This window comes from Rhyacophila brunnea, unplaced genomic scaffold (assembly GCF_057557595.1).
Source record: "Rhyacophila brunnea isolate RB1 unplaced genomic scaffold, BYU_Rbru_1.0 scaffold_9, whole genome shotgun sequence".
Lineage (NCBI taxonomy): Eukaryota > Metazoa > Arthropoda > Insecta > Trichoptera > Rhyacophilidae > Rhyacophila > Rhyacophila brunnea.
Genome location: NW_028233361.1, coordinates 10,324,617 through 10,396,705, shown reverse-complemented (window position 1 = coordinate 10,396,705; position 72,089 = coordinate 10,324,617).

Sequence of the window (72,089 nt, the reverse complement as noted above, 5' to 3'; positions counted from 1 at the left end):
GAGATCTAGGTTGTTTGCAAAGTTGTGTGTAGATATGGAAGCTAATTATACCTCACTTCTGTATTATTGTGAAGTTCGCTGGCTATCTTGTGCAAAAGTGATTCAAAGGGTATTTGAACTCAAAGAAGAAAAAGCAACCTTTCTCGAAGGAAATCACCATGAAGAGGCACATTTGTGGACGAACGATAATTTCCTTGTTAAACTTGCCTATTTGGTTGAAATTTTTGGAAAATTGAGCAGGTTGAATAAATCAATGCAGGGATCACAAATGCACCCACTTGTTCAAAAAGAAAAAGTAAAAGCTTTCATTAAAAAGTTGAATTTATGGAAGTCAAATTTACAAATGAATGAGTTGGACATGTTTTCACTGCTAAAAGATTTCTGGGCCACAGCCAATATTGAAACAAGCAAGAATCTTTTTATTGAACACTTGGATGGTTGAGTGCTGCATTTTTCAAATTATTTTAAAGACCTTGATTTCTCAAAGTTTTTGTGGGTACAGAATCCATTTATCGACAAAGAAAATGACGAATTTGAGCTGACAACCATTGAAAAGGAAAAGCTGATAGAATTATCATGCGATAGCCTACTAAAACAAAAGTTTCAAAATGAAACCTTAATTCAATTTTGGATGAATCTTAGCGGAGAGTATGAATATTTGTATTACAAAGCAATGCAAGTGCTTCTACCGTTAGTAACGTCGTATTTATGCGAAACGGGCTTTTCGGCACTGGCTGCAATCAAAACCAAATATCGAGCTAGGTTAGTGGTCGAAAAAGAGCTACGAGTGGCACTCTCCACATTGCCCCCAAGATTTGATAAACTTTGTGCCAATAAACAACAACAACCCTCGCATTAAATTTTTATGCGATAGATGCAGTTGGTTTAAATGTTTAAAAATATTTTTTTATAAAAAATAAATCTACACGTATGTGTATGTTATAATTAAACCTTGTTATTATTCTGTTAATTGTAGTTCTTAGTTTTTTTTTTATAATAAAGTTTTTATTATTTAAAACGTTTCTATATTATTTAATCTATTAAAACAATAAAAGGTAAGGGAGGCGCGGAAAAAAAAATTCCTTCGGGGAGGCGTAGTAGCATAAACCGCTGCTTTAGCCAGTTGACAGTATGATAAGGATAAAATAATTTCAACTGCTTCCTGTCCAATGAGAATCGATGCCATGATAAGCGATGATTGAAATATGAGATCGGTAAAATTAATTTTATAGCAATGATTCTCAAAGTGAAGCGCGCTCCCAAGCTGACTATGATGCTCCTTCTTTCTCTTCTAAGTATGTTCAAATTACTAGTGGTGAAGTATGCTTGTTTAAAGTAGATATGCTATGACCACAGAACATTTTAATCAATAGAATTCCGATAGGCTATATTCCAAAAACTGCATTTTGACGCAGGGTTTTTAATGCGTGAGTGTCCTACAAAAATTAACCGTGCATTGTGGACGTGCAACCTTCAATACCCCAATATTAAATGAGCGTCAATGAATAAACCGAGAGCAGTTGTCAGTATTCAACGTATGACTTATTCTTCCGAACTCAGTTGCCTGCTTCTCCACACCCATTAGGCATTTCAGTTCCCACTATTTCTGAGTTATCTGGCTGTGATAGATAACTGAAAAAAAAGTCATAGAGCAACCTTATTTACAGCACTTGAATTTCAATTTTAATTAATATTTAACTGAACAAATAATGTTATATTTAACCATTTTATAAATGACAATAGGCACTAAAATATTTAATAAAGAAAAAAACACCCAACAGCGATTTGAACACGAGAATAATTATTGTGGTATCATCGTAGTCGCACGTTTAGACTGCGAATCAAAGAATCGGCTCGGCGCGCCGAAATGTATGTAACAGAGATCCATTAGCCTAAACATTCGGATCGGTTAAGATCTTACGGAATAATGCACTTAAAATGGCTGCCGGAACCCAGTTATCCTATTATTCTCAACCCGTCTAGTTAACCTTGAGAGTGCGACCGGTTGATATCTGATTTATCTCTACAATAATACGTTCTTTGTTTCTCCACAAGTAACAATTTATTCAAATGTAATACGAAGTATTTTAAAGTACTAATATCTCCGCCACGTTCCATGCATGTAATGCTCTGTGGTCTAGTAAAAAAAATGGTGCAAATTTTAGTACATACCTAATGGAAAATATAAATCTTTTCACGATATTTGAACGTGATTTGTTAAGTCTAATGTTATCTTGGTAAACAGAGAACCCACTTTTCTTAACAAATTGCTAGACATTTAGTTTTCCGGTTACGATAACCTTATAAGGTGTATAGTAATTCTAAAGTCACCATTGACATATTTTATGTAATTATTCAAGGCTACCTATTTGGACATTACTTACATTCTTACATACTCATATTAATACAAATCAGAAATTCTGGTTGCCAGTATCTTCGCCAGTCAAATGCTTTACGTTTCGTAAAAAACGGAGATAATACCCTATATCGCTAGAAAGACTGTTTGCCGGTTTCAATTTATATTCAATTTCAGCCTCCAGCGAACTGATTTTGTTTTTTTATGAGGTGTTTCTCATAAAAAATAAAGTTTGTTAAACTAAACCGTCCTAACCAGATCATTACATCTATTAGTAATAATTATTGATGATTTATTTAAATATTTATGAATGCACATTAACAATATTTAGTAGAAAATTGTTATAATAAATAATTAACAATACAAATCAAATTATTGAAAGTTTGTTTTATTATTTCAAATCATTTTGCAAAGCTTCCCAGGTGTCGTCTTCAAAATCGAAAAACGAGTCCCCTTTCAATTTGTGCTCGTTTGTATTATAGTGATATAAAATCTCATTGGCTAAAAATTGTCTTCAGGCGACACCTCATTGATTGCATACCACCCAATACCAACAGACCGACGACTGGACGACCGCAATTGACTTATAAACACTATTAGATATTGTGTACGCGTCAAACCTATACTAATGTAGATCCTATCCCACCTATCATATATGGCAGGTCAATTTTTTGTTTTGGGGTGGTTGATTGTTGGATATTATTTAGGTGTGAGGAAACATCATATTATATTGTACAATCATAAAGATAAAAGATGTAGGTACTCGTTATATCTTTTTTCACGCCAGATATTCTAATTTCGAAATACTTACATTATTTTAACAAACTAGCTGAGCCAGCTGGCTCTCGCCAGTCTGTCTCGGTAGGTCTTGCAGACAGCTCGGCGTCCTAATGTATGGTATTGGATTTTAATAAAATTGTGAAGTATGCAGAGACGGCGCCGTTTGACATTTCGCTGATTTTTCACTTTTACAATTTGCAAGTCCTTACTTTCGATATAAATTTGGCGTCGTATGCAGAGTCTATTCTGGATTCACCATCCCATGCTGTTAGACCTAGCAGAATAGCAGAAAATTTGATTGCGATTCAATTATTTAATGTTAATATTAATCTCACGCGTATCCCTTTGACGTAATAGAAAAAGATTAGCCGTATAAAAAAAAAAATTTAACTATTAAATTATTTTGTTTCATTGTCTAAAAAAATGCTTGCAGGTATAGAATAATATTTAAAAAATCAAATCTTGAATTAACATTTTATATAGTGTTTCCCGGTGCGGGGCGTTCACATCGAAACAAATGTTGATTAAAGATGAAACTCATAGATCTGAGAGGTAGTAATTAGGTTGGAAAGGTCTTCGTCTATCAGTGTATTGATCCAAACTGATAATGATAATGGCATTATAAATATGTAGGTAGATATATGTATTACGCCTAATGTGTGCGCGATTTGATTCGTGCTTGGGTATCAGGCAATGGTCGATTGTTTTTTGTGATAGTACGATTAAATTTGATAGTTTGTTGAAAGTTGTTAGCTAACCTTAAAATGGACATTTAGTTTAATTCAGAATTATAAAACCAAACATAACCTAACCTAATAATAATAATTTTATAATAAATATTATGTCCAATTATAACTAATAAAACCATCCGTATTAAATTTACTTTTTCTACTGTCATGTTGATAGTTTAAGAATCCTATACCCCGCCGAATTCACGCACTCGGCAGATAATTTGCCTTATCCATGAATAAAGCAACGGGCTTGCATTTTTCATGAATTTGACAAATTTTTTTCCGATTTCATGTAATACGCAATTTCACAAATTCGGTTCAGTTCAATTCATAGAACAAAAAATAGTGGAATCAGCTTAGAGAGGCCTTCACCCAGCAATGTATTGATCCGGTTTAATTATGATATTGATGAAATGAATAGGTATATTATTATTTTATAAAAATATTTGATAAATGCAGCAATGTATATTTGAGAGTAAGAGTAATGGAGTAATGGAATTTGTTTAGAGACGGCTTCATCGAGTAGTGGATTGATCCTGGTTCATGATGATAATGAGGATATAAATGGGTAGGTACATCAATTTTGATAGATATAGCAATTCATATGACCAAGAGGATTATTGGAATAACCTTCACCCAGCATGGACTCCTAATAAGCATAGTGACACATATTAATTCTTCTATATAGTAATCACATGAATGCAAATAATGGATAATAATATTATCCACTATTTGCAGTAAGTACCTACATCATATTATGATGTAGGTACTTTATAGTGTGATTATGGGATGAAATGATCATAATTGACTTTTTATTTGGCTATAAAATATGGATTTTTCTTTGGAATAACCTTCATCCAGCAGTGGAATCCTAATAAGTATAGTGACACATATTAATTCTTCTATATAGTAACCACGTGGATGCAAATAGTGGATAATAATATGACGTAGGTACTTCATAGTGCGATTATGGGATGAAATGATCATTATTGACTTTTTTAGTTGTCTATAAAGCGTGCATTTGTCTTATACTGTGTAATAAAATATTTAATTCAACATTATATAATTACTATCTATTAATAAAATAATAAAAACGTTGTGTATTAATTACCTATAGTAAACGTCATTTTTTATTTACCTACCTACGTTGTCTTTGAATATGACAGCTAAAATAAAAGTATTTTGTCTATGTTTCAAAATAAATGAAAATGCATGCAATTACATACCGAAAATGATGCTCCGTCAATATTTTTTTAGGAAAATTTGATTAATCAACGTAGTTTTATATGTAGTTTTAATCTTTGATCATGATGATAATCGTTGAAATGTGGCCTTATTATTGGATTTAAATAAACTCATCGAATATTGTGAAGAGCCAAGGCAATGACGTACCTTTTAATAAATTGTTGTGTGATTTGTAACAGCCAGGATTTTCGGATTAAATATGGACAAAAATGTATCTATAGGAAACGTATTTCTGAAAGTGATTGACTATTGTTTTTTATGCTCGTTTATAGAGACATTAAAAATATTATATTCATTATGCAATTAACGTAAACAATGAATGCTAATAGAAATGTCACATTTTTTCGATTATTTCTGCAAATTCTAAATTTGAATTCATACACGTCAAATGAACTTGTTTATATCATAAAAGAAAACAATTGAAAATCAATCATCTATTATTTCAGTTTGACAGATAAGTGGCAGTGAAGTGGTTTTGGATTATATTTTCGTAATAATTAGTGAGGAAATATCCATTTATTTTTTGTTAAATTTCTTCGTACGCCAATGTGCTACTTACAGATTTGAATAATTTTGTGGAATATTAATTTAGATATTTTGCAATATTGATTATATAGAAAGAATTAAGCGACATTATAATCGATTTGCGGTAGACGAAAGGCAATATGCGAAAATGTATGGTGACGGATATAAAACGCGATTTAAAAACGATTTTATCTGTGATTGTGTCGAGTTTTATCAGATTGTGCCCGATTCAAATGGAAGTAGATTCGGGACTCCAAAAATTGAAGTGAATTCCTTTAATAATCAACAAAGTAGTATTTAAAAAAAAAAGTTGACGTATTTTCCAAAATCTCTTAGGATAATAATATATAGGAGACTAGCTGAGCCAGCTGGCTCTCGCCAGTCTGTCTCGCTAGGTCTTGCAGACAGCTTTTCGTCATAGTGACTTGGTGTTGGATTTTAATATAATAATTGTAAAGTGTGTATAGACGGCGCCATAGTTTTCCCTTCGGGATGGATTTTCATTCACGTCAGACAACTGAAAATTTATCTGATTTGTCAGTTTTACGATCTGCATGTCGTCACTGCCAATACAAATTTGGAGTCATGTGCGTAGTCTATTCTGGAGTCTGGCTTTCTCAATATCATCTGACACCATTTCAGACTGCTAAGCCTAGCAGAACAGCTGGCAATCGCCGATTGATACCACTGTCATTTTAATTTTACTACAGTATATGTGTAGGTATGTGCATTTAAATATGATAAATAATTATACATCTCAATCGTGATTATCATTAATAGCGATCCAATATAACGCGAATATTAATCTCTTTCGGGTCCCATTTACATAATAGAAAAAGGTTAGCAGCATAAAAATAAATTTAAACATTATTTTGTTTCATTGTCTATAAAAAATAAATGCTTGGAGCCATAGAATAATATTTAGAAAATCATATATTGATTTAAAAATTAACCTTTAACAATATAGTTTCCCGGTGCGGGATATTCATATCGAGACAAATGTTGACAAATAATGAAGCAATACATATTATATCTGATAAGAATAGGAATTTATAAGACCTAAAGATGTGAAATCAGCTTAAAAAGGCCTTCATCCAGCAGTGGATTAATACAGGTTGATAACGATAATGACGATATAAATGGGTAGGTATATAAAATCAGAAATTTAAAAAAACATTGCAGTTTATATGACCAAGAAGAGTAGAATTAGGTTGGGATAACCTTCATCCAGCAGTGGATTAATCTTGGTTGATGATGATAATGACGATATTATGAATGGGTAAATATAATATCAGCAATTTTGATAAATATAGTAATTCATATGACCGACAGAAATTCAAACAACTTAGAGAGGCTTTCATCCACCGGTGGATTGATTCAGGCTCATAATGATAATGGAAATATAAATAGATAAAATATAATATCACCGATTTTGATAAATACAGCAATTCAAATGACAGAAAGGAGTAGAATCAGGCTTGGGAAGCCATTATCCAGCAGAAGATGGGTTCAAGTCAATGATGATAAGGACGATAGAAATAGGTATAATATAGTAGTAGAATCAGGTTGCGGAACCTTTCATCCAGCAGTGGATTGATCCTGGTTGATGATGATGACGATATGAATATGTAGATAAATGTAATATCACCGATTTTGATAAATACATAAATTCATATCACAGAAAGGAGTAGAATCAGGCTAAGGAGGTCTTTAAGTAGTGGATTAGTTCAGGTCGATGATGATGATGATGACGATATGAATATGTAAATAAATATAATTTCACCGATTTTGATAAATACAGAAATTCATATCACAGAAAGGTGTAGAATCAGGCTAGCGAGGTCTTTATTAAGCAGTGGATTATTTCAGGTCGACGATGATGATGATGATAATGACGATATGGATATGTAAATAAATATAATATTACCGATTTTGATAAATACAGCATTTCATATGACAGAAAGGAGTAGAATCAAGCTAGAGAGGTCTTTATTAAGCAGTGGATTGATTCAGATCGATGATGATGATAATGATTATGACGATATGAATATGTAGATAAATATAATATCACCGATTTTGATAAATACAGCAATGCATATGACAGAAAGGAGTAGAATCAGGCTTAGGAAGCCATTATCCAGCAGAAGATGGGTTCAAGTCAATGATGATAAGGACGATAGAAATAGGTATAATATAGTAGTAGAATCAGGTTGCGGAACCTTTCATCCAGCAGTGGATTGATCCTGGTTGATGATGATGACGATATGAATATGTAGATAAATGTAATATCACCGATTTTGATAAATACATAAATTCATATCACAGAAAGGAGTAGAATCAGGCTAAGGAGGTCTTTAAGTAGTGGATTAGTTCAGGTCGATGATGATGATGATGATGATGACGATATGAATATGTAAATAAATATAATTTCACCGATTTTGATAAATACAGAAATTCATATGACAGAAAGGTGTAGAACCAGGCTAGCGAGGTCTTTATTAAGCAGTGGATTATTTCAGGTCGACGATGATGATGATGATAATGATGATAATGACGATATGGATATGTAAATAAATATAATATTACCGATTTTGATAAATACAGCATTTCATATGACAGAAAGGAGTAGAATCAAGCTAGGGAGGTCTTTATTAAGCAGTGGATTGATTCAGATCGATGATGATGATAATGATTATGACGATATGAATATGTAGATAAATATAATATCACCGATTTTGATAAATACAGCAATGCATATGACAGAAAGGAGTAGAATCAGGCTAAGGAGGTCTTTAAGTAGTGGATTGGTTCAGGTTGATGATGATGATGATGACGATATGAATATGTAAATAAATATAATATCACCGATTTTGATAAATACAGAAATTCATATGACAGAAAGGAGTAGAATCAGGCTAGGGAGGTCTTTATTAAGCAGTGTATTGGTTCAAGTCGATGTAATGATGATGATGATGATGAGGATATGAATATGTAGATAAATATAATATCACCGATTTTGATAAATACAGAAATTCATATGACAAAAAGCAGTAGAATCAATCTATGGAGGTCTTTATTAGGCAAAGGATTGATCCAAGTTGATGATGATGATGATGACATTATGAATATGTAGATAAATATAGTATCACCGATTTTGATAAATACAGAAATTCATATGACAGAAAGGAGTAGAATCAGGCTAAGGAGGTCTTTAAGTAGTGGATTGGTTCAGGTTGATGATGATGATGATGACGATATGAATATGTAAATAAATATAATATCACCGATTTTGATAAATACAGAAATTCATATGACAGAAAGGAGTAGAATCAGGCTAAGGAGGTCTTTAAGTAGTAGATTGGTTCAGGTTGATGATGATGATGATGACGATATGAATATGTAAATAAATATAATATCACCGATTTTGATAAATACAGAAATTCATATGACAGAAAGGAGTAGAATCAGGCTAGGGAGGTCTTTATTAAGCAGTGTATTGGTTCAAGTCGATGTGATGATGATGATGATGACGATATGAATATGTAGATAAATATAATATCACCGATTTTGATAAATACAGAAATTCATATGACAAAAAGCAGTAGAATCAATCTATGGAGGTCTTTATTAGGCAAAGGATTGATCCAGGTTGATGATGATGATGATGACATTATGAATATGTAGATAAATATAGTATCACCGATTTTGATAAATACAGCAATTCATAATATGACAGAAAGGAGTAGATTCGGGCTAGGGACGCCATTATCCAACAGTGGATTGGTTCAAGTCGATGATGATAAGATGGATAGAAATATGTATAATATCACAAATTCGTTGAACTAATAGTAGTAGAATCAGGTTGCGGAACTCTTCATCCAGCAGTGGATTGATCCTGGTTGATGATGATTATGATGACGATATGAATATGTAGATAAATAACAATAAAAATTCAATACTGTCAAAAATACAATCAACGTAGATAGGCCTTCATCCAGCAGTGGATTTATTGAGGCTCGTGATAATAATGGCATTATATATAGCTAGGTAGATAATAATAATATAATATCACTGATTTTGATAAATATAACAATTCATGTGTAAGTAAGGAGTCGAATAAGGCTGAGGAGGCCTTCATCCAGTAGTGGATAGGTCTAGATTGATGATGATAGGGACGATAAAAATAGGTAGATATTCATTTTGATAACTATAACAATTCGTATTATTTTCTTTCATTGTTTGCAATGGCAACTTTGTTAGTTTAATATGACTATATTGTGATCTATGGAAATTAGTAGCCTAGGTCAAATCAATAAAAAAAATAGTGTGTGAACAGCCACAAATAAGTATTTAAAAAAATCAAATTTGGAATATCACGTTATCTATGAAATGGCGGACAGAGGCGGGTGCGCCTGTCATAATTTTATTTACGTAGTGAATTGTACCTATATTATGGTTTTTTCACCGGAAAAAAGTGCGCCAATGCCTACATTACAATATTTGAATAAAAATAATCGAATTTGTTTGTCAAATGAAGGATTAGAAGGTCTTAAGCGACGAAGACGTCATTCTGCTGTACGTTACATGAAATATGGCGTATCGTATACGGTATGTAAGAAAATATCGGATATAAACGTCACGTACCTGTAAAATCATTGAAAATTTCTGAAATGTGGTCAATTCAAACGGTAGATGAATTGGTAGCGCACATTTTGAAGTGAAGATGTAAAAATAACAATAAAATGTCGCTTAAATTAGCTGTTAGTGAATTTTCCAAAATCTCTTAGGATAATAATACATAAAAGACTAGCTGAGCCAGCTGGCTCTCGCCAGTCTGTCTCGCTAGGTCTTGCAGACGGCTTGGCGGTGTTGGATTTTAATATAATTGTGAAGTATGCATAGATGGCGCCATAGTTTTCTCTTCGGGATGGGTTTTTTATTCACGTCAGACAGTTTGACATTTCGCTAATAATAGTAGAATGAGGTTGCGGAATCCATCATCCAGCAGTGGATTGATCCTAGTTGATGATGATGATGATAACGATATGAGTATGTAGATAAATATAATATCACCAATTTTGATAAATACAGCAATTCAAATGACAGAAAGGAGTAGAATATGGGTAGGGAGGCCTTTATCCAGCAGTAAATTGAATTAGGTCGATGGTGATGATGACGATAATAATATGTAGATAAATATAATATCACCGATTTTGCTAAATACAGCAATTCAAATGACAGAAAGGAATATAATCAGGCTAGCGAACCCTTCATCCAGCAGTGGATTGATCCTAGTTGATGATGATGATAACGATATAAATATGTAGATAAATATAATTTCACCGATTTTGATAAATACAGCAATTCAAAAGACAGAAAGGAGTAGAATCAGGCTAGGGAGGGCTTTATCCAGCAGTGGATTGGTTCAGGTCGATGATGATAATAACAATATGAATATGTAGATTAATATAATATCACCGATTTTGATAAATACAGTAATTAAAATGCAGAAAGGTATAGAATCAGGCTAGGGAGGCCTTAATCCAGCAGTGGATTGGTTCAGGTCGATGTTGATAAGGATGATATAAATAGGTATAGTATCACAAATTCGTTTAACTGCTAGTTGTAGAATCAGGTTGCGGAACCCTTCATCCAGCAGTGGATTGATCCTAGTTGATGATGATGATGATAATAACGATACGAATATGTATATAAATATAATATCACCGATTTTGATAAATACAGCAATTCAAATGACAGAAAGGAGTAGAATCAGGCTAGGGAGGCCTTTATCCAGCAGTGGATTTATCCTGGTTGATAATGATTTAAATAATATGTATAACACCAATTATTATTGAATACCTTTTAAATATTTTTGGGTTATATGAGCTAATTGAATGTATATAAGTTTCATTGGTTTAAAAAATTATCAATTAACACCCATAAAAAAAATGTTACGTTATCAAATTTTGAAATAATATTCTATGGTTGATCCAGTGTTGCCATGTCTACTGAAATTTCAGTAGATCAACTGATATTTTTTTTCGAAATTCAATAAATCTACTGATATTTGTGTTTCTCCATAATTGTAAATTAACTGATGATTCTTTTAATAATAAACTTGTAATGATTTACGCATGACCTTTTTTGATGTTATACACTTCTAAATTGACATAAAAAGCATTGTAACTCTACCCAAGAGCGCCATTTTACCCTATAATATCATCATTGCTTACAATAAATTAATATTATTGGTTATTGTTATTCTTATTAGTTTTAAATCATATCTAATAAACCACATTTTTCAAAATCTACTGATATTTTATGAAATCTACTGAATTTTTTGTCAAAATCTACTGAAATTTTAAATTTTGACTTGGCAATACTGGGTTCATCGCATAGTCAGTATTGCCATGTCTATCTACTGAATTTTAAAATTTTGACTTGGCACCACTGCAACCCAGTGTTGCCAATTCAAAATTTTAAATTTCAGTAGATTTCATAAAATATCAGTAGATTTTGAAAAATGTGGTTTATTAGATATGATTTAAAAATAATAAGAATAACAATAACTAATAATATTAATTTACTGTAAACAATGATGATATTAATGGGTAAAATGGCGCTCTTGGGCAGAGTTACAATGCTTTTTATGTAAATTTAGAAGTGTATAACATCAAAAAGCAATATATTAGAATAGATATACATAAGCAATGTAAAAAAAAAATTTTAACATTATTTTGTTTCAATGTTGGTGCGGGACATTCATATCGAAAGAAATGTTGATAAATAATGAAGCAATGTATACATCTGAGAGGAATAAATCAATTCTGATTAGAATAGTAATTTATAAGACCCAAAGGTATGGAATCAGCTTAGAGGCCTTCATCCAGCAGTGGATTAATCCAGATGATGATGATAATGACGATATTATGAATGGGTAAATATAATATCAGCAATTTTGATAAATATAGCAATTCATATGACCGACAAAAATACAAATAACTTAGGGAGGCCTTCATCCACCAGTGGATTGATTCAGGCTCATGATGATAATAGCATTATAAATATATATAATATAAAATCACCGATTTTGATAAATACAGCCATTCAAATGACAGATAGGAGTAGAATCAGGCTAAAGATGCCTTTATCCAGCAGTGGATGGGTTCAGGTCGATGATGATAAGGACGATAGAAATAGGTATAATATCAGAAATTCGTTAAACCGATAGTAGTAGAATCAGGTTGCGGAACCCTTCATCCAGCAGTGGATTGATCCTGGTTGATGATGATGATGAATATGTAGATAAATATAATATAACCGATTTTGATAAATATAGCAATTCAAATGACAGAAAGGAGTAGAATAAGGCTAGAGAGGCCTTTACCCAGTAGTGGATTGGTTCAGGTCGATGATGATAAAGACGGTAGACATAGGTATAATATAACGAATTCGTTAAACCGATAGTAGTAGAATAGAGGTTGCGGAACCCTTCATCCAACAGTGGATTGATCCTGGTTGATGATGATGATGATGATGATGATGATGATGATGATGATGACGATATGAATATGTATATAAATATAATATCAGCGATTTTGATTAATACAGCAATTCATATGACGGAAAGGAGTAGAATTATAGGCCATCCATGGACTGAAGCCGAATGCGGTTTCAAACCGTGTGCCATACTAAGCTTATCTTTTCTGGTCTTGGAAATTTATTTCCACAAATTATATTATAAGCATCTGATCATATCCGTTTATACCATACACTTACACTTACAAATTTAGTGAAAATATATTTTCATGAACAAAAATCATAAGTTTAGTATGGCACACAGATCTAAACCGCATTCGGTTTCAGTCCATGGATGGCCTCTTAGGCTAGGGAGCCCTTTATCCAGCAGTGGATTGGTTCAAGTCGATGATGATAAAGACGATAGAAATAGGTATAATATCACAAATTCGTTAAACCGATAGTAGTAGAATAGAGGTTGCGGAACCCTTCATCCAGCAGTGGATTGATCCTGATTGATGATGATGATGACGATATGAATATGTATATTGGTTCAAAAAAAATAGTATTTATAGCCATACTTAAAAAAAAAGAACACTATGTGTGTATACATTTTTATGATGACGTTACATTTATTTTGAGGTTATGGGTACCTATTTAATTTTTGAGACGATGTTATGAATTAATTCGCATTTAATATCTCTCGGGAACATGATTTAATCAAATAAAGTATGTGTATCAGTCGATCCGATGTTTGTCAAAAATGAATTTTAATTTAAAATTATATTTATATCCAGGCTTTAAATAATTTTCATTGGTTCAAAAAAATATTATTTATAGCCATACTCTAAAAAACAAAAAAAGAACACTATATTGTGTGTATACATTTTATGATGACGTTACATTTATTTTGAGGTTATGGGTACTTATTTAATTTTTGAGTCGATATTGTGAAATAATTCGCATTTAATATCTCTCGGAAACATGATTAAATTAAATAAAGTATGTGTATCACTCGATCCAATTAGGAATTGTCTTTCAAAATGCATTTTCGTAATATAAATATCGCACTCAAAAGTATATTAGTACTACATTGTTGCAAACCTGTAAACGTGACAGCCGTAAAATATTATTTAAAAAGAATCAAATTTGGAACACCAGTGGCGGACGTGCCTGTCAGATTTTTATTTACGTCGTAAATTGTACCAAAATTATGGTTTTTTCACCGGAAAAAAGTGCGCCAATGCCTACATTACGATATTTGAATAAAAATAATCGAATCTGTTTGTCAAATAAAGGATTAGAAGGTCTTAAGCGACGTAGACGTCATTCTGCGAGGCGTAAACAGTAAATATGGCGATTGCATACGGTGTGTAAGAAAATATCGGATATAAACGTCACGTACCTGTAAAAACATTGAAAATTTCTGAAATGTGGTCAATTCAAACGGTAGATGAATCGGTAGCGCACATTTTGAAGTGAAGATGTAAAAATAGCAATAAAATGTCGCTTAAATGGGCTGTTAGTGAGTTTTCCAAAATTTCTTAGGATAATAATATATAGGAGATACTCGGTAATATTTTTTTAAACAACTGAATGAGCATTTTCTGTCATTGGTATATCGACTGTAGAAATAAAATAGGACAGGGTTACGTCTTTTACGTTGTTACGGTTTTTAAATAGGTTTTATCGGATAATAACGTTCCACACGACTAAAATACACGCAGTGTCCAAAGAAAGTATGTAAGCTGCAAATGCCGATTTATTATCTAAATTTAGCTGGCAAATTAAAAAAAAAAAGATGGAAGTGAATTGGGAAAGACGACTTAACCATCATTTTTGTTGATTTTTCTTTAATTATCTTAATAATTAATATCAGATTAGAAATATAAAAACAAAATTAACGAATATCACGCATTTCACAGTTATGTCTATTTTACACGTTTTTATTAGCTCGTATTCTTGTTTGTCCGCTACAGATTTTTTTCTTGTGTGTACAGTACAAATTTTTTCTTGTTTGTCTAAGATTTGTATTGGACGATTGAAGATTCTTAACTAACTTCCCGACTAGTTAGACATTTGAAACTTTTAGAATATATCAGAACACGACGACAATGCATTATTTTAATACGTTTGGCCATCTTTAAGCAGAATTGAATTCATTTTCAGTTAATTCTGTTTTTTATGTTTCGGAAAAAAGTCGTTAAAGTAATATTTAATACTCACTATTATAAGTTGCTAAGTGGGTCCTAGTATATTATTAATATATACGTGCGAAATGACATTTTAGTATTCTATAATATTTATTAAGTATTTCTATCAAGTACAAAAAAAAGTATTTATGCATAGAATTGTCAAGTTTATATGATTCAACAGAAAATTTAAAAAGGCGGTATATAAAAAGTTCTTTTTATCTTGTAATTTTTATATTAACCTGCTATTAAATTTTTATATTAACTGACTGAAAACCATAACAAACACGTTTTTGGGCCCCCTGTGAAATGTGATTTGTGTGGATTATATCTTTTTTCCTTTCTACGGTCGATATCTAATTAAAAGAAAATGATTTATGGGAAATCTCACACAGTATCATAACCATGTCCGTTATTTGGGGCATATAGACACCACACGGCGCCTTCAACAATTCATGTCGCACGCCTATCTTCTTACGTCATTCCAGGTCATGTCAGCATCTCGTAGCTCCGCCATAAACAGGCTGTGGATCGTCTTTAGCGACCTTCGGTATCCAGTTGGGTTGAAGAATATGCAAGCCAGGTTGTAATTCTCTTCAGATACCCGCAGCACGTGGCCGAGCCAGGTCCAACGTCGCCTCTTCATTCTCAGCGTGATGAGAGTCTGCAAGCTAAGTAATTATAATTATAATTATAATTAATAATATAGAATATAAATTGACTTAATTAATATGTACGTTTTATATGTTATAATAAAAATCTTTAGAGCCGTTTACAACCCGGTACTACAGCATAAAAATGTTTTACTACTACTGCACGTGCGCATTTTGTTCAGCAGACAGCTTTACTGCTAAGAAAGAACTGTGTTGACTTCAGTCGAAGTGTGTTGTTTTTTCTACGTTACGGAGTGACGTCCCAGACAAAATGCTGCCCCTAGGCAGCGCACCCCATTTTTTATACAGTATTTTTTATCATCCTTTCATGACTCCAATATTTAAGAAATGTGTTGTGTGGAAACATTCCTACAGAAAATATATCACTAAAACATACACTGTTAAATTTAAATATAGAAAGCGAGTAAACATTATTATAAATAAGACATTTACCCAAATCACCAGAGCTGAGGTCATATTTGGTTGATATTTCTGACACATTTGGTTTATACCATTCAGCAATACACATATTTAATATTTACACAGAATTTTTACTATGCTATTATGTACAACGCGTAAACAAAATAATTTTAGCTATGTATATATATACCAAATGATTCTCCTCGATTTGTCGCTGCAGTAACTGCCGCCTCCAAGCAACGCTCAATCTGCCTACCCCCACGGGACGTCACTGACGTTACGCATGTCCACTCCTTAGCCGGAAGTTATGAACACCAAGCCATGCCTCCAAGAAGCTATGTCGTTCACAATTTTAACTTAAGTCTTCACGTCAATTACATTTCATGTCTCGTTCTTACTGACCATGTCAATCGAGTCACGAAAACGCTCGAATTTGCCTGTGTCTTCAGAGCGTTCACTATGTACCTTTGGTTGTTTTCCCGCCACCACCCGTCATGTATCTACATCCGTGGATATGCAAGGCTGCCTTCTATGACGCTATAAACGTGTCTGAAAGACCTTATTTTAAGTGCTCATTCCGTCCCGAAACGGAGCCGCACGGGATTTATGCTACAACCATACACATCGCTCTTATCTTCAAAGCATTCACAAAAGTCGTTAGAAACGTAATTTTTATCCATGTCATCTGAATCATTCATAACGCATGTGCATAAAGCCTGATGTAGAGTATATGCTTCATATCTTTGCACTCTGGCTCTAGGATAAAAATGATGTAATAAAATATTTTTTTACATATATTATCTGTCTTCTTATTTATTACTATATATTATATTAATACAAGTAAATATCATTTGATAATATAATTTTATGCGAGGTAATCAGGCAAAGAGGCGTATTAGTATAGTAAAGAGTGCAAAAAAGTGCAAAGTTATAAAACGTATACTATACGATTGTTTAATGACTCAAATATTTGAAGTCAATTTTATTATGCATGATTGTTCAAATCCACGTATTGTTTATTAGCCTTTGAATACATAACGTGGACTTAAGAAGTTGAGAAAATGGCCAGTAATCATATTCTTTGACACTTCAGCCTGGGGTGGACCTTGACCACTTCAATTAGACTCCTCCGCTCTGCCCGCTCATCCGATATCCTTCTCAAGTCTTTCTATAGGCCATCAATCCACCAAAGTTGTAGTCTTCCGTAACCCATTTTCCTTTTGGCCCATTAAACGTGAGACAAGTTGTCGGTGATTATTCAGTCTTACGCATCACGTGGTTGGGCCATCGCAGACGTTTTGTTTGACTACTTAGGTTGGGAATACCTGAAAACCATTAAATATATTTTTCAATAAATTAATAATCCACATACATGTTAAAGTAAGTACCTAACTAAATAACATTTCTTACACCAAGATATGGATTTCACAAGATAGAGGTTATTAGATGCTCTGCATCTGAAAACACATTATAAAATTACTGCCAAAAGTTGGTAAGTCTTGAAATCATGTTATGGACTATGGAGTAATTCCAATTTGAAGTTTGACACGCCCTCTAAAATCAGGCTTAACACTATTTTCTTTGTGTTTTATGTGCATGTTCTATATCTCAGATTACCTTGATTTTTTTAGTATACATAATATTATTTATATACAGACACATAATCCATTGTTAGCTCTAAATACCTAAATTATCGACTTACCAACTTTTGGTAGCAATGTTTTATTCAACAGCGGATTAGAGGCGGACGTTTTGTCAAGTAATCTATTACAGACACTTTCGTAAAACTGCTGATGCTACGGAAGCTGAAGTGGCCATGTCTAGCGTTTACTAGCTACATGAATATCAAAAGTGCTAAAAAATATATAGCTACTTAATCTTTCACTTACTATGCTAATAAATTCTGTTTTGTCCTACTTTGTACTAGTTTCGCTATAATATAGTATTTCACAACAAAAAGCCAGACTTCGTATTATTAAAAAATTATAAACATTATGTTGTCATTATTTTTTACATAATTCGTCGATTATTCTAGGACTAATTGCAATTTAAAGTGCACATTAACAGAAATATTAAATATGTGGAAAATAGTGATAAATACCAAAAACGTTGGTATATTTTTAAATCTTGTTTGCTTCTAAGCGCATTTCTAGACGATTTACAATGGGTGGTTGTTAGCCATTCATTTCACCCGCTTAATCATTTACTTTAGAACAGTTTTTCTCAACCAGTGTTCCGCGAAATTTTGGCGTCCAAATTCATAATATGCTGAAAAATGCAATAAAATCTTCCTAACCTGGGCATCTGCAAGTATTTGTGTTTTTGTTCTTAAAATATAATATACGTTTTACGTGACGAAATCAATGGTGATCAGACGTTATTATGCTTTACCATATAAATAATATATTTTTATTTCTGCGTTAGTTTTCCGCAAAACGTTTCTCCTATTTTCAGTGGTTCGCAGCTGATGTAAAAAGAAGAAACACTGCTCTAGATCGTTGAGACAATGGTTGAACACTTTAATCTTAATAATTACAAGATAAAAAGAACTTTTTATATACAACTTTTTAAAATTTTCTGTTGAATTATTATGCTCAATATGCTCAAACGTGTACTTGATATGAAGTAAATAAAAAACAAACAAAGAAATATAGAATACTGAAATGTCATTTTGACATTTCATATTGATTTCCATAGTAACGCAAGTATATATTAATAATTTAGTTGCTAGGACCCCCTTAGCAATCAATAATAATGTTTTACTTTTAATGATTTTTTTTCCGAAACATACAAAACAGAATTAACTGAAAAATCTGCTTAAAGATGGCCAAAAGTATTAAAAGAATGCATTGTCGTCGTGTTTTGATATTTTCTAAAAGTTTCAAATTTGAGTTAAAAGTTGAGAAAAAAGTTAGCGAATGTCTAGCTAGTCGGGAAGTTAGCTAAAAATCTTCAATCGTCCAATACAAATCTTGGACAAACAAGAAAAAAATTGTACTGGACAAATAAGAATACGAGCTGTTAAAAACTGGTTAAAAATATTATTTATAATATAGTAACGTATAATAACGTCCAATCGCGGTTGATTTCATCATGCACATTCACTTGTGTTGAAGATTTTATTGGATTTTTTAGCATAGGCATTTGAATGCCAAAAATTTGCGGACCACCAGAAAATTTCTGCGGACACCGGTTGAGAAACACTGCTTTATATCGACATGTAGGTTCTTATTTTTCTCGTTACATATTCGTCGTTCTCATAAAAACAGGAAATTTCTTTCTAATTTCTCACGCGGCTGTTATCAGTCACTTTCTTCAAATGCGTATTATGAATATATTATAACTTTAATCAGAGAAGCCTGCGTGCCTAAATTCTTCCAATAACGTGAAAGCACAAACGTATAATCCGCCTTGAAAATTTTCACACCCTGCCGATTTCCATATTTCCCAGCACCAAAGGAAAACTGTTTAAATATTTACATTGGAACAATCAAGAAAGAAATACAATTTCATACTTCGTGAGATAATCTCTGTGTTACAAATACATCTGCTACTTGAAACATGCGAAAAGCTTCGCTTAAACTGTACCGACTTGTAAAACTAATAAAGTCTTATCTCATGAAACATATTTACGGTCACCACAGGGATAAAACTAACTGTTTCAGGTACAAGTACTATTAAACATTTTCCCACTCCCAGTTGAACTTTAAACTGTAACTAAAGTCTAATGTACTTAAGTAAGTAATATTATTGTCTTACAATTTTCGAATTACATATTATATTATTTTAAATACGTGGTTACGTATTAGACATAATATTATTAAACATACATATCAGTGGCGAATAGTGCCTGATGTACAGTGGCGAAGGGTGAAGGTAGGCTGTTAAGATCCGACTTAAATAGTGCACACTATACTTATTTTCAATAAACCATTTTTTTATTCAACGAATAATTCACACGATTGGAGAATGTAACATTCCATCGTCACTGTACCGGCCAAGTAGCGTAACCATCAAATATCAAATTTTTCAGGAAGTGAAAAAATTGTGGGCTTTGGATTTACTTATTATTTTATATACTTAATATTGATTTATTATTTTATATACTTAATATTTATTTATTATTTTATATATTATATTATTTTATTACAAATTGTTTGGTTTACTCTGTACGTACCTTGTGGCTTACGTTTAGAGAGGGTTACAGCTTTTGGCTAGAATATTTTTTGTAAAGTTACAAATGGCTTAAAAAGTAGTTTTGAATTATTTTTGTATGAAATATTTTTTTGGGATTTATAATACTTGGCCAGTTCATGTAAGAGTATGCAATAAGTCCAGTACTATCAAAATGTCACTTTGGTGAAAAGTGGTGGTAACGCTGCTTGGCCTGTACAGTATCGATATATTGAACATATTACCTACATTTCTTAAACATACCTCAGGTATACAACGACTATTAAAAATCTCATTTGAAAAAAAATACGATACTCGACGGTGTTATTAACTAAATATTTGGAGAGAGCCGGACGTCGGGGGTATAGGACGATTTGGTACCGGGACAACTGGACGCCACGGAATTCGAAAATAAATAGACGTTAGGTACTAATAGGTACTTAAAAAAAAAAAATTATTACCGATGACATTAATACGGACGAAGCATCTGGAAAAAAATGACACTCACTTTTTTGTCGAGTCTGCCGAATGGCATAATCTGTTCTAACGCCATTACAATAAAGGTGATATTACTATAATTCCCGATGCTTTTTGTCGGTACTGCCGAATTGTTCGGTTCGAACGGATTCGCTCAAATGAACATTGACTCTAGAAACACTGTTTTAACGCCATTACAATAAAGGTGATATTGCTATAAATTCTCGATGCGTGATATCGCATCATGTAAATTGCGTGACGACTACCTATACATCTGCGAATGTTGCTTTGCGCGAATTTACTTGCTAGCTACTGTATTGAGTGCGTTGTCCATTAATAATGTCATTGATTATAGCCAATAGATAAAATCTTTTTGAAAAAAGTAAGACACCCCGCAGGAATCGAACCTGCATCTCTTGGGTTTCGCGGCCCGTGCACATTCACTACAATTCTGAAGGCGCCGTACTTAATTGCGACAAATTTTAGCTCATAGCTCTTATAATACTCTCTGAAGCGATTTTCAAAATTGTGCTCAGTGTTTTCAAAATTATGTATGTTCTTAGAATATTACATTCTTAAATCTTGTTAATTATTCCTTGAATTAAAAAAAATAGTTAATTAAAAACCTATTTTTTCGGTTTGTTTCCGGTTTTCGTTCCGATAAAAATAATGGTTTTCCGGTTTACGGTTCAGTTGCGGTTCCAAGCCCCGTTAAATATTTCTGTATTTTAATTAACTAATACATTTTTAATCTAAAATATTACATGATTGTATTCAATTTCATGTTTCGTATTATGTCCTTAGCTTTCTCTGGCAAAATACTGCACTTTGCTTTAATTGCAGAACAGAATGATCATCTTACTTAATACGCTTCCACCTTATCCCAAGTCCGCAGATCGATGTAACAGCTAATTCAGGTCGCAACCAAAATAGGTTTACACAGTTCTGCCTTCTAAGAGATTTAAAAGTTTTAATTACAGAGTGATTGGCATGTAGATTGGCTCTTGGGACTTGGCAAGATTGAAAAATTGCGTATGTAGATGGATAGATGCGATGATACCATTGAATTATTAATGAAGCACTCGATCACTCTTTGCAAATAAGCAAAGCTCTGGACCTTCGCCTGGTCTCCAGGAAGAAAATCACCCCCACTCTCTGAGCCCTCGGGCAAGATTACTTTCGTAATATCGTTTTAAAATATGCAAATAAATTTTTGCATAATCACTTTGCTTGGCTGTATCGAACGGCTTTTGCGCCCTTTCACAGGTTATCAGAAAATACTTCAAGCTGAAATTGAGTGCTTGACTAATTTATACCTGTTTAAATTTTTACGATAAAAAAATTTCATTTTTCTCGTAGAGGCTTTAAATTATATTTTCTTGCCCTTTTCGCCACGATAATTTTAATCCGTTTTTATATTATTATAATACTATAAACATTATACAATCTATATTTGTTTTTAAAACACCTTTAGCGTGTTATAATACTAATTAAAAGTTTTTTTCAAATCATTTTGAACCTCTGTCTCGAGTCTGTATTGAGTACCGTGTTCATCCATTTATTTTTTTAATGGCCAGAATTAAATATTCTGTGTAATGTTAGATTGTAATGATTGTCGTGGTCAATTAACATGGTTATATTGTCTGTACAGAGTTCCAAGAACTCATAGCTCTTTTCTAGTGTCGAGTAGTCATTAATGATATCCTATAATGTTGTCATCGCATGGACAGCAGTCAGCGTCCCTCAGTTTGAATCTAATTAGATAGGCACTCAGTGCTTGTTTAAAAATTAACATAATAATACTATATCAATGTATTTTGTATCCAAATTAAGTAGAGAAAACACAATGTCCCGGGTTATCAATAAGTTTACCACGACCAGAACTTATGATATCTTCGTCAGAAGGTATACAATTGTGAGTATTGTGCTGCAATTACAATATTATGATCACGTCAGGTACTATCACTTGCTGGTACGGTGACAAATTTTTTCGTCATTCCGCAGAATATTTCGAATGATCACTATCTCCATAAATTCAATGATGGAGAGTGCCAACTCTAATGTATAAGTATAGTAATTTCAATTCATTTTAATAGTTTCTACGTGTGCGTACGTTAAAATTTACGTATGAAAATATTATTTAGAACAGTACCCAACTTGCAGACCATAGATAATAGATAATAATTTCATAGAAAATCTTCGATTTTGACATGTCTCAAAAATGTGTAGGTATATATAAAATAATAAAAAAAAGTTCATTCAGTCATGTGCTTACCGATGTAGCGCGGTACGCGTGAGGTGACCTCATTGTTGTTCTGGGGATTTTGGCAGATTTTTCTAACTGACAATGTTCATTTAAAGGTCAAAAATGTGCTACGGGATGGGTGCAATAGCCTGATAATATTTTAAATACCAAGAAAAACGACATTACACACTTTTTCACGTAGCGGCTGCTTACTGTGACAGCACATAATGTGATGATAATGTATTTTAACCAGAAGACGAGAAAAAATAAATAATTTACCTCTTAGAATCAATATTTTCAACCCTAGTCGCTTACAAACATGCACATATTGTTTTCTTGCTATTGGGCAAAAAAGGGCAATATATTTATGGACGTATAGACCATACATGAAACCAACTCGTTTTTTTAGTTTATGAATACTTATATTATATGGTCGATACTTACGTTCCATTATAAAACTTTAGCATGTGCTAAACGCAGAATTTTACAAACATATTTTTTATGCTTTCATTTTATTATAATGGCGGCAAAATACACTAGAAAAATAAACTTTAGATTTCATTTGAATATTAAATTTTGTGAAACGTCTAAAAGATTATAACACTCAAACTGTTTTCGACTGTATTTATGGCAGTAATAAATTACAAAATAAAAATATTGAATATCCATTAAACGGCCTACTTACATCTTTTTCCAGGTTGTGAGTTTTACAATCGTTCAATTTAAGATACATACTGACGATCAATTTGATAAGCGTTTAGATATTAATTAAATTGAATAAGTGAATTGAATAAATAAGTAAAACTGGACATATTTTCATGTTTCATTTAAAGTATTTTGACAACATGTTAAGAGTTTCAACCTAATCCATGTTTCCATTTCCATGTTTTTGTACAGTCTTAAGTCATGGACTCTGGAGCCAAGGGAGCTGAAGGCAATTAATGCCTTCGAAATGTGGTATTGGCACCGAATGCTTCGTATTTCTTGGACAAAAGACAGCATTAAATCTCCCAATTAATCATCCAGAGACTGTAGATAAATGAACGGCTTCCTACAGTATGTCTGAGTATTTTTGGACATATTATTCAGCACGGACCAGATAACTTGGAGAGACTGCCGGTTTTGTGTAGCCTCCAGGTAAGGCGAAGCAGAGGACGAGCGTCGGTGCGCTGTAGCGACCAAGTGAAGGAACTGACTGGACTTCTGCCCTGAGTGAAGCATAAGATCGAGATGGGTGGAAAGTTTTAGTGGCTGAAAATATGAATAAATTCCAATATAGTCATGATTCTCAGCCATGATGGAACGACCAAGAAGAGAATAGGAGATAATAATGTTATAATGATCAATAACATCAAAAACCACAAATAAGATACTACTGTAAAGTAAAAATGTTATTTCGCTAAGAAATTAGCCTCGAAGCTCTTACGAACTATTCATTAAATAAAAGTTAACATGCATCATGGTAATGTAAAAGCTTACACAAGAATGGCAATTATTTTTTTTCGCAATAATTTGAAAAAGTACGCAAAATATCGTATTTTTCATATGCTATACAATCCGATGTGGATTTTTGCTTCTCGCAAATGGACTTTAAATACATGTTGACTGCTTGCTCAACATATTAGGTCCATGCTTTGGGTTAAACATACATTGAACATAACTAAAGAATTTGTCAGTCACGGTATTCGAAACCGAGATACATGACTTCATAAACAAAGCGGGCGGTAAATATATATGTACTTAAGAGTAAAATATCTTTAAATATAACTATAAACTGTCTTGAAGGAGTACAACTTACATAGGTTTTATATATCATGTCAATGTTAGAGCTTAATCTTATGATTCATATAATAAAAACAACATCGCAAATTCCACTTCGACCACTACATTCTTCAATGTACCTACCATCTTTAGAGTCTAGCTCAATATTTTCTTTTTAAAATAGTAAATCGAATTTTTGACCCACCAAACCTAATCCATAGGGTGGGTTTATATTGTCTTTCAAAATTTACGCAACATCAAACTTTGCACAGTATCAGCCGATGTTTGGCGGTAGATGAGGTGGAGGAGAGAAGAGGTCGTTGTTGCTTGATTGGTGAAGACGTTTATTGGCGATACAAGAATACAATAATACTTTAATAAAGATGACAGCGTGAGCGATGTACTGGTGAGTTCGATGTGATCAATAGAATGATTATATTAATAAACTGAGAGACTTGATTCAAGTGGAATGGCGGTGGACTACGTCGAGTGAATGACTCGTGACAATAGTAGTGCGTCTCGTGACGGACTCGGTGAGTGAGTGAGTATTCATGCATTTTTCTTCAAATTCATACAAATGCAGTACATATATTACAATGGATGTCGTTGCAATTAACAAATCACTGGTTATTTTTCAAAACTGGACATATCCACTATTCACTCCTCAGAGATAAATGAACTTTTCAATTAAAAACACAGAGCGAAAACACGCACGCGACACAAACCGAACTGTCAGATTGTATGACAACATACGTGGTCACGTGACTCAATACAGTCCCGCCATTAGCTAAAAACGACATGTCTCATTTCGAATGTCAACAACGTTGGACGTGTCTCTATTCGAATGTCAACCTACTTTTTGAAACCTCTTTTCAATATGAAATTGGTGTTTTGTGACTATTTTTGAAAGTCAAGAAAGTGTATATGAGGTTATATAATGATATTCCGATAATAACTCATTTTAGACATATATGGGACATGTCCAGTTTTGAAAGTTAACCACTGAAATCATAATATACCCTACTTATCTAGTTATCAGCCCGAAGGAGTCTTTGTAGTCTGATGACTTTTCCAAGCTCACCATCGCTAAACTCGTTCATTAATTGTCAAACGGAGATGATTAGCTGTTGGTTCTTCGTCATCCATAATGTTCATATTGTTTCATTGATTATATATATTTCCTAAGGTTACAGTGTGTAACAGTACCCTTTTCCTATTAAATTACCCTTAAATCTATTGGACAACACACTTCACTTTCTCGATATGCTATTATCGCACTATAAGCATCTGTCAAACTATTGTGAGAATACCTATGATTTGTTTTCTTTCACGACCCGATTAAAATAAACGATTTTTTTTTTAAATTTGCTTTATTAGTAGGGGCAAGTTGTGTTCCTCTGGACAGTGGTGTTTTATCGTAAACGGGTAATCATATTTTTCTTCTTTCAACACATTCAAACGAACATTTTTACACCAGGAAAAACTGTCTTGACGTTCAGTCTCATGTCTCAAAGTGAAAGACAATCATATTGTTTGTCTTTTTTTCAATGAAAAAGTAAGTATTTTTGTTTAAGATCAAGTGATTTTTTATTATAAAGACGCTTTGTATATGTCACTATTTAATGTCACATAATAGTGTGTTGTTTTAGAATGATTTAGAGGTAATTACCTCTTTGATAACTTAATCCCAAAAAGTATAACATTAAAAATTGCCATGTCATGTTCCTCTGGACAAATAACAATGCATCATACTCGTATTTTGATGAACAAAGAAACTTAATCTCCACACAGTTCCTATTAAAGTGCCACGCAGCCAACTTGGAAAGACAAGGGATTACCTCGTGGATCATATTAACTTACTGACAATCTTTCGTAAGCAATTTTAAGTAACAGGTAACGTTCCTCTCAACGATGCTATTTTTACAGAAGATGATTTTTTATCAGCATACGTTAAAGATTGTCCGCAAAATCTTGAACTAATTATAATAAACCAACAGAAAGACGGCTCTATTTCAGTCATGGAAACAAAGAATTCTGAGTCAATCGAAGTTGCTCAGATGCCAACTGAGCAGGTGCACGAGACATTTTCTTCTTACCTCAAGTTGCAGGAAAATGGTGCATACAAGCAAAAAACCTGAATTAGTTAGTCCTTTCCTAAAAGCACCCCCAAAGAAAATCGTCCATGGTAGTAAACCAGGAAAATCCCGGATATTGACTAACACACCAGAGAAAAATGTATTAATATCAGTGACATTGAAAAGAAACATAAGAAAGGAATCTAAAAACAAAATTATACGGGATATATTAAGCCAAAACTATAACTGAAAAAAGGGATACAATTATTGATTCTGTCGATCTCGGTATCAGTCAAATGCCATAAAACATGCATCGGGAGATCTTAAGTAATGAGTTAAAGGTTGGGTACTGAAGCTAGCGTACCTAATAAAATGTGATTGATACATGCCAGTAACACGTTCACAAGTCATGTGTTGCTATGAATCATAGAGAAAACATAGCAGGGAGTGACGTGAAGGTTTGTGAAAAGTGTTATATTTGAAATAATTAATCGGACAAATCTGTTAGTACTTACTGTACTTACAAAAGAGATAAAATTTGACTATGTTTGTCTCATTAAATAGTACTTATGTATAACAAAAATGTATTATTTTTATTGTACATTTAAATAAAAATATTTTGAGTAATAAATATCGTTTTATATATAGGTTATTCCTAAGTTAAAAATGATTGATTATGTGCTGTCCAGAGGAACATACATGGGCATGTTCCTCTGGACAATTTAGGGGTTTTTATAAAAGTATCTATATCTCGCTTATTGAAAAACATTCACTGAAACAAAAAATAAAAAGTGATACATCATTTATCTGAGCTCTAAATAGTTTAATCTTTTTTCTAATTTTTTTATAATTTTTGAGAAAAAAATTCAATAAGCTTAAGACTGGAGATTGTCCAGAGGAACACAACTTGCCCCTACATCTTCTTATCTCGCTTTCTCTTACACATTATCATATTATGTTTTCTCTCATACGTTATAGATAATTCAAATTACTCTTTCTTTTTTTAATATGATATAATTAATAATACGTAGGTGTAAGTACCTAGACGTAAACAGGATTCCAAATAAGTAACAATCAATTTTATCAAAATCTAAAACTCTCAACGCGGAATATTAATTTACAATCAATATTCAATGTCACATAAAGGGCCAAGCGACCAAGGCCTAGAAACAGATTGGTTAGTCTTAATACCAATGTTTGAAATAATATGCAAATTCATTTTCATTCAATAAGTCCAAAATTGTATCTTCAATTTAATTTAAAGATGAAAGATTCTCGTCGAAAACAGATGATGTTTTTATAATTTCATTTAGGTGTTATTTAAACGGCTCTACTTGTCAAAGATCTTTTTCTCGGGCGTCATAATGTTTTGTTCGCTTTCTTCAAAGAAGTAATTTTCTCATTTAAAATGATAAATGTCTTTTTCATGAAATGATGAAAGAATCTGATAGGTACATCACATCATTGTTTTTAAAGTAGATTTTTAAATTAAATTTGTGTAAATATTACGCCATTTTATCGTACCTATTAATTGTAAAAGCTTGTCAGTATCACATTTCCCGATGTATTTTAATTGTCTATAAAATATATTGGAAACTGGATAATTTATACAGGTACAATTTTTTTCATGAAAATAATTAATTTAATATATAAACAAAATCGATTCGCAGTCGGTACCTACTTCAATCGTTTGTTTATACCATTTAAATATTTGTTTTCTTCATATTTTTTTCTACTTAAATTTTAATAATTCAATTATGTACAAAATATATACCAACACAATAGTTTTTAAATAATAACAAGCGTAAAGCTTACATAACTAAAACTTTAGTACCTCGATACTGTGATGACAGACGGTTATAAGTACAATTTTTCACTTTTTATGTTTTCTTCATAGTATGTTCCAAATTGTACATTCTTTGATGTGGCAAAATAATAAAGCTGCAACTTTATTGATCACAAAGTAATGTTAAAAGATATTTGCATCTGACCAAATGTGAAATAAAGTTGATATGGCAATAAGATATATCTGCTTAAAATGCAAGACAACAATAAAACTTCAATCTTTAAAAAATAAGTAAAAGTTTGTATTGGGATGCTAATTCCGTTTATTTTTATATAAAATACTTCAAAATATGTACATTATAAACAAAATTGTCAGACTGATTTCAAATCTTTGTTTTTACTCTCCTGTAAAATTGTGTAAGCAACAGTTATGACCGTTTGCCATCACTGTATCGAACTAACTCATGATCCTTCGTATAAACCATGTTTATAATAATATTATTACCTTTATTTAAATTATAACGTTCTGCGAAATCTGCGCCTGCGCAGTTGAACGATAATGGCGAACCTGCCGGAAAAATTACGAACTACCAGTAACACCGCGCAAAACATTTTTGACGTTTACCAATTTTCACAACTAATGATATAGAACCATGCAATGACAACAACACGTCTCGCTTACGCTTGAAGAATAATATTGGCGAGACAGTCATCTTTTTTACGTGTAAACAGTTATTATCGCGATAGTTTAATATAGCCTATATACGTGCATGGGTTTACTTTCAGCAATAGGTAGTGTGTATTTTAAACTATCGTGATAATAACTGTTTACACGTAAAAGTGCTGACTGTCTCACCAATCTCAATCTTCAAGAGTAAGCGAGACGCGATGTTGTCATTTTATAGTACTATTTGACAGGTAGTGAAAATCGGTTAACCTCAAAATCAGTCTCTGCGCGGTGTAGTTCCTTTTTTTACCGACAGGTTCGCTATTATCGTTTGTTCGATTTATATTCACACGCACCTCTAGGTTTCCTACCGGCACATCACCACAATATTATTACAAGCAGGCGGCTCTCGTGGTGCAGTGGGTAAGGCGCTGACCTTCCACCCGAGAGTTCTGGGTTCGATTCCCGGTCATGACAAAAAACATTTATGTGTTTTTCTCAAAGCCTGGGTGTTTGTGATTGCTCAAAATTACTAACAACCACCTTGTACGAAAAAGCAAGGACATGGTTATTAATAATTCTAAAAAATATATATATATATTATTACAAGCGTGTTATTATCGGAGAAAAGTGTTTATTTTTTTATGATACTTAGTAAAAAGGGGGTAATAGTGTACTAAATTGGTACCAATATCAATTATCGGTACCAACAATGTAGTCTACATACTGTTTATTTTTCATCAATATTTCTCATATAGTTTTTAAGTCAAAATCGAATAAACGGATATGCCATTGCATCTATTCTATACACAAGGCAGCTATCGGCAGCTATCGAGGGTAGTTTATCATATTATTTATGTATTGAGGTATTATAATTTTTGCAATAAGTTAGCCGTCTAAACTGTCAAAACTGTCTATCTCGCTATCGAACACTCTCGAATCTTCCCATCTATTCTTTACACGAGGCTGCTATTTGCCTCTATCGGTGGCTATCAAGGGTAGTTTATCGTATATATGTATTGAGGTATATAATTATTATAATAGGTTAGCTGTTTAAACTGTCAAAACCAGGGAACTCAGAAATAATGGGAACTGAAATACACAACGAAGGCGATAGCAGGTAACCGACTCGAGTAAGGAAGAATCCGGGTTAAACTTACACACGTGTTAATAATACGTTTTACGTCGAATACTAAAAACTGCTCTCGGTTTATGCATTTACGCTCATTTAATGTTGGTGTATTACACACACTATTGCACGTGTATAATGCGTGCTTCATTTTCGTAGGACACTCACACATTCCAAAGCCTGCTTCACCATGCGGCGTATTGAATATTGCCTATCGGTATTCCATTTATTATCTGTTCTGTGGTCAAAACTATATATCTCGCTCTAAAAGTCAACACAGCCAAGTGAGGGGCTGTTAAAATAGCACTTTTTGACAGGTTAGACCAATGATACTCAACCTTTTTTTTTCTTCCGGCCAAATACATATATTTGTAAAGTAACGCGGGCCGCATCACTACCGGTGTGACGAAAAAAATCATGAAACCCCCCCTTTTTTACAAAACATTTTTGAGATTTTAATAATTATGCGTGTTTTTTAAATTAATTGTGTGCAATAGAAACACTCTTATACCAGATAAGTCGAAACAAATCTCAAGATATACAAAATTCCTGATAATAAATGTGTTTCGGACCGCACATAAAAGCTTAAAGGGCCGCAGGTTGAGTATCGCTGGGTTATACGGTTAAATTATTATTAACAATTAACCTTCTCAATACATAAATATGATAAACTACCCTCGATAGCAGCCTTGTTTATAGAATAGATGCGCTGACATATATTCTATTTTTGTTATTTTTATAGATAGATTAGTTACAAATAATATAAGTATAAGTTTGTTCCAATGATCCGAAAACATTTCTTTCTTTGACCATTCTTCTTCGCGATATATTATTATGTTGCCATGTAAGAATCAGAAATATTTTTACGATGAGTGATTATTGCTCATAATTCATCTCAAATGGATATTTATTTTTATACGTAACCAGAGCGCTTCGAGCGTTTTGCCCACTTGTTTTTTTATCTCGTCTTATCTAAAATATATAATTACTAGAGTGCTATAAAAATCTATACGGAGTACGTATATAAAATGTGTTTGTGTTTAATACACATATTTTGTTTAACTGAACAAAACAACTTGCTTGCACTGAAATAAATATACATTTAACTCTCCCATTACTGTAATGTCACCTTAGGTTACTGCAAATATTTCACTTAATATGCGCTTCGTCATCTTAATATTTAAACTATGCCTAGAAACATCAATATTACATATAATTAAAATATTATTATATTCATGATCTATATAATTATTCAGTAAATACATATAATTGGTAGAGATATCCGTCAGATTTCATTTACCTGTCATTAATAATTATAAATGCACGTTGCAAACAAAAGATAAATTATTGCGAATAAAAGAGATATATCTAAAATTATATGCAACAAAGAGAATCATACTCAATTATGAGAACGAGATATTATGAAAGTAAGCAGTGCAACCAAGATGGCATTATGAATGGATAAATTATCATGTCTGAGGCTTTATATAAAAATAACATAACTCTCTTCTCGTTGGAACTTAAGCATATGCACAATTAAATCACTATTTACGTGTGCATATTTAACTTATCACCAAGTATTAAATAATTACATAATAATTTAAATATTAATTTATTTTTAAAGTACATACAATTCACGAACGTCTATTTATTTCGAATTTCAATTGCGTGGCGCCCAGTTGTCCCGGCGCCAAATCGTCCTAGACCCTTTATTTCTATACAAAATCAATTTCGATACCTACCTAATTGAAAACAAAGTGATATATTATTCAATAGAATATAAAATAGAATACGCAGGCGAATATACCAGTGCAATTTATATAAATAAGATTATTTGATACCTACTCAAATTGTTTTTTATAAGAAGATATCGTCACTAACCGCGATTTTCCGCATGCGAAAAATACCAGTACGTATTCAGGATAAAATCTGTATACGGTATATAAAGTTGCCGCATTTTTTTTCCTACCCCTCACTTACATCGGGAATCCGTATATCCGAATAGATTTCCAAAGCTCGAAATAATCCGTTGAACAGTAACGCTTTATTCCGTTTATCGACAAAATGCGAATCTTTTTCAACTTATCACTATATTATCCTTTATCGAAATGTCCTCAAAATCGAACAAGGTCGCATGTGAGTATTTTTACATTTTAAGATAACCAACATTGAAGTACATAATATTATTTACTTTCATAACGACTTACTTAAACACTAATGGTAATTAGTTTGATAATATATAAATAATACATAATATAAACATAATATTAGTACTTCAGTGGCGAAGGGTGGCAATAGGCTGTTAAGATCCGGCAAAAATCGTGTACACAAAACATTGTCAGTCAAACGTATTTGTTTTCATTGACCTAAGACTACAATGTGTTAGTTTTTAAAATTCAATTAAACCCTGCATAGCCCAGCCCAAGCCATAGATGATAATAATCAGAAAATATTCGTTTATCTACAAAATATCTAAAATGACGACATTAAACCATACATAATTTTAGATATTTTAAGGATTGAAGAATATTTTTTATCGATTATGGCTTGATTAGGCAGGGCTTAATGTATTAAAAAAACTAATAAAAACCATCTGTAATATCTATTATTAATTCAACGAAAACAAATAATTATGACTGAAAAGGTGTACAATATTTTTGTCGGATCGCCCATAGACAGGCGGCTCTCGTGGTACAGTGCGTAAGGCGCTGGCTTTCCATCCCGGAGTTCTGGGTTCGATCCCGGTGAGGTCAAAATATATTTGTACATAATCTAATGTGTAAATTCCTCAAGACTGGGAGTTTTACCACTCAGTGACATATGCAAAGTGCCGCTCTTAAGCAGACGTAGAATGCCACCCCCTTTTATATTTAGTTTTAAATTGTTTGCAAACTCGTTAGGTAGAATGGTGTCAGTCTCGTGTAGCAGTGTAGGTGACTCATTTAAGTGTTGGTATTGTTACTTTCAAATGACACTAACATCGTTTCAAAGTGATTTGGTCGTTGCCGCAAATAAGAATAATGTGTCATTCCTCTACCTATTCACCTATATTATTGATTGTTTTAATCAGTCATTTGAAAGTAACAATACCAATACATAAATGAGTCACCTGCACTGGAACAAAAATCTGACACCATTGTACATATCGGTTCCATGACAAAACAGAATATGACAAAACAGAACATGACAAAACAGAAAATGACAAAACAGAACATGACAAAACAGAACAGTGACAAAACAGAACAACGATAAATATAACTATGACCTTTCAGGAAAAATATTAATTTAATATTGAAATTGTCTTATCTCTATCATGTTGATAGATTTTTAATAGCACAGATTTTCAATACGCCATAATAAATCAAAATATATACCTAATTTCTGCATTCCTAATCGCTAGAAAGCCTCAAATAAACGGGACTTAACTCGGTGTTGCCGGCAAGCTTAGGATATCTCATCTTAATCAATAAAATATGTTCAAAATGATTAGTGACTAGGTACAACGAAATAATGACTTAACACCTAACCTAACCTAAATAGATTCCACAAAAATCAATGTTCATTTTTCCCTTGGCTGTTCTGTTTTGTTAATTAATTTTTGTTTGATCTGATTTTATACCAAAATGTGTTAGGCAGAAGCTCTTTTAACGTACAATGGTAAATCTGAGCTTAAAACATGTTTTTGAAAAATAACCCAAAAATTTTAATTTTGTGACATAAATTAATTATGTAAGTTTATAAGATACACACGAGCGGTAAAAATTATCAGAATGTATTTAAACCGTCTTAATATGGCGTGATATTTTAATATTTATTAATAAATTGAATTATTTCGTGTTGACGGATTGACTTGAACACGAAAAGTGATAAAAATGTGATTGGTCACAACCTAATGGATTGCCCATATGGCCAACAAATATTGATTGTTAAATAAATCACGTTAATACTACCTCCGTTTGGTTTTTTGAAATTAGCATAGAAGTGAAACGCTATAATAGACACGCGATGTAAGATGCGAGAAATCCAAAGATGTTCAAATAATAATCTAAGAAGGAACAATGGTAAGCTTACCACATCTGGAGGTGGCAAAGTGGGTTATAGCTCCAATTATGGTGATATTATTGAACTTGTTATTCCAGAATATTATCTTTTTTTATAATCCGTTTCTACTACCTAAAAAACGTTCCTCATTGTAATATCAGTCACAGATATGAATGAATCAGCAGCTTAGTTAAAATTATAAAACTTAGTATTGTTTTATTTTAATGCAGTCTAACGACCAATTAAAATGATATCTTTAGTGTGCAATATTCAACTCGATGTGGAGTGTCTGCCACTCACAATAATAATTGTACTCGGTAAAAACAAGATGCCTGCATACTGACGATGCTGTTTTTCAGTAGCGAATCATGGTACCTTAAGAAGGCTTAAAACAGCCGTATACTGAACTTAGACAATAAATGTTTGCGTCGGGTACTGAATGTGTGCGGTGGTATGACTTTAGGAGTAACGAGGAGATTAGAGAACGAACCTAGGAGCCTCGTATCATGCTGAGAGTGAAGAGGCGACGTTGGAACTGACTCGGCCACGTGCTGCGGATGCCAGAAGAAAACCTTTACCTGGGTTGGCTGGCGTCCTGGAAGGCCGTTAAATACTATCTATAGAATGTATACGGCAGAGCTACAGAATGCTGGTATGACCTGGAACGATTCAAGAAGGCTAGCTAGCAACAGGGATTCTTGAAGGCACCGCGTGGTGTCCATAAACTCCAACTAAGGGGTGGATATGGCCGAAGAAGGAAGATATACATATTAAAAAGCATAAATTTTGATATATTATCATTCATTCATACTGGAAAAATTACGAAAACTCCACATATAACCATTTCCATATAAAGCGAATAGATAAAGTATGATAAATCGAGATACATCAGAATTATATTTACATTATAATAAGTATTTTATTACACGTACACCCACATCTGGTTGATATTTTTCCTTTGCAAAAGTCAGGATAGATAAAAGAGTAAAAACAAATGTGTCGTCAGTCGCCGTTGGCTGCGTTTGAGAGTGAGTTATATGAGGTAAACTTCCACGGAAATTCGCAACTTAATTTTCTTCTGTCAATCTAACATCTATTCGCAAAACTTGAATACTAACCTACTTTGTTTTTTACTTACCTCAGGGGATTTATTTTCGTTAATCGAAACATTATATATTCAAATCATGATTAGGACCTAGTTAGACCTAGTTCTATGAAGATAATTTATGTACCTACTGTTAAGACTGAAGGGTGGCGAACTGAATAATCAATGAAAAGAAAATGGTTTATAAATATTAAAGATCACGACAGACTGCTTTATATTAATAATTAGTCTATAATTTGGATAATTAAAATCACACGGTAACAGCAAGTGACAAAACTATCAAATCTTCGTCGTCTCCCAGTGCTAAGCGTCGGTATGACCATTTTGGAAATGGCTCACTGGCAGAACATTCAACTAAGTTTGGGGCAGTCAAGCTGTTAGACCTAGAGTTGCAGTAGACCTAGAGTTCTCCATAATGTTTATGAAGACCCCTTGACTTTAGAGAAGCCACTCCTAAAGGAAATAGATGAACAAAAATTAAAAGGATGCAGAGAGACTTATTGAGACCACCTAAAAAATGAGAAAAGTCAGAATAAAAATCTCTGGAGGATGGTTTTACAGTCGGCAATAGACCTGAATGAACTGCAACGCCGTCTTATGCAATTAAGTATATACCTAGTTGAAAATTAAACTCTACCTACATTGTAATAACAGTATTTTTGAAAATTTTTGGTCATGATTTTGGCCTATTCTGGCAACGTGTCAACATCAATATTTAGATTCCGTATGAGAATACTTGCCACTTAGTAACAGAGTTGGTAGCAATTTATAAACGTGTGTTTGATCTAGTTCAATGGGTTGGGGGAATGGCTAACAAATTTACTTCAAGAAAAAAATCTTTTTTATATAGCCCTGTGGTAATATATTTTATTTTCTCTTTTATTCTATATCATCATAATCAGCCACATGGTCAATCCACTGCTGGATGAGTGTCTCTATTAACTGCATCCACTCTTCTCAGTCCCTAATTTGATTTGGATGACAATAGCTGTTTACACGTAAAAGTGCTGACTGTCTCTCCAATCTCATTCTTCAAGAGTAAGCGAGACACGAGGTTGTTATTTTATACTACTATCTGACAGGTCGTATTGAAAATCAGAGCTTAAAATGAGTAGTTCGTCTTTTTGCCGGTAGGTTCGCTACGATCGCTCGACTGCGCAGGCTCAGATCGAAAATAATCTTACTTTGCGCAATAAATGATCACAATTTGGAATCTTCCAATCTTGTTTGATTATATATGATGCACGCAATCTTGCCAACTGTAGGATAATACATGTTTCACCATACATTTTCTTGCTGTGCACAGTACATCCATGCACGTGTGAACAGGGTAAAAATACATTATGCATTAAAACAATTATTCTAAAATATCAATATATTCAAGTCACAATATTGATTGATATTTTCATACCTGTCTTACCGTAGATTTTACCCAAAATAAAGAAGAGTTTTACAAATTATCTACCTGTCCAATAAATTATATGTCATATTGACAGCCACTGAAGTGGTAAAAAGAATAAAGAATAATTTTATGAAAGTGATTTATATCAGTTAGGTTCGCACTATTTTTCATCATAAATAACTTTTTGCAGTTTTCATCCGTCACGTTTCATAGCCTGCGACATAAAAATCGTTTTCTTTTCTATGCGAGCCATTTTCTTATGTGTCCCCACTTTACCACACAATTTTCAACGAAGATCTTTGCTTTTCCACTCCAAACCAGCTTCAAAATGGAGCATGTTTATTATTATAAGAATTGTATGAAATCTGCAGTTGTCGAGGAGCTCACTTTGTATGGCGGCCATTTTAAATTGAACGACATATAAAACAAAAACAACATTTCGTAGCACTTTCCACTGAAATAAAAGTAAATGTTTATCTTAACACAATGCTTACGGGCCCTTTTAATTAATTTTGTAATTAACGTGTTAATTTGCATTTTAAAAGTAATTAGCAAAAACACAATTTTGTGCGGCCCGTAAGCTATGGGTTAATACATAAATCGATGCTTTTTGCGTTAAATAAAACAGCATTTTTAAGTAGGTAAAAACTCTTGAAAAATACGTCGGTTTCAAGGAAATGGGAACGAGTCCAAAAATAAACACATATATACCAAAAATTACAATTGATTTGAGTTTTGTACTATTCGCTTTTTGGCATCTTCGTGCACTATACACACTCACCAATGACAAATACACACTGACAACGAATACAGTAATTGATTCATGTTTATTTAGCAATTTAATACACTTAAAAAGGATAAACACTTCATTACCTTAGTAAAGGATCAGATATAAAAACATTTTCTTAATATTTAGAATGTTTGAAGTGTTTGTAAATTAATTCAAGGTGTAAATTCAAGGATTTTTAAATTAAAAACCCTAGGTCGATAGTATTAATTTTCAAAAAATACATTCTTTTTATCCCAGAGTCAATATTCGTCCTCACATATCATCCCTTATATACATTCATAGATATAAAACCAATCTAGGTTACAATATTGTCCGGTGGCTCGAGAACCATGAATCTGTACAGCCTATTTCAAATTAAGTTGCTCTAAAATTTACAACTAATTGAATTGCATTTTTCTTTTCTTATATCGCCTGTTTTCTTTATATGTATGAGTTTCCTACAGTCATAACTCATATCAAAAATCCAGTTGTGAGATAGTCGCAAAAACCATCAGAACATTGGTTTTTTGTAATTAGAAGAAAAGTATTGAACTCCCTTGAATATTAATGAGTGAGGCAATTTACATATTTTTAAATACATATATAATATTTCTAAGGCTGCATACATACAGCACACTATGAGAAATAAAGCTTTCTGATTGGTTAGAAAGGCATTGATGACAGAACTCACATTATTCATTGAAAAATGTCAACAGTCAATTTTGTCAACGATTTTCACATGGTTTAAAGTGACTTTTGATAGCCAACTATTTTTCTTTGTATAGATTAACGCCTTTAGAATCACTTAACCAAAGTATATTTAACTTAAAAATTATATAATTGCAAAATATGAGTGACTCAAGGCGACTCATATATTATACTTTTCTATGTTTTTCTATTTTTTTTCTATTTTTCTTGTGATTACTACGTATGTGTTTTTCTTTTTTTAACCATTTTCAATAACTCTCCAGTATATTCTTTATAACTGTATATTTTATCTAATTTAATTTGATTTGTTATGCTTTTTGAGTTTGTCTGTTATTGGGACCTTCACATATTATTGTATTCTATTTTCTCATTATAATATTATTCTCTATGATTGATCCTGTTGGTTAACTTAAATAATTTTTTAAAAAAATACCTTTATTAACTTTACTTGGATTATATATTTGCAGTTGCAAAGAGTACTACTTATTAATATGTGTAAGACGATAGGCAGCCAAAAATAACGTTTAGTTTGACTGTTACTATTACTGATAATAATTATAATATAAACAAGATTAACATAGACATACGACATTGATGAAATTTCACACTTAACACTAACTATATAAAAATGAGTAATGAATTTATTGTGTAGTTTTAAATGAATAAATAATTAATTATACTTAACAATTTTTCAAAAAATATAGTACTTGCTTTATTTTGGGACTTAAAAATCATAAACATAAAAGTTTCTATGATAAGAGATATTTTTTCCCATTGAATCGATAGTGCGAATATTATCTCAGAGTAAGGTTAAGTTACATTATAAATGTGATATGTGACTAGATAAGTGAGATAAACACATATCACAAACCTCCTTTAGTGGCAAAAATATCGCCTGCGTATTAAAAATACAAAAAATCACTAAAAGTACACTGAAAACCTATAATTCTATTTCAATCACCATTTGTAAAATGCTACTATATGCGTCACACTGCCTTTATGCTTAGCAATAGGTAGGAGGGCCCGCCCAAAAAGCCCGCTTCAGGATGTGGGGAACATGATCGTCATATATGAGGGCGTTTTCTTTGCTCGTTGCATGAGTGTCAACAAAATATGATATTTATATTTCATTCTTAAGTTACCCCATCAAAATTATCATTCAAATCTGTCCCTTAATCTAAATTACTTCATAATATTATTTTTTTTTGCGTTAGGTGAATATTTATCTTTCACCTTTGTTATTATACCCTATGGCTCCACGTGTAAATATATGCCTATATATAATATAATATATATAAGATATTTTATAATACAGTGGCGCACCCAGGATTTAATATTGGGGGGGGGGGCAAAAAGGAGAATGTAAATTAGTCCCATAGGCTCTCCACTGTAACTACATCACTTCAGTGTGAAAAAGCAAACATTCGTACTTAGCTTCCATAGAAATGCAAATTTCATTTCATTTATGAAACGAAAACCTGTGAGGCCAACGGTAAACGCATGCGATCGATTCGGCAACATCGAAATCACATTAGATCTTTCATCGGCTTTCATAATTATACGAAGGACTTTTTCGGTTTTCGCTATTTCGCGGATTTTTCTGCTTTTATCATTATTTTCGCGGTGCACTTGCAACAAGCCAGCGGTGCACCGGTTAAGAGCCACTTGTCTAGAGAAACAATATTTATGCTGAATTCCACCGATAAAAATGTTTTTTTTTTTAATTTACACCACCACCGACTGTGGTGGGCATGGCCCCTACATCATGAATGTTTGGCGGGGCCCCTTACCTATCACCAGGGTTAAGGGGAATGTGATGTTCTACAGTAGTGTTCCCAAATGGTATTCCGTGGATTTATCTATATTGTTAAATAATTCCCTTGAATTCTTGATTTGTCGGACCTCATATCATATTATCGATCGTTATCATACTATGAACCACTGGTCGCGACCCCCTCTTGTGGTAGCCAAGTAGCATTTGACCCTTCGATATTGGATAAATAACCATTTTTATTTTTCTAGAAACACTAAAAATAATTGTAATATAAAATGATACACGTGAATTATTATCATTTAGTTACGTATATCATATTTTCATCATACCTCATATTTTTTATGTTAATTTTGATGAAGTAGTATAGCGCCATTACATTACATTACACATAACAAATTTCTGGTGTGTGTTTATCTCACAATTAGACGAGCCGCCACGCCGGGCCCTCATAAGCCCGGGCTCCCAGGCTGTAGCCCTGTCAGCCCATGGTGATGGGTGTAGTCGTACTTTTCGCCGAATTTTTATCGTCGATTTTGAGTTTTTTAATAGTGAAGCTCCAAAACATTAATTGAAAATGGAAAAAAAGTATTATTGCATTTAACTTATAGGTACACAAACCTACCCAACAGAACACAGCTTAATTTCTCGTTTATCGGACTTTTGTCTATTGCACTCGGTGTACACCATTCCGGAATTCGGGTGGACACAGAGAATTTTTTGACATTTCCATTAGAGATTGAGTTTCTAAAAAAACCCGACATTAGCGTTTCGAAATTTTTGTGTTAGAAATTAAAATCTAAGAAATTTTTCAAGAGGGTGCTGGAGAATTTCAAATATTTTTTTTGTCGTGTTTTTATTAATTGTCTAATCTATTGGCTTTCAATTTCAATGTTTTTGGGGGGGGCAAGGCCCCTTGCCTTCCCTTGGGTGCGCCACTGTTATAATATTATCTTCCCTTTAAACTCCCAACAGATTGTTTGCCTATTACATGTCTATTCAAGACCTTGAAATTAGGTAAATGTGTGCTAATTCAGTGACAGAGAAGTTAAAGTCCCTCCACCAAACCCGCCCCGTACCACCCTCGGTCTTAATCGAGAGTATCACGGGACCCATCAATTGGTGATGTGAAGCATCTAAAAATTGGCCTGGGAGTGTCCTGGGAGAAGATGCCCAAGACTTAGATTGCTACGCTCAAAGTGAGCTCTGACTGAGTTTACTGAGTTTACTCTAATGCAAAGTGCCAGGGAGAGAAAAAGCACATGGAAATTACTAAAAAGAAAATGAACCTACTTGTTTATTAAATTAAAGAACGAAGTTAATCATACAGGCAGCAAAATTTATGTGAAGAGATCTTCACGCCCGTAGTAAGACGCCGCAAATTTTTTGAAAGCAAGATAATTGGCCTTAGTAGCAACCAGGTCGGACGGGCCGATGGGTCCAACAGCTGGTTGGACCGACCTGAGCATTTCCTCCCGTTCGGAGCACATACTCAGACACTCCCATAGGATGTGGTTGGCATCCTGTATTTCCCCTCCGCATGGACATGTCGGGCAAGTCCAAGCTCGAAGAGCTTGCCAGCGAATCCACCATGACCAGTCACAAATTGACTGGTGTAATGGTCTGGAGTCAGGTATTTGGTTATCTCCATTCGCCACTGTATGTCTGGAAAAAACGTATATGTGTGCCGGCCCTTGGTCGATTCGTTCCAATTTCGCTGCCAGGTCTTAAAGGCCGCATCGAGCGAAATGAGTCTAATTCTGCGCCTCAATAATGCTACTCCTTCGCCAGCTAGCCGAGGGGGGGGGGACGAGGTGAAAATCACTAACGTCGGCCTCCTCGCCCTTGAGGAGCAATATTGAAGCGCCGCTGACCTGAATGTGCAGGTCAAGTGGAAGAATGCCGGCCAGGACCGGGAGCGCGTCAGTTGAGGTAGTACGGTAGGCCTTGGTAATGGACAGGAGCGCGATGCGCTGTCCTCTTAAAAGAGAGATTCTAAGTTTGACACTTTTGGGAATGCGCGGGCACCAAGCACTGGCGGCATTCAGTGGGCATTCAGTGACAATATATTATAATTTAATTTAGGATAGTATTTAGTGGCCTTGCAGGATGTTGGTATTCCAGTTGTTTTGAGACATTTTTGCACGTAGCTGAGTCAGTTCAAACTTTCCATTTTCACTTTATATGTGACGAAAGGTTTCATAGTTGACTTTTTTATTTTCACGTTACAGCCGTAACTCTGTTTCTCAAAGCTCATCTAAAAATACTGGATTTTCGAATTGTGCCATATCCTCTACGTTGACTTGAAATAATGCAAGAAAACTAGCGAACGTTAGGGATTCTTGTTGGCACCATGTGATGTACATATGCTCCATTTATGGGCAGACATAACCGAAGAATAAAAGTATACCTTTGTAAGAAGATAAACTATTGGAGAATTACCATAATTAATGATTGACAAACATTCTAGTTGTAATTGCTACAATCAGAAAACCATTCAAGATGCAATTCTCCGGTATACTCGTACATAAGGGCCTTACATAGGAACAAGAATTAAACGGAAATTACAATACCAAGCGAACAGAAATGAAAACAGTAAAAGGGCGTTACAAAGTAAACATTTCAATGGAAACGGTCTCAGATGCACAACACTGACAGGAGAATATTCCAGGTGCTTTGTTCTCAAAGAGATTCGTTTATAAACAAACCGCTCTACATTTTTACATATGTCAAAATCATTGTAGGAATACAGAACTTTAGTAAAAAAAAATGCATGTGAAAAATAGTAGAAGTACTGCAATAATTTAATTAGAGGTAAATACTAAATTTACTTTTACTAATTACGTGATAAAATTTAATATGAGGCGTCTATTTTAATGTGTTTATTACATTATATAATATTTGCAATAATTTATCTGACTGTGACGCAGCACAACACAGCACACACTCGCTCTCTCTCTCTCTATTTCCCAAAGGTATGAATTAACAACATCTTTCTAACGCAAGTAAATTTGGAAGCTAAATATGTTGCGTCTCTGTTGCGCGATCGAATAAATATAAAACCAACTTTGCGTCCGCTCCGCGCGTATTGCACGTATGCGGTCATTCACGTGTATGCATTTCGCTCAGACGTTTTTTAACCCATTCTTTATATATAAATAGCTTAATACAATATCAATAAAAATCATGAAAACTACACCGGCTTTATCGAAATAGATACCTATCAATTTATATTGGTATTTAAATAGACGCGTTATTTAGCTATACATATTGTTATGACATAAACCTTTGTTTATGACATAACAATGTATTGTGACATAAAAAATAGTCTTATTGTTAGCTAAATAGTATCATTGAGCGCATCGATAAGAATGTTGACAGTTAGCACTGCCACCTGATATTTTTCTTGTAATTCAATATTTATGGTTAACGAGGTTTTTGTGTTGTTTCAACCGTTGTTGTCGCTTTGGCTTATTTTTTCCTTTGTATTGTATTTTCAAATGAGAACAATACATTCGCCCATTTTTATTAAACAATTAATCCATTATTGCCATAAAATATAAACATAATTAAATCTACCACATTGGCGCCATAAATCAATTTCAATAATTAAGTAATTATTTTTGTTTGCATCATCACACATTGCATGAAATTACACATAAAATACGACGTACACACGTACATTTCCTATAGATTTTGACAATATTAATATATTATGGACCATTATCGGTTTTATAAAATGGTAGTCTCACTGATTATTTTATAATACATGAAAAGCGTTGAAGTTTAATATATTACACACATCATATTTTCCCTGCATCACCAGCCACTTATCCACAACATACTATGGCTTAACAAACAAAAAGTTCCCTATTTATAGCAATTAGCTACTTATTCTTCTTCGGCCATATCCGCCCCATAGTTGGAGCACATGGACACCACACTGCGCCTCCAAGAATCCCTGTCACTCGCCAGTCTTCTTGCTTCGTTCCAGGTCAAACCAGAGTCTCGTAGCTCCGCCGTATACACTCTATATGTATAATATTTAGCGGCCTGCGGATTGAAGAACAGGCAAGCCAGGTTGAGGTTCTTTTCTGGCATCCGCAGCACGTAGCCGAGCCAAGTCCTGATGACTCTCAGTGTAATGAGAGGCTGCTTGGTGCGTTCTCTTATCTCCCCGTTGCTCCTAAAGTCATACTCACCGCACACCCAGTATTCGTCGCACACATCTGTTTTCGAAGCTTAGTATACGGTTGCTCTGAGCCTTCGTAAAGTGTCATGATTCGCTACCATAAAGCAGCACTGTCAGAATTCAAGCGTCGAATAGGCGGCATTTGGTTTGGACCGAGTACAATCATGAGTCCCAGATACTCCGCATCGTGTTGAATGTTGCTCCAGCTATTCCCAATCGGATAGCGAGCTCTCTCTGCAAAATGCCATCTCCCGTGATGTGTACCCCCAGGTATTTGAAGTTGTCGACGATCTCAATGTTTTTCCCGTCGATAATCAGAGGGAAATCTTTATTAGGACAGGTGCTATTACACAAAACGTTGGTTTTCTTCACGTTTATTGTCAAACGGATTTAGCACAGACAAACGAGGTATTTTATATGGCCAAGCTCACTGATTTTGTCATCATGTTTTTCTTTGCATACAAAATATATTATTTTTTGATCTCTTCTATTAGTTCTATTACTTCCTTGATAAGTGTTGGTTTACACATTCACTTTTATATCAAGTAGTACAAGATTTTCTAATTGAGTTAAAAATATAGTGAACGTTTTTTGGTTGCCCATGATTGATTTGGTACATTTATTGCTGAGGCTTCATCGGTCTGTTTTTTTGATCTGGCATTCTTACAATATTGTGCACTATCAACTGAACTACACGGTTTCGTACGAGGTCACTCTGTTGATCGATATGTTCTCGTTTTACTTATTAAACAATTCTAATTACTTTTTTCAATATCGAAATAACTGTATGGGTATAGTGGGTATAGGCAATAGGCATTGAAAACGTCAAAATGAAGAAAATTCTAATAGCAGTGAAAGCCAAACAAAAGAGTACCTACAAAATAAAATCGAAAAAATTCAAATTTGAATGGAACAAACGAACCATAGACTATTCACAAGGTTTGTGAATTTACCATTCTATATATTGAATATATATATAATTTTAAAACACCGATATACTTTAAATTATTAGCAAGGACAAGTCCGTTATTACGACAATATGGACAGATCCAGACATCGGTTGGTAATTAAGACACTGAAATACCTTAATTTAAAACACAGCATCCGATAGCCAAAAATTAACACAAACGCAAGCATTTAAATGTTTAAAAAAAACTACTAGTTAATTTTGTCGTAATTAGGTAGCACGCCTATTGCTTGATTGGTAAAGCACATAAACACGAATCCACTGGACGTCCAATCGGATGTCGATTTTATTTCAAAATTTTTTTCTAGTATGTATATAATTTGTGAGGTGTTTTCAAATTATGAATGTTCAAACATACATACTTTTTACCACGTTTTTATTAGCTCGTATTCTTTTTTGTCCAAGATTTGTATTGGACGATTGAAGATTTTTTAAACTTCCCGACTAGCTAGACATTTTAAACTTTTAGAATATATCAGAATACGACAACAATGCACTGTCTTAATACTTTTGGCCATTTTTAAGCAGAATTGAATTCATTTTCAGTAAATTCTGTTTTGTATGGAAAGTTATTATTGTTGGTTGCTAAGGGAGTCCTAGCAACTAAATTATTAATATATACGTGCGTTACTATGGAAATCAATATGAAATGTCAAAATGACATTTCAGTAAGTATTCTATATTTATTCAGTATTTCTATCAAGTTCAACAAAAAGTTTTTATTAATACATAGAATTTTCAAGTTTATATGATTCAACAGAAAATTTAAAAATGTGGTATATAAAAAGTTATTTTTATCTTGTAATTATTTATTATATAAATATAAGAAAACGGATTGAAATGTGATGACGCCACTCGAACATGCATTGTTTTCACTCTCAATTTGAACCTCTTATTTTCCTTTACTTTTAAGCACTGTTCTGCGTATCTTCAGGACCTGTCAGGACTTAGCAGTGAAACCACCGTAACTGGTGATGATGAGCAAAACAAAAGACTATTGCTACAATTTGCTTTACTTGTTCAAGCTTTCCACTGAATATTGGCAAGTTTGAAAAGTCACCCAAGTTGTTGTGAAGATTAACCGAGGTTTATATCTAATGTGGGTCGTAACCCTCAATCACCTTTGACCCTAATAATATTTACGACCAAACGATCGACGTCATAAAAATGACAGTTTTATTCAGTTACTTTGACCGTGGATATAATATACGTTACTTATCCTAAGAGTATTTCCCTCAACTCAATCAGACTATATTATCCTGAGCTTATGTCGAAAGCTATCAACTAAAATTGCGAAATTATAAATACAAATTTCTATACAAATATTCGTTCACAGAATAGTAATAAAACTAGATTATTAAATTCTACGGGCTGGTTTTTATATGTCGATAGCTATTTTGATTGTAACACCACTATCAAAGCTACAAACATAAATGACTTTTTTTTGTAGTTATTCCACTTTTTTAATATCTGGACCGGTTTCGTCCGCCTCAAAGGGACATTTTGAACTGAAGAATATTCAACAAAACAGTAATAAATTCAATAAGTGACAAAAAATGAACCAATACATTGAGGCGGCTCTCGTAGTGCAGTGCGTAAGGCGCCTTCCTTCCATCCCAGAGTTCTGGGTTCGATTCCCGGTGAGGACACAATATTTATGTGGTTTCTCAAAGCCTGGGTAATTATTCAAAATTACTAACAACCAGCTTGTACGAAAAACGAAGTACATAATAATTCTAAAAAAAAACCGATCCGTTGAAGTATCCTATCTAATAATATTATGTCAATAACACTTAGTAATTAAAATGAATAAAATTACATACACTTAACAATTATTGCATATAAAACCAAAACTTCCTAATTATTAACATAAAACAAAAATATAAACCAATGAACACTTACAATAACACATTTAATATATCATAACCGGTCAGCGCTCGAAATGGGAAAGTTTACGAACCGGAGCGCTCGACAAATTTTCTGAAGATATTTACATAGTCATCAAATCGTATGTGTATTTTATAAAAATAAGTGTGTCAGATTTTCTATTCTATGGTCTATCTAGCTCGGACGGTCAACATATTTTTTCCACGAGACGGAGCGATAATTTTACAAATTTCACGAGCCGGAACGGCGCTCCGGTGCGTTCCGTTCCATTTCGAGCACTGTAACCGGTCTATATATTAAATAAAGTGGAATAAGCACGATTCAAAATTTGCATTTTATTCAATTAAAGTATAAAACTCATTCTTAGTAGGTAAGTAAGTACTAATCTTACTAAGCTTAGTAACTAAGTAAGACACCCACGGTGGCAGCGCGGCTTAAGCGTTGGACTATCACGCCGTGGGTCCCAGGTTCGAATCTTGGGTCTGGCAAGTACACATATTGTTTTTCAATTTGTGTGTGAGTAAGGGTATGGACCTAATAGGTTGAGCAAGTGGCTGACATCTATTTCTCGTAAAAAAAATCTGTTAATACAAACCTCTACTCTGTGGAGGCCCATATGATCCTAATAGGATCGGACATGGTTGGAAAAAAACTACTATTATTGAATTGTTCAGGGAGAGAGATCGTTTTATCTCATTTTATGAATTTTATACTTAATGGTAGACAAGTCATTTATTTTTGTAGTTTTGATAATGGTATTACAACCAAAATAGCTATCAATAAAAAAAACACCAGTAGTATTTAATATTCTGCGTTCAACCAACTTGGAGTCGCATGGAGGTCAAGGCTGTATTCTGTGAGGACTAAATAATTTCGTTTGTTTAACGCGTGCGTGCTACCTGTGCTCCTGTATGGCTGTGAGACATGGCATCTTACTAAGCTTCAAGAGTCTCGGCTTTTAAGCTTTGAGAATCGATGTCTCCGCCGAATCTTAGGGGTGCATTGGTACGACCGCGTTACAAACACCCGAGTTCGTGAGCAGACACAACAGCCTTCGGTGATTGAAGTTATCACGAAGAGACGTTTTACGTGGCTCGGACACGTATTCCGGATGCCGCCAAAGAGTGCGGCACTTCGTACCCTTGTGGCACAGCCTCAAGGGTTCCGTCGCCGTGGTCGGCCCTCCCTCACCCTGCAGCGGTGCTACAAGAGCGACCCACGTGCTGCAGTTCTGACATGGCGGGAGGCGCAAGAGTTAGCGATGGACCGAGGGAAGTGGCGCCAACTTGTGCTTGCCGTATGCCCCAATGTTGGGACGTGACAGGATGGAAGAAGAAGAAGTATTTAATATAATTTATATTATCATTTTGTAAAATGGTATTCAACCATGTAGGTACATGCTGAAAGACTGAAAATTATTAAGAAATAGTCTGATTCTATTAAAAGTGTGGGATTTATTTTATTTCAAAAATAGTTGACCTACAAGTGTCCACCTAGTAAAATTTGGCTGGCAGTGATAAGGTTAAAAAGCGATATACTCTTTTTGATTAATTGTAGAATTGTTTTTATTACTTCATCGAATTGATTCCAAAAAAAAAAATATTTGTTGCAAGAATCAGGTGATAATTTCATAATATAAAATTCTACTTACACTCATTTATATCAATACTAAAATTATGAATGCTAGCCAATACTTTTGTAAAGTAATATCTGTTTTTACAGCAGATGTGTATTAATAGACACTCATGTGAAACAGTATTATTATAGTATATATTTAAAAGGCGTAAATGAATAATTTATTTGTTCTCTGATGGATTTCAAACAAAACCGTGAGCGAATTTTATTTCTACTGAAAAGTCTTGCTACGGTTCAAAATATATTTTATACAATATATTAAAATGTTTTTTTTCCAAAGCGTAGGTATAAATTTTAGTACCCGACCTAAACCAATAACACTAACTTGGTAAAAAGCTTCAAGGAATTAATTAAAATAATAGCGGTCTTCTGTTACAAGTAATAATTTTAAATGTGAATTTATACTAATAATATTACATTATAATAATTCTTAAGTGTCTGGTACTACAACGCAATGAAGGCTTTGACCTATCCGAAGGTTCCCCACTCCAAAGAATCACTGTCCTCAACAGCTACTATCCAATTTTCTGCCCCTAGAGGTCACCGTTGGCATTATGTATCCATCTTGTACTACCAATACATATTATTTTGCCATCTGGCTTTTGAAATGTCAATTGCAATAATTATTAAAAATTGGTTGAGAATTTTTTTAATTGAAATGGAAGGAAAACGGCTTCGGCCACGTGCTTTTACTTCAAGTCACCCGGATCCTGGCATCCTGGATGGCCTATAAATACCATATGATTAATGGTGACGTTTTATGCTCTAACTAATGAATATATATGGATTAATAAAGAAGAAGAATTTCGTAAAAACTGCCTACTTATTTTGCATATGCACCAAAATTATTTAATAAAACTGAGTAATTTTCATTAATTTGACATTCTATCTTGATTTTGGCCATCTCCCGAGGACATTTCATGGCAGATTTCTTTGACAAATCGCGAGTGGAGAACTACAAGGTTCTAAGTGTTTGTCCTTGACGAAACAAAAGTAACAATGTGGCGGCTTAGAATACTACTTCATTGTTGAGTTTGTTTTTTCAAGGACGAACACTTAGAACCTTGTAGTATTAGGCTCGCAAAATTGTTTATAGACAAACTAACCAACTAAACACCTATTAGAATTATGGTCATACTCATCAAACAACAGTCAGTCAATCAGTTAGTCAATCAATAAGTCATTCACTCACTCAATAAGTCAATCGGTCAGTCACTCAATAAGTCAGTCAATTAGGCAGTCATTCACTCAATAAGTCAGTCAATCATTCAGTCAGTCAAGCACTCAGTTTTATGTAGATATACTTAACAATTATATGTTTTTTTATTAATTTTATTATATTAACAGTAACAGTGTTTATATTAATGTTATTATTATTATTATTAGTGTGAGGTAAAATTAATGTTTTTTTTTATTAATTGACTTAGCATAATATTATACTTAGTATAATTCGATTTAATGATAAAATTATAATATAATTTGTTATACTAAATTGAACACAATATTATATTATTCTAGAGTTCTTTCAATTGTCACACTATTATTATTTTTTCTGATCTCCATTTTCCATTTTGGGATTCCCATTTTTCATTTATATAAGTCCATTTTGATAATTTGCTTCTATATAGTTTCTAGTGGAATGATTTAATAATTCCAACGCCTGTGGGCATCGCTAATTATCAATTTTCTCGTACCTAACGATATTTTACACTAAAGTTTAAAGTAAAATTAATTAAGTCAATAAGGCTTCCAAAGAGGTATCATTTTTGAGAGAGTGGGGGTGACGATCTCCTCTCTTTCCGTAACTTAAATACTTAAGAAGTGAAAAATCGCTAATCTGTGTACTCTTGATAATGATGTGTAAACCGAAAAAGCTATCTACCAAAGAACATATTAATTTGTATCCCTGCTATCAACTAAGAAACTATCATATAGAATTTAAAATAACTTATTTTCTTCTATCATTTTCCATCGTATAGTAAGTACACGTTAGCTCACGGTAACTCACGTGACTCCGTGTCTAAGTTCTACACAATGTTACAACTCAAGCAAATCCCAACTTTGATTATAAACTTGCCACGTGCTTTACGTGTCTACAACATGACCCAGAACTCTGTCTCTAAAGTCTTAACTAATCTGCTTTGGTTATATATATATATATTTTTATAATACAACACTATCTCTCTTGCGTCCATTGTAGAGTAGATATAAAATGCATATTAAATCTATAGATTACGGCTAGGTAAAATTTACATGTTCAAAATATGAACCGGATGACTAATCACCAAAGACTAGTGCTCGGCATGAACCGAAGCGGACCGCAACGTAGCTTCAGTTCGACAGATGTTCTAGACCAGGGGTTCCCAACCCCGTTCCCGCGGGCACCATGGCGCCCGCGGAACGATTCGTATGTGCCCGCCGCTATTCGACAGAAACAGAATTTTCACGCTAGCCTGACACACGCAAAAAACCCGAAGTGAACGAACGCCACGAACTGAGCCGACGAACGCCGAAGCACGTGACAGTAGTCACGTACGTGCTCGTACCATCCCGATTGCTTCGGCGATCATCGGCTCAGTTCGGGTTTTCGGCGTGTACAAGGAGTGATGTGCAAATAGCATTCCCCGCCTGTAACCGCGTTGTTGTCATTGTGATTGCGATTGCTGCCCCGTTTGGGTCGCGACAGTTAGCTAGGATACATCTTCGTCTGACGAAACACGAATTAAGAGTTTTGATATTCCTTCTATATAGTTTTAAAATGAGTGGACCGAGTAAAATACAACGAACGTATAATTTTAACACTGACTGGGAGGAATCATATTGTTTCTTTAATGTGAAAATAAATGCGTCTGTTTGTTGTGTGGTAGTAGTATTGCAGTGCCGAAAAAACATAATGTTGAACGACACTTTCAGACAATTCATGCCACTTTTTATGTGAATTATCCACTTAAATCTGAAGTCACAATCTGACTGAATCACATTGACATGTGATTATAGATTAGAGTTTCAATTAAACATTATAAAATGTTTTCTTTGTATTTATGTTTTCTGTTTACTTTGTTTACGTTTTGTAAATACATTTCTCTGTGTATATGCAATTTGAATAATAGTTTTATTATTTTGAAACATTTTTGTTTATTATTTATTAATAAATTATGAATATAAGAAAATAAATTATGGGAAAATGAGAAGTTATGGAAGGAGTTTGTCGATTAAAAATAGGTGGTGCCCGCCACCCTACCGATATTTTAGAATGTGCTCTAGAGTACAAAAAGGTTGGGAACCCCTATTCTAGACTATCGCTCCGTTTCGTGTAGAGTTTGTAAATTACATTCTAGTAACTGGTTCATGATTTACTAAGAAAATATAAAACATTTTTACAGTACATTTTTATTCTTAAAGTTTAATACGAAATGCTTGGTGAGTACCTATATACTTATTTAACAGAAAATCTAACGCATTTTAATATTTTCAAAAAATATCGAGCGCTCCGGTTGGTAAAATTTTCCATTTCGAGCACTACCAAAAATTAATGTACAGATAATGCCAAGATAAACTCTGAAACATTAATTTGGTATGAATAGATATTCATATTATTTTAGTGTTTGATTTGTACCGGAACTCAATCATTCATAATAAAATACAATTATTAATGTAGCTATAACTGGCTATAAATGGTCAGACATTTGGTCAGTACATAATATATCGTATCTATGTATTTATGTTTATTATTATATACAAATAAATAAAAATTGAACCGCCTGTAATTCCTAAATGTTTGAAGTTGATCAGCGTTTTGATTATTTCCATGATGTCTGTCTAATTTTTTTTGTACTCTTATAATACAACAACTATACTATCAATATTGACGAAACTTGCTATTGTTGGTACCAATTTGGTAGAGTTTGATTTCGATATCTTAAAATATTCAAAACTCACATAATAAAACAGATATAAAATAACGCACTTGCAACAATTTGTCACAAATATGTAGAGTGGTCAGATAGCAGTGGAGTAGAGGGGCGCCCGCCTACATCCAACCCTTGTTGATATCGCAGACTTGCTTGGGGACCTGACAATTAAATTGTATCAGGAGTAGGTAAAGTGATCAAATAGCAACGACGTAGTAGTGACGCGAGATGCGGGTAGAAGGGCAGGTGCCTCGGTCCCATCGTTCTATAATATACAGGTAGATAAATTTTATTACATTGAAATATAATCAGTATTTTTTTCATTTTCTATTTTTTATTTCCATATTTCACGCACGTGATCGCTAGTTTTTAATATAAAATTTCTTATATATAATAACGTACTCATTAATCACTTTTCCTTGATTGAAATATCGACTGCTTTTGGGCCACACTGTGACCGAATCCACCCTTTTACGGCATCTATCGAATTGGTTTCCGACGCCATTCTGTGGCTTTAAATTGGTGATGACGTCACAGTTCATTTTGAATAAAGTTTTAGACATCCACTAACGAGATCCTAAATTTCAGATTTTGCATATAAAGTAGTATTTCCAATCGTAGCAATTTTCGCATACGAAACAGAAACTTTTTACCTGTACTTAGAGTTTCAATTAAACTATGTTATTATTCAAATGCATAATATACAAGAATGCAACATTTGTTATTAAATATACCTATCTACAGCATAATACTTGCCAGAAAAGATAATTTAAAATATTTACACATAGTGGAAGTTGCACAATATGCAAATGAATTGTTATTTCAAACCTCATTAATTTTTACTACATTTTTTTTATTTCAAGGTACGATAGGTACCTATTAACTCTAATTCTTAGATAAAAGGATTGTTTTTTTTTCATCGTTTTTACATAGATGGCTGACACAATAAAACACAGCACTGGTAAAGTCAGTGCTAGTCATGAGAACGAGTCATTCAGTGGTGACTCGGAAACTTTCGTTCAATTAGTGGTAAGGATCTGACTGATTAGTTCATTTGAGTCAATAGGTGTTATAGTGTTGTTATAGGTGAAATAAATAAACGTACATATTGCGTAATATCATTTTAAAACGCGAATCTATTTTTTAATCTTCATTCACGACGTCACACTATTCTCGAAAAACAAACATGACATCAAGTTACTTGATTAGCACACCATCGTATCTATTATATAAGTACACAAAACTGCTATCGGCAACTACCAGCGTCTATCGAGGGTAATTTATAATATGTTTTTATTGAGATATTGTAATTGTTACAATAAGTTAGCCGTCGAAACAGTCAAAACTATCTATCTCGCTCTAAAAGTTAACACAGCCAAGAGAGGTGCTGTTAAAACATAGCACTTATTGTAACAATTACAACTAACTTATTGTAAAAATTGTAATACCTCATGCAATAATATGAAAAACTACCTTCGATAGCCGCCGATAGCGGCTGATAGCAGTCTTGTGTATATAATGAATGCACATGAAACTGTATTTTGCATTTTCATAAAAGTGTCTTCATTATCTCTGTGTCTGACTATGGAAACGTAGTTTTTTATCAATGACGTCGTGATTAAGTGAGTAGCATTTGCGTAGGCGTGACTGACTAATGGGCAGGCTTTGACTCATGTAGTTTTAATCAATCATACATGAACGTCGCATATCTCGTCGGTGAACTTTAAAATGTATCTGGAATTTAAGATAAGAACTTATTTTCCAGGACGATTACGCTAATATAGAATGCTTTTGCGTACCAACATACTTTCTGCGTATACCATGGGTTATCATTGCTGATGTAGAAGAATTTAAATTTGATACTATCGTTCACAGATCAATACTGGTCTTAAATTCTTTTGATTGCATGCACAATGTATTCAATAACTAACTTCCCACCGTACCTAAAATGCAATTTAAAAACAGTACAACTCCTGCCATCGTATATACAAGTAAGTAAGAAAACGTCCAGAAGTTTAGCTTGACTAGAGACAGCTGAATCGTCTTAATATTTAAGTTATACCTCTTTCGCCTAGTCGGACCATTAAGTAGGCAGCCTCCACCTTCCGCATCGATTTTTCTGGTGACTATGAGCGCTTCAAAGTTATCGTTATATAAGGAAGATACCATACAAGTTCAATACACTAGTTCATAGTGGTTTTTAAACCGTTTCAAATGATGGCACCCTTCTGCAAAGGTTGTTTTCTGGGCGCCCTAAAAATATACATATCAGTAGAATGATTTACTCACTCATCTACTGTTTACGATACAATGTCTCACACATTGGAAACAAATAGACACAGCTACTCTCAATTCTTGTTTCACAAAAAGTTTCAATCTCCGTAGATATAAGTCTTCGCAAGTGACATAAGGAACCTTTAGTTCAAAGCACAGAATATTCATATAAAAGACAACAATCTCCATATTGGAAAATTTAACTTTTATTGTCACTGATGACACTGATACGATAAAACCCAATAATTAGACCCTCTTCCTCTGCCGATGCAAATGTATATGGAAATTCGACCCTGGGTATACCTATCTTTGAAAAACAAATATATAATTGTTATAATATTTTAAATCGATTAATAAAAATAATTATAAATGGATTTTCGTATAATATGTTGATTGCATGTTATCTTAAATTTGTTGTAGATGTATCTGTTGAACAAGCAACATAATCTACTTCAGATATAGGTACACTGCATATCTACGTACATTAATTGGTTATTTGTTAGTGCGCAACTAGCAGTGCTGCCACCTAGTGGGATAAAGATACCGATGTAGTCAATTAATATCTATGCATATTGTACTCAGTTATTATACCTATACCGCGTTTTTGTGATTGACTATTTTTTCAAGGCGGCCCCAAAAATGGCTTCTTCTTGTTGTGCCATCCCCTAACGGAGGTCGGCCACCATCAAGGTCATCTTAGGTTTGTTGTCTGCTACCAGGAATAGTTCAGTGGAGCTGCACTCGTATCAATCACAGAGGTTCTTAAGCCACGAAATGCGGCGCCGTCCTCTGCTACGCTTACCATTGATATTTCCTTGAATGACAAGTTGGGGAATACTGTACTTTTGTCCACGCATAAGTGTAGGTACAAAAGAACAGCATTCCCCAACTTGTCATTCAAGAAAAGATCAATGGTAAGCGTAGCAGAGGACAGCACTGCATTTTGTGGCTTAAGAACCTCCGTGATTGGTACGAGCGCAGCTCCACTAAACTGTTGCGGGTAGCAGACGACAAGTCTAAGATCGCCTTGATGGTGGCCAACCTCCGCTAGGGTATGGCACAATAAAAAGAAAAATGTTTATATCGTGAGAGAATATAACTTGAGTGGAGATCACAAACTGATAAAAAAAAATGGCAAACATTCTTTACTAACGTCTTCATATTTTTCTTGTCCATAATCAATTGAGCATATTCAACTTTTTCAAAGATATCGTCCCCGTACCCGTACGTAATATCTGCAAGTAGCTACGAATTGAATTGAATATTTTTTGCCTACGGCGCTCCGGGGCGCCGCGGTGCACATTTTGAATGCCACTATACCAGTAGAACCATTGGAAATTGTTTTACTTCAAGAAATATGTTTGCTAGTATTGAAAAAAAACACTACGTAATAGCACCAAACTTTCGACAGCTGTCTCATCGCGAAAGCATACCAGTATATTTTATTAAATAAAAAAGCTCTACGAATCTCTCCGTGTAAGGGATGATTTTAATTAAATAAAACTACCTATGTATTTCTATCCGCCTCACAAAAAAAAATTGGAATACTTTTGGAAGTATTATTTCTGAGGGAATTATTTATTACCGCAATAAACGGGATTCAATAGGCAGCATTTAATATAAAGTAGAAATAAAATGTGGAAAATTGTTTTTTTAACAAGCGCAACTCTGACTATTCAGCAGTGGCAAAGAGTGGAGGTAGGCTGTTAAGATCCGACATAAATAGTGCACACTAAAATCTGTCAGGCAAACATATTTCTTTTCATTGAACTAATATTACAATGTGTAGATAGTGTTTGTTAGTTTTTAAAATTCAATTAAACCCTGTCTAATGCAAGCCATCGGAGATAATAGTCAAAAAATGTTTATCCATAAAATATCTAAAATTATACCACGACACCATATATATTTTTAGTAATTTTGTAGATAGAAGAATATTTTTTATCGATTATGGATTGTTTAAGGCGGGACTTAATGAATTTAAACAAAACTAACCAACACCATCTGTACTATATATATTCTTAATTCAACTAAAACAAATATAAGTATGACTGAAAAAATGTGCACTATTTTTGTCGGATTGCCCATAGTATATCTTTACTTTGGTTTAGGCAGGTTTTAATTGATTTTTATAAACTAACCACACCATCTGTAAATTATAATCTTATTTCAATAAAAAACAAATACTAATGACTGACAAAATTTAATGTGCACTATTTATGTCGGATGTTAACAGCCTATTCTGTAACCTGTATTAGAATATAAATCATCCCGTCATTTTACGGATATTTTAGTATAATATTCATTGTATCTATAAAATCTCTGTAAAAATAAATGCGTTTGCCGAGTAACCGACCATACATAATTTTGTTTGTTGTTATTAAATACAATAACCCATGGTTCGGGGAACTTTTTTTGATTATTACCCCAAATCTATTAGTGTTTAATTATATTAACCCTCTTCTAATCTTAAAAGTAAGCAAAAGTAAGTAAATATTTCTCTTAAATCCCCACTTCCGGATATATAAAAGCGGTGTTCAAAACGGTATCTGTTTAAGAGCTTTTTTGTGTCAAATCGATTTGAATTTTTTTTTGGGGTTTAACTGATCATTATTTTCAATTAGTTCATACCTAAGGATAGAAAAACGTTATTTACATTAGTAGCATTTTTGAAGTTATACTTCTTTTGGCACGTTTGGGAAAACAGATCAGAGTGTATTTTTCGCGTGTGACGCGCCGATGTAACGCTTTTGGCGCGTGACCGGCCGCGATGTAACACATAATTTTTATAATTTATATTGCATTCGGGTTGCAAATATTTCGTTGTGTTAGGCGGATTCAAATTTGTTTCTGTTAACTTTCCTAATTAATAATGATGGGATGAAGCAATAAAATAGTTTTATCGGCGCTTTTTTTTAGTGTGTAACTATATAATTAAAATAGTAATATTAAAAAATATTAATTATTACGAAATAAAGCAATAAAATAATTTTAAACCAGCGGCGCTCCAATAAACGGCCCCTTTACTGAGCGTGTAATTTAACAAGATAATTAAAAGAATAATAATAAAATTATTAATAATTACGAAACGAAGCAATAAAATAGGTTTAAACCAGCGGCGCTCCAATAAGCGGCGCTTATTCTGAGTGTATAATTTGACAAGATAATTAAAATATTTAGTAATATAAATAATATTAATAATTACGGAATGAAGCAATAAAACAATTTTAAACCAGCGGAGCTCTAATAAGCGGCCCTTATTCTGAGGTGTAATTTAACAAGATAATTAAAATAGTAATAGTAAATAATAGTAATAAATACGGAATGAAGCAACAAGATAATTTTAAACCGGCGGCACTCGATTTCAACTTTCTACCAATAAGAAAAACGAATAATTTGGATAGCTCGATGAACCAAAGAAACACTTTTATTTATTTTGTGACCTGATTCTAAATCACTACACCAGAACTATTCGAAGAATCTAGGTTATTTTAAATTACTGTCGCTTATTTTATAATTGTTGTCAGTGCCTGACATTAAAAAAATTAGAAATATCGGTCTTGCTTTGAAACTGTTTTACTATTATTGTGAATGATAAAAAATGCTTCTCTCAAACCTTTGAGGTGCAAATATATTATGATACACGTTGTGTACTGTCATGTTGTAACGACAACAAATTTAGTGTATGGTTTCGTCATTCTGCAGAATATTTTGAACAATGACCATCTCTATAAATTCAATGATGGAGACAGCCGACTCTTTGAATAATGATTCATACTAATTTCAATTACTTTTGACAGTTTCTACGTGTGAGTTACTTTAAAATTACTTGCGATAGATTACATAGATAATATTTTAACAGAACCCAAACTGCAGAACATAGATAATAAACAACATTCTTATAGTAATTCCACAGAGAAAACCACTAAAAACGAATAACACCCGATTTGGAGATGAGTCGAAAATGTGTCGGCATGTATACAATAATAAAAAACTTCCATTGAGTGACTCGGTTACCGATGTAGCGCGGTACGCTTGAGGTGAACTCATTATTGATCTGGCGATTTCAGCAGGTTTTTTTAACTGATTATGTTCGTTTAAAGATTCAAAATGTGCAACGGTATGGAAGCATCAGTCTGATAACATTTTAAACACTTAGAAAAATGACATACATATTTTTCCCGTGGCGGCAGCTTTCTGTGACAGCATCAGACAGTATGCGACGTGCATCATAATGTTACCACAGCATTAGACTATTCACGCATATCAGCCAACTAACAAATGAATTATTATTTCATGTTTTATACTTTTTGTGAGTGTCAATAAAAGAATAAATTCCTAATACGGAACGCGTATAAAGTTTTGATCAAATTGAGATGCATATCACGTCACTATCACTGTCACGGCGATAAATTTAGTCTATGGTTTTTTCATTTTGCGGAATATCTTGAACAATCACCACCTCTGTAAATTCAATTATATAGAGTTCCAACTCTAATGTATTAGTATTTTGAATTATTATTAATTATTCATGCTAATTTCAATTAATTTTAATAGTTTCTATCTGTGCGTACGTTAAAATTACTTGTAATATCATATCCATATATAATATTTTGAACAGAACCTAACCTGCAGACCATAGATAATAGACAATATTCTTATAGAAAATACATAGTTCCAACCGCTGAAAACAAAAAACACGCGATTTTGACATTAGTCGAAAATATGTAGGCACGTAAAAAATGATAAAAAAACGTTCATTGAATCATGCGAGTGTCGATGCAGTGCAGTTCAGCGTGAGGTGACCTCATTGTTGTTTTAGTGATTTCGGCAGATTTTACCAACTGACAATGTTCGCTTAAGGGTTCAAAATGTGCTACGGAATGGGAGCATCAGTTTTATAATATTTTAAACAGCAAGAACAACGACATTACATACTTTTTTCCAGTAGCGGCAGCTTACTGTGAAGTAACGTGATAGTCCGCGACATGCACCTCAATTTGGTTCGCGCTTTAAATACCTTGATTTAAAATAAGCATTTCAAGATGTAAAAAAAATACTAGTCTAGATAACAAATATAATTTACTACGCATAAATAATATGATGAAGTGCCACTGATTGTGAACTACTGATTTATATACTCAGACTATTTTCATTGGATCAATTAATTAAGAACCACGCTTTTGTGGATGCCAGACTAGGAATAGAATATCGGTAATTTTGCATCCTGGTTTTAATTTTATAGCTGCCAACGAATTACTCGCAAAGCCATAATTATACACTCTGCTCCTGACCTTTCAAATATGATAGTAATATTATTCTAGAAACCCTCTATGATTAAGCTCCCAAAGCTCGGGGCATTAAAGTTTAATAATTATCTATTAGCATTGAACCAACAGACCAATAATAATATTTACAGGTGACATAAATTCACAATCGCTTGTGAGTTAACCATACATTAAGAAGCTATCATAATATATAGTAGTGAGTCCATTATTTATTTTATTTTTTACATAATGTTTACCATGATTTACTGTTGAATAATAATTATAAATATTAATCACAAACTTTTTCTAATCATTTTAAACAGTGCAGAATGACTATGACAGTAAAATAACACTGAGAATGCGATGGTTGACTATTTTAGAGAAAAGGTCTAATAGCGCCTGTACATTTGCATAGATTTACTGCCACCAATAGTATGTATTTTAAACTATTGCGATAATAACTGTTGACACGTAAAAGTGCACACTGTCTCTCCAATCTTATTCTTCTTCAAGCGTAAGCGAGACGCGATGTTGTCATTGTATGGTACTATTTGACGGGTTTGGACAGGTTCGTAAATAATCGATAAACGTCAAAATTTTCTATGTGGTGTAATTCGTATTTCTTTCGGCAGGTTCAATACTATCGTTCTACTGACCATGTGAATCGGCCATGCAAGTTGCAATTATTGCGTGAAAATTCAGAGGCTTCTGAACTTTTTTGATCCATGCATGAAATCTTGCAACTTGCACAATAATGCATGTTTACACATGCATTTTCTTATTATGACCGCGATAATACATACTGTCAGCAGTAAATCCGTGCACGTGTAAACGGGATATAACTCAGACCAAAGTAATGTGGCGAATCCCGGGATAATAAAATAAAGTGCATTACTTTATTGGTGTGGTTGTAGGAAGCAATGATTCTCCAGTGTGGTGAAGTATGGGATAAACTTAAACACATGTTAAAGAATATTTTGTTTTTAATAATTGTCTGTATCTAAATAATATTTTTTAAATTAATCGACTGAGTGTCGGCACCTACTTGATGGAATTTGATTAAAAATTCTAATTGACTAACGTTTTCTAATGTTTCATTTGAGTCAATTTTCTCTACCTGGATTTTGCCTTTTGGCACAGTATTTGGAAAAACCATAGTATTCAATAGTAGCTTTTATTCTTGCTTCTTCACTTGTTTACGTACTTTTATTTTATTAATATATTTTATAAATAATAATTAACTGTATTCTGTGTCAGTGTACATTTACCATTGCTGAGTTTGTGTAGTGCCTGAAGATGTCAAAAGACGAATCCCGGGTCGTAAAAATACTCAAATGGAATAGAATATGACTTCAATTGATTATAATTTATTTGCATTAAAGTTTGTAAACGCAACGCGCATACAATAATAGTAATAATCTGTTTTTGTTTCTTTAATTCAGTCATCTGGCAAAATTAACAGATTTCCCGGTGTTAGAACAAATATCGTTAGTGTCTGAGTAAAAATTACTATTTTTACTGAATGTAGTATTTTTAAAAATGTAACTCATTATCCAAAAGCTTAATTCAGTTAAAAAATTATCAAACTGCCAATGTATAAACATAAACACAAACTACGAATAACTATTTTCATCTATGAATTATTTCAAATCGCGAATGGCGAAAGTAAAACATCGCCTTGGTAGTGATTTGACTGGAGCATATTGTGTTAGCTGCTCTTACAAGCTGCTGTTATTTTTGAACAGTCTCTAATAATTATAAATTGCGAATAAACAGACAAACGACAAAATATTACTAATTTGTAAAAAATATATATTTTTGTAATTAACTATTTCTTTTATTCCATGAATAATTCAGAAGATTTAAGAATGTACCATTCTAATTATTGAACATACATAATTTTGAAAAACATTTTCTGAGAAAATATATTATAACCAATAGAAAAAATCTTTTTTGAAAAAAGTAAGCCACCCCGACAGGGATTCGAACCCTGCATCTCCCGGTGGCTTACTTTTTCAAAAAAGATTTTTTCAATTGGTTTTAATATATTTTCTCAGAAAGTGTTTTTCAAAATTATGTATATTCAATAATTAGAATGGTACATTCTTAAATCTTGTGAATTATTCGTTAAATAAAAGAAATAGTTAATTATAAATTATTAGCAAGTTCAAGTAAGTTACATCATAAAAAATATTGGAGAAATCCACGACGTCGGTTAGTAATTGAAGTAATAGGTATCTACTTTGATTTAATAAAAAAAAATCGATTGCTAAAGTAGCTTGATTTGGAAGAGCGCTGATGAGTGAGTATTAAAAGTGGCCAATAGTAAAAATTTGTCGCAATTAGTGCCTAAGTCACTGCGTAGCATGGGCGTAAACCCGGAGATGCAGGGCTCGATTTTCTGCCGGGGTGGCTTACTTTTTTCAAAAAAGATTTTTTCTATTGGTTATAATATATTTTCTCAGAAAGTGTTTTTCAAAATTATGTATGTTCAATATATTTTTGTGTATCACGTGTGTCAATTTAAAAAAAAATATACTATAGATTTTAATAAACCAATGTTTAAATACATTTTATTTGATATATTGAACTAGCGAATATTTTTTTCTAAATTTTATTATAATATATTTTCACACACTAGTAAAAAAAAAGTTCGCCATCCCATATAAATTTAACTCCCACTGCGCAGAAAACGTAAAGTTTTCAATTACCCCTACTCATGATGCTGATTAGATGGACACCACCGTTGTTAGTTAGTGCCCCCCGGTGCACGAAAATTAACAGGTTGCACTCGTTAACTCGCGTATGAAGAATGCTGGAGTTATGCAAATATCCCTCTCGAACAAAGCCATACTGGGGCTGCTCCAGCGTGAACATTTCAGTGGTAATGCGTCCAGGAAATGATGTCATCACTCTTAGAATTGATTTCCGGGAAATCTTTTTCAGCCACGGAATAATTTTCTGTTTTCTCCGCTAGATGGAGACTGCTACATCCGCTTGGCTGAAGCGGAAACTGAGCAGTGGATATGCAAACTCTAGAAGCGAACTCGCATCTCGTTTTCTATATAAAAACATGTAAATAAAAATGTCATACGAATAGCATTACTTACATCTAATATTAGATATGGAAATACTTTTCATCGGAATAATTTTGTTTGAGATATATTATCGTACTGAGTTGAATGTAAATTCTTATTAGAGCATACATAAGTGAAACGACAAATAAGTTTCAACAGTTGGTGGAACGAAATTTCGCAGTCGTCGCCAATCGGAGAATGGCGTCGGAGGAATATATTCTTAAATCGTGTAAAGATGGCTAAAAAACGTTCCGCATGTACTTGAAAAAGAAAACATGTCAATGAATATACTATCATTATTACGAATATAATATTAAACAGAACATTAAAAGGACGCGTGTTGAATTTTTATGATAAATTATATTTCGTTCGGCTCGCGTCATTTGCACAATCCGCGCATCGCCTAGTCACGATCTTTTTAGACCATGCCTCAGCTGAAGTATAGCCATAATAAATATCATCTTTGTACCATTCCACATGAATCAGTTTTAGCGATCCTAAATTTGCTTTTCGGAATTTTCAGATTCTTCGTAAGTATCTATATCATTATAACAATTCATATAAATAATAAATATATTAATTTAGATATTAAGGACTTAACGGCCCTCGCAGTCCATTGTGTAAGGCGCTGGCCTTTCACCCGTAGGCTCCGGGTTCGATTCCCAGTGAGATCACAATATATTTACATAATCTAATATGTGAATACCGCAAGCCTAGGAGTTTTGCCACTGTAAATTGTGCTTCACGATCTGTTGTGGTGTTTAATAAAGAAACAAATAAACAAAACAAAACTAAAACAAGTACACCAGAAAATTTAAGATTAAAAAATATACGATTGTTAATTCAATATAACTGTTTTCAACAATATTTAATTACATGTAAAGTAATACTCCTTTGGGGTGACGGACTTGTGAATGAGAGATTGGTTGGAGGTTGCTCGAGTGAATTGAGGATAGAGTTTATTTACAAACATAGATGACTAAAGAAGTACAATGACAGGTACGACAGTTTAAGCAGAACAAGATAATACACGGTGAGATGTGCTCAGTCCGAGGCACAATGGTAGAGAGTACATATCCTTTCAAGTATGATTCGCTATGTTTTGAAATGAATATTTAATAAATTGCGATAAGCTACTATTGATGTACGTCACAATTGACGAATATGCTGACTGTAGATGAAGTGATATGCAATAATTAGGTATTGTGCTGACTATCGCGTTGCTGCAATCTCGCAGCGTTTGATAACAAGGCTTGGGTTGTTCTTCAAGCCGACCGGATTCAGGCGTCCTGGAAAGCCACTAAATACTATCTATAGAGTATATATGGTAGAGCTACGGGATGCTGGTTTGACCTGGAATGAAGCAAGTAGACTGGCGAGCGACAGGGATTCTTGGAGGTGCCGCGTGGTGTCCATATGCTCCAACTAAGGGGCGGACATGGCCGAAAAATATGTTTGAAAAATTCAAGCCAAGTCATTAAATTTATGTACGGTTGCTCTGAAGATAACCATGTACATGATCATAATTATACTCTAACGTTGACAATAAATGATAATATCTTTAGAAACGCATATATTTTAATCTTGTTTTACATATAAAAAGGAATATAGTGTCGTGAAAACTGCTCCTAACCAACGTCCCCGTACGCATACACACGTCTTGTAAAAAACACACAAATATTTCCAATCACCACATACATAATTGTGGATATTTGTATGCAATACTAATCATCCATAATAATATATATTGTAATATTTTAAATATCATTTTAATGATATATTTATGTACAGTATCTACATATTATATAATATATAATTGGTTGATCTACAGGACCCTAGTATGATTTAGCATCAAAATCCTGTAATAATAATATGCATTTTTTTAAATAAATACCTACTTTCTTATTAGCTAGTTACTATTTTTGGTGACATAAAAAATGACGAGCTCATTTATCTATGCACAAAATGGTGAACTTTTTTATGTAGAAAATTTACTACTCTGGTGAGTTTATGATCTTCAAGAGAGAAGGGAACATTGCTCCTAACTCAATTTTAATTATATGTCATCTGTAAAACTGCTATTGTATATTTAAATTTATGATAATATCTACATATTTTCTACAGATCGCTCTGTATTTTGAAGGACCGGAAATCTGATACACCAACAAATATTGGCTTATTCTTAAATGGAAGATTTATAAAAGAATCCATTCCAAAGCTCTTGCAACTGCTAAAAGCACCGAATAAGATCTTTTCATAAAGCTTCTAAGAACGAGGTCACACGTGAGCATTCCGAAAAAACTATGATTGGCTTTCTCGCAGTGGAATTGTGCCGAGGGTTCGTTACTGGCTACAAGTGCCAAATCAGAAAAGCTCTTTTATACATCAAACCGGAAACAGAAAGCTTAGCCACAAAAAATAAAAATATATAACGGTATTAATCGAGATAATCACGTGAGAGGTTTTATTGCAGATAACTTATGTAAGCATTATATTATTCGAATTCGTCTTTTTGTACATTGGAAACATTTTTGGCCATGAAAAATGCATAATAAATTGACGTATAAATGAAGCAAATTATTCGGATAACAGGTTTTAATGTATTTTCACGCATTTGTTTAATTTATATTTTGATTATTTTAATTACAAGTGCATGTATTCATATGTTTAATTATAAATACACATATGAGTGGTATAGTTTGTTTATTTTAGAATTAAAAAGAAACTACGCCTCGATTTAAAGCTTGGAGATTTATACTTTTTTTTCTCTCACTTCTGCGTCATGTAGTAAAAATCCAATAAAAGTCAATTGATACAACGAGGTTACGCGGGCTCCCTCGTGGTTAATTTGAAAACGGCTTTCACGTAAGCTAGTAAAGTTAATGAATTTAAAATTGGAACGGTTAATATCAAAATCGCAATCTACCAAAATCCTTCACTCGATCAACCGATCAACTATAATCAATCCGTTGAGAGAGCCTTGTGTTTAATATGTATTATGAGAATAAACGTTTTAACAGTAAAACTGTGTCTCAACTAAATTGATATATTAAATTTTATCTATATTGATGACCCCGACGTGATTTATAACGCCGGAAAATATATGTAGTATTAAAAGTAAACCGGACTGCAAGGTCAAAAAATAAAGAAGGAGGCACCTAACCGTTACGGCCGTTGCGTGGTGCTCGCGTCGGTTTGGCATTGACAGTATTTATCGGGATGACCTCGTATTATCCATTATTTCCTGACTTGTCGTAATCCCCGTTTCTATGTGCATGGATTTACAGTACGTATTATCGCGGCCATAACAAGAAAATTCACGTGTAAACACGTATTATCGTGTAAGTTGTAAGATTTCATGCATGAATCAAAAAAAAATACAGATGCTTCTAAATTTTCATGTGACAATTGGACCGTGCAATATCTGCGTCTGTGCAGTAGAATGATATCAGCAAACATGCCGGTAAAAAACGAATTACACCGCGCAGAGACTCGTTTTGAGGTTAACTGATTTTAACGACTTGTCAAATAGTACCAAACAATGATAACACCGCGTCTCGCTTAGTCTTGAAGAATGAGATTAGCGAGACAGTCAGTACTTTCTTGTGTTAACAGTTATTATCGCGATAGTTTAAAATACACACTATTGTTGCAAATTAATATATGAACGTGTACAGGCGCTTCTAATCCTATATACAGTATAAACTACCGAACCATATAACACTAATTATTGTATGTGTATTATAATTAAATATATTATCAATACATGCCTTGTAATTAAAACATGAAAATTATAGCTTCAACAGACACGTGCAAAAACTTTAATACGTCAACAGGAAAATTTCAACAGGAAAAATTGTAATTGTAATTTTAATTTCAAATACTTTGAGAGTATTTGAGAATCAGCTCAATTCTATCGATTATATATTAATTTATGAATTTTTAGAGCTTATTATCTCATCAAAAATATAGCTTGAAATAATATAATCTCTACCCTCTACGCTGTAGACCTACGCCGTAGCTACTGTATATTTTTATTTGTTTTTCTCAGATATACTCGTACATTATACCAGGAGTTATCAACATCGTATCTGCTATAAAATAGTGAAAAACGAAAAATAATTAAACATGTTTCTTCGGTGTCAATGTACAATTAATTGCTAATCAGTATAATTGTAAAAAGTTGATGGTATTTGGGCACAGAACATGCAAAAAAATCTTTGAACCAATCTGCGAAAACTGAGTATAGCTGTACTTGTGAGATAGACATCTTGACAGTCTTTAGTCAGTGTCTAAAAATACAGAGACTTCATTAGGTGGGAACATATTGGTGTTAGGGAATTGTTTCAACAGGAAGTCAATACCCCAAGATGGCAACATTAAAATAACAGGAAGGCTGCGTGCTGCTATAAAGGTAATAATGTACTCACAATAACGGATTTAAACTCTTTATTACGTCAAATTTATTTTGACTTGATTATTGGACATGATATCGACTACCTCATGGAATAACACACCAATTCAAAATAGTGTGTTTTATGTTTTTTGAGCTATTGTTGCATAGAAAAAAATACCACACCAGCCAATTTTTTTTGGATTTTTCTCTCGAAAAACACCGAAAATACTGTTTAAAATAATACTCGTAAGTAGAGTAAAGTTATGATTATATAACATTTTTTGTAATATTTTAAATAACATGGAATAATAATCTACCTGTAGTTGGTATCACAAGTTATTGTTATTATTTTTTATGTGACACTGAATATGACACTATGCCGAGTTGGTGTGATGTTACTCGGAAAAAATATACATGCTCCCTACACAAATCGTTTTAGTGTATCATTTAACTATGATTTCACCATGGAATATGACACTAATTCAACATTTACCTTCAATTTTCGCCTTTATCAACATAGAGCAACACTGTATTGAAAAATCATTATCCTTTGTAATGAATCGCACCTACTTTCATTACCGCTAATTGCTTTTGTGACAGTAAAGTTGTAATATTTTTTTATTGTGAACAAATGACTAATTTTAATATTAATACTATCGACCGATCGTAGGTACTTGATGGAATTTGAATTTAAATTCTAATGGATTTAAGTTATGTACTATTCCATTTAGTTAATATGTCTCTAACTAGATCTCGGCGAATATTATAATTAGCTCAAGAGACTAATAAAATAAAGGATGGAAACAATAAAGGTAAATAATATGTAGCTTTAATAATCTCCTACTTCAGACAATACATTTATAGGTTATAATTATAAATGATTCAACCGTAAATATTCTGTCGGTACTATTGGCTCCTACAGGATTTTCAATGTTTATAATATTCTTTATCTCGTAATATAAACTATAACGTCTTCCTATCATTAGTAAGCATCGTATAAATGTATATTTGCATAATTAGTTTATAATTTACAATCTACATTAATTATTCTTCTTGTATCGATTGTATGACGACTTGTGATAAGTAGGTAAGGTAATACTCGCCTATTTTTGCATAATATGTATTGACAATACTTTTTACTATACTTTTATCATAAATACGGTAGTCAAAAAAGTCGAAAAGAATCATTGCATGTCTGGATGAAAATTTCATAGTCCACGATGATAACTAGGTTGATTTTACCCCATCTGAAGACTCCAAATACATATCAAATTCGAATAATACTTCTAGTGATCCTGGATTATCGGGTTTTAGCTGTTCTTCCAGTGTACCAGAAATGACACAAATATTTGGAGAAGATTTGGGAATGATTGATGATTTGATCGAAGAAATTACGAAATCTCCATTAGATCTTACACAGAATGAAATATATGGCTATACTTCAGAGCATTATAATATTATACTTCTGTCTGAGTACTTTGCCACCTTTAGACAACACAAATGCACTTATAGACATCACATCACCAGACATGACGTTGTCCTTACCTAGTGCATCTGTACAGAGTATTTCCACCATTGACACACCTGAATCAAAAAAAGAAGAGAGCTGTAATTTTAAGCTTGTGGAAAAGGAAGAAAGCCAAAAAATTATTCAATTCGGGTGAAGAATATTTGAATGAATATTTGAATACCATGGAAGCACCGTGTAAAAATTCTTGCCGATTCAAATGTGCCCCAAAAATGAGTAAATCCAAACGTCAAGTTAGTTTTGATTCATTTTGAATGTTTGGCAATCATGAGACAATGGGATTATATCTTACGATATGTCAAGTCAGTGCAAAATATAACCCAAAAACTACCAGTTTCTTCAAGACGTTCAAAAGTACTTATTTCTAATTTGCCATGCAATAACGAAATAATAAAAGTGTGTAAAACTATGTTTTTACAAATGCTTTCAATTTCAAATACGTGGGGTGGTTAGTGTTTTTAAAAAAATGAAGTCAGAATTGCTATTAGATAGTCGAGGCATGCACAAAAACCGTCCTCATGCACTCAATGAAGCAACAAAAAATAGTGTAATTGAATATAATAATATCTTTCCTAAAAAATAATCCCATTATGTTAGAAAAAATAGTCAAAAAGAATATTTAGACGAGAATTTGAATATGGTGAAAATGTTTCGCCAATATAGCATATGGTTTAGAATAAAAAATTATCAGTTTCCAATTGCTATTGAACCCCAATATAACGGCATATTTTTCACGTATTTCAACCTATCCTTTTTTCGCCCTAAAAAGGCCTGTGTGAAAAGTGTTTTATTTACAATTCGTCTGACTAGGAACGGAAACAATAACTGGAAAGTGATTATCAGCAACATTTATTATTTACAGAACGTTCGAGAAAGATGAAACAGGGTGATATAAATCGTGCAAAAGAAAATCGCATTACAACTGTTATAGCATGCTTTGATTTACAAAAAGTTTTAACTGTGTCACATGTATGAGTCTTTCATTATAAAAGAAAATATGCCATCTACAATCTCACTGTTTATGATATTGTTAGCAAGGATGGCTATTGTTATCTTTGGCATCTACAAACAGCTAAGCAAGGTGCGATAGAAATAAGTAGCTGTATAAGAAGTATAAGTCTAATAAGTAATATTTTTACGAATTTTGAATCTAAATTTATGAATACAGTTGTTTGTTAGTTGATAGTTTTCCCACACTTAATATTATAAAAGAAGATTTATTTACATAACGTTTATAATTATTATCCATCTAGGTACCTATTTACTTGACAATGCTGCAAGGCAAACGTAATTTACGTAAAATATATAGGTAACTACCTATCCTATAATTTTTTTTAACCTGTACTATCAATCATTATTATGTTTAGTGAAATATTCATTAAGTACCTTTTGCAATTATCTTACTGTAATATTATGTTCTGTAAAACAATAACTTGAAACTGACTTAATGGTTTAAATACAGTTTATTGCGATAAAATATTGTTTAATTAAAAAACCTCCTCATATTCCATCAAAATATCTAAAAATATTTTTGGTTTAATCAAATATCATCGAGAAAAACAATACTAAGAGCACATAGTATGTCATTGCTCGTAAAATTCAAAACAAAAATCTCTCTAAGTCGAGATATTTAAGATTATCGTTGAGAATTAGCATGGAAAAAAACACCATCTCAAGCTACGTGGTACTTTTTTATGAAAAAAAAAATAATTACGTGGAAAAACATACCAAGTATAGATATCCTACACCCTCTAAAAATATATACGGAAAAAATCACACCCAATCTAGATGTAATATTTAAGTTGTCAAACTTAACGTGGAAAAACACATTGAGGGTGTTATTTCCTAAATTAATGTCGTGCGAAAGTTGATTGTCTGCTTAAATGATTCGCTATTTAAAGATATAAATTATAATTTAAATAATATTTGCACACAATAAACGGCTTTTGCTACAGATTTTTTTGAATGGTTTTTTTGCTCTCCTGAAAGTTGATAATTTAGAGTTAGTGTGTTATTCCATGAGGTAGTCGATATATAATATAGATTTATCTCCATCAGGTTATTCTTTATTAGACTCCCCCCAGCCCGGGTTAATACATTAAAGTAATTAAAAAAATAATATACCTTATATACCAACGTACCTACTTATCACAGACGGACAAATACAATAATAGTATTTAGACACCTGATAGGCACTACTACTAAAGATTTGGGTAAGCAACGTTTTTAGTGCCGCAGGCGAAAAAAACTAATTTATACGAAATATGCTGTCAAAAATGGTATTATTATTTTTCCTTCCTATCGCATATAAGCAGTGCACGGTTTTCTAATTATACAAAATGTATTATTTCATTATTATTATTTTTATTACTAGACCATATTTTTTTATCCAAATAAGATCGTATGGGTCTGCACAAAGTGGAG